This window comes from Mya arenaria, chromosome 17 (genome assembly GCF_026914265.1).
Source record: "Mya arenaria isolate MELC-2E11 chromosome 17, ASM2691426v1".
In the NCBI taxonomy this organism is placed as follows: Eukaryota; Metazoa; Mollusca; class Bivalvia; order Myida; family Myidae; genus Mya; species Mya arenaria.
In genome coordinates this window covers 980,420-1,052,508 of record NC_069138.1, presented here as the reverse complement: position 1 = coordinate 1,052,508, position 72,089 = coordinate 980,420, and the positions used below count along the sequence as shown (strand labels likewise).

General features: G+C 34.7%; 3 protein-coding genes across 8 annotated transcripts in view; 1 reads left to right on the top strand and 2 right to left on the bottom strand.

Annotated features, from left to right (window-relative positions):
• Positions 1-19,082: 19,082 nt before the first annotated feature.
• On the bottom strand, positions 19,083-33,022 carry LOC128224300 (low-density lipoprotein receptor-related protein 1B-like). The gene is made up of 8 exons (XM_052934112.1): positions 32,902-33,022; positions 31,603-31,719; positions 24,587-24,718; positions 23,272-23,520; positions 22,845-22,964; positions 21,690-21,821; positions 19,670-19,843; positions 19,083-19,132 (listed from the first exon to the last, which is right to left on the bottom strand). Exons 1-8 carry the CDS (start codon positions 32,960-32,962, stop codon positions 19,083-19,085), a joined length of 1,035 nt encoding a protein of 344 aa, XP_052790072.1. The 5' UTR covers positions 32,963-33,022.
• A 5,173-nt stretch (positions 33,023-38,195) lies between these two features.
• On the bottom strand, positions 38,196-62,283 carry LOC128224035 (deleted in malignant brain tumors 1 protein-like). Of its 3 annotated transcripts, none has more exons than XM_052933644.1 (26): positions 62,025-62,283; positions 57,181-57,331; positions 56,580-56,758; positions 56,181-56,331; positions 55,566-55,744; positions 55,172-55,322; positions 54,563-54,741; positions 54,169-54,319; positions 53,561-53,739; positions 53,167-53,317; positions 52,558-52,736; positions 52,164-52,314; positions 51,555-51,733; positions 51,156-51,306; positions 50,547-50,725; positions 50,148-50,298; positions 49,538-49,716; positions 49,139-49,289; positions 48,529-48,707; positions 46,899-47,040; positions 46,226-46,380; positions 45,533-45,680; positions 45,028-45,221; positions 44,137-44,262; positions 41,124-41,169; positions 38,196-40,267 (listed from the first exon to the last, which is right to left on the bottom strand). In XM_052933644.1, exons 1-26 carry the CDS (start codon positions 62,083-62,085, stop codon positions 40,015-40,017), a joined length of 4,095 nt encoding a protein of 1,364 aa, XP_052789604.1. In that variant the 5' UTR covers positions 62,086-62,283; the 3' UTR covers positions 38,196-40,014. The 3 variants fall into 3 exon arrangements, with proteins under 3 accessions (XP_052789604.1, XP_052789605.1, XP_052789606.1); XM_052933645.1 differs by having other exon boundaries at positions 46,286-46,380; XM_052933646.1 differs by lacking the exons at positions 54,563-54,741; positions 55,172-55,322.
• A 5,786-nt stretch (positions 62,284-68,069) lies between these two features.
• LOC128224041 (dynamin-1-like) overlaps positions 68,070-72,089 on the top strand; it is a 50,941-nt gene continuing 46,921 nt past the window's right edge. For all 4 annotated transcript variants that reach the window (XM_052933665.1, XM_052933663.1, XM_052933662.1 and 1 more), the window contains exon 1: positions 68,070-68,284. In XM_052933665.1, the coding sequence (XP_052789625.1) occupies positions 68,121-68,284 (164 nt within the window). In that variant the 5' untranslated portion in view covers positions 68,070-68,120. The remainder of the gene's footprint in view (positions 68,285-72,089) is intronic.

Below are 72,089 nucleotides of genomic sequence, written 5' to 3'. Positions count from 1 at the left end.
ACACACATGCGTATGACGCGGAAATCATGTGGCAACATAATAAAGACTAAACAATGAAAAACACATAATTATTTGACAAAAAGTTCATGTGGCTGCCTAAAAGAGACTTAACATGCAAAACCACATATACATGATAAAGAGGCCAGGAAGCCACTTGACAGAGACTTAACAAGAGAAACCACATGCACATGAGAAAGAGGTTATGTAGTATTTTTGCGGAGGGTAAAACAACGAAACCACATGGATATAGCAAAGATAGAGACTCAACAAACACACCGTCATGGATTATGTTGCCACTTGACATATACCTAACAAGCAAATCCACATAGTTATGAGAAAGGAACCATGTAGCCATTAAACAGAAACTATGACACATGTCTTGTTATTTGAAATTGAATAAAATGCAAATTTAAAAAGCGCAAAAGCATGATTTAATTTAAAACAATGTACTAGCATACTAAAAATAACCGAGTAAATATAATCGCACATTATAATTTGTTACAAATATGCCCATGTTTGTTTTAGGACGCCTCTTGACAGTATTTACAGTGGTCTTTTCATTTACCTGCTGGAAAGGTATGGAACTGTTTTCCCAATCTTAATTTGTTCATAAATTGCACGAATTCCATTTGCCTTATATCTCCATTGATTACAATGACGTTTTACAACTTTAATTTTGCAAAAAATCACTTTCCTAAATTGTTTTCACACTTCTTCCTTGCATTCAAATTGATAAAATTGTCATTTGTTTAATTAATACAGTTAATTAAATTAAATTAATTCACGCTTGCTGGCTCGATATGCTGTTGGGTAAACCAGAGTGCTCAGCAATATACCAAGTGTCCGGCTTGGTTACCACCAACCAAACCCACATTAGACAAGGTCGGGATTCGAACTTGGTAGGCTTCGTTGTGCAGCGAGTGCGCTTATCGTGCAGCGAAAGTTTTATATAATTTTCTAATGGTTCTATGGAAATGTCTCTCCTACATTATTGATACAATATGCAAGATCATGCTAATATTGGATATTCGATAACATATTTGTAACAATCTGATTTCCGGAAGTTTCCTTTTAAAAGTCCCTTGTCTCAGGGTCTTCAACTATGTTTTCCTGTATGTTGTAAAGGAATAAACACATTTTGCTCTCTTTGAATTAAAGATGTGTTTCATGCCTTTTTAGTTTAAAAATATTTCATTGGACTTTTAAATGCAATGTTGAACATACAACATATTTGAAGCTTTTAAACAAACATGCAAGGAATTGGGTCACGGGAATAAACAATGCTGTCATAGCACGTTCCATTATAGCCAGCAATACATAACAACAATTGTGAAATGTATTATCGGTCACTTTATCCTTCCTAAATAAAAGTTGTCACATAGAAACATAGTCTGGCAGCCTAGAGGGATGTTTTAGTAAAACCTCGAATGGCGGTGTATAGAAAATGTTTGTTTTTTTGCATTCTTCGGCAGCATAGATCAAGATAACGATTGATGGTCTTGCACCACCCTTTTAAATCAACGATGGGGGAGGGGGCGAGCTTGATGAACACAAAATGTTATCTTATCTTTATGTTACCTTTAATTGTACGTTAACGAGTTGATTAGTAAAGTGCTATACTTTAATGATTATAAACTAATAATTAACAACGCGATTTAATACAAACTAAGACAAAATTTAGGTTTCATAACAATACGTTATGTTTTATCGATAGTTGGTTCTTTTATAAAACATTAATAACAATAAATTTGCATGTAACATAACCAGTACAATACATATACAAACATGTGAACTGTTTAAAACACAATAATACGAATGAACAATACACATTTCTTAAGCTTTAAGCGCTTTTTCATAGATTGTTCAATGCTTTCCTTACTATGAGCTCTACTATGTTAATTGTCCAACAACACACAACTCGTTACGAATACTCGACGACAGATGTCGTTGCGTTCGCGGTTTACCACGGTATTGTTATAGCAGTAGCGAATGTTATGTCCAGCATGATACTATACGCTTGCTGGATAAGTCGTGCAAGCTACGTCATCGATCGTAACAATAGCCGTAGTTGATCATGTATTTTGGGGAGTTGTCGTAGTGAATAGACCTTTACTCAGATCGTAACCGTATGCAATGCAGTGGGCATCTTATGAAACGGTGCTTGATGCGTACTAAAACGTAGTTCATATGCTTTATTCATAGTGTTGTATGGCAAAGGCTTTATTTAATACTGAAGAACATCAATGCGCAATTGCAATGCAATAGTCCAGGTTGAGATACTTGTACTTCTTTTTAGTTTGAACCAAAACAATAAGTTACATGTTCGTCAAATTTGAACAATTCAAAATACGTGTTATCATCACCAATTGATAAGAGTTATATGCATTAAATATGCAATATTCGTACAGGTTAAAGTGTATGCAAAAACAGTCAAGTATGTGACCAAAAGTTGTGAATAGAAAGCAGTTAATGATCAGAATAATGACAGTGAAAGTAATAATGACCACGACAATGACCCCTATTTTTAACGACGAAATAACAAATGTTTACGAATATTACTACTGCAATGCAGATTCACGTAACAACCCATTACGCCGATGATCGTGACTAGCACGGTTTCATATCGGACGCTTTGTTAAGACGCCCCGGTAATGGACGCCGAGTAGTCGTAGTTTATGGTATAGTATCGGGCACTGTAAATTTGCTGAATAATCCATCGGGGCTATTTATCATAACATATAAATAGTTTGTATTCCGATAAAATGGCCATCCTTTAAGCAATATTGGCCTTCATATTAAAGTTTGTACTTGCTCATGAATAGTGGTTTTATGTGTTTAAAAAAAATCATTTTAGAAGTGGTATATTTAAAAAAAAAACACTTAATGCATCAAACCTATCAGTAAAAAGTAAAAAAAGTTGTTCTTACACTCTTTAATACACGCGTAACTGAGAGTATACACCATTTTGTTTTATTTTCAGATTTCTTTGACAACATGATATTGTAAAAAAAGGCTTTCTTATTTCAATTGTCCATGATAATTTATGAACAAATATTAAGCTTATACACAAGTGTGAAGTCAATTTTGATGTCGATCTTGTTCACAGTTGTGTTTCAATGCTTATAATAATAGTTTTTATTCAAAAATATTATCATGAAAATAATCAGCAATAGAAAGCAAATGGATAAGTTCACACGGAATCAAAATATTCGTTTTACCAATTTGATTATCAGAAAATATAATGTATTTTTTGTGTATTGTTCATTTCATTTATTTTATTACTAAAAATGTCATAAGTTTCGACCAAACAAACGTCAAGGTACAAATATTAAACATGTACACACATTTGCTACCATCTTGGTCGCCATCTTGGTTTAAACAAAAATCACCAAAGCAAGCGTGAAGCATTCATTAAGATTCTTGTCTAGGTTACCAAATATTGAAACATATTGTCTATACACCACAATGCAGGGTTCTCGAATTTGGTTTCCGGAATTATACTCCTCAGTAGCAAAAACATATCTAGACAATCATATGCACTGTACATCTCGACGAGGTTGGTGAATACCATATAAACAGCAGTTTATATTCTTGTTTTATGTCATTCTTCATAAGTTCATTGTAGTTGAAGGTCAACCAGATTTCTTTAGACCAGACAGTCCGAGTGACTTGTCCGAAAGTATAACTGAAGACCTGAGCACCGGTACAAGCATATATAACGTTTTTGCAACTGGTGGAAGCGGTCCCTTGACGTACAGGTAAGCTTTGCTGCGAAATATACGCACTTTATTTTTGATCATGTACCCAGTTAGTTACAGTCCAAGAACTCTTAGTTTATTTGTGTTTGTCTAACTTGATATAATTTAATCTGATATTCGCTTTCCAAGGGTACTTATAGAGCGAGTTTAACCTCAAAGAGGTCATTGGTAAATTTATTTACGTTTTTTTACAACTTCACCGCATGTATGAACTCATACAACTCATCTGGTCATTATATCGATCATATAGTGGATACTTTCCACCACTTTCATCAGAAACTTACCACAGGTTGAACTGTCTGTCATTGTATGGTGTTGGTTGTCGTAAAGCACAAGGCATCAGTGTTGTTTTGCATACCCATCATATCACAAACTACAGAACACCCGTACCGCCAACAAGATTAATATCGCCACCATATACAACACCACTTTAATCACCAACCCGAATTACTATCCGACCTTCGTTAATTACAAACGAACAGATCCTTTTTTAAAATGGTAACTCAAATGGTGTCGCCTTTTTTCTTCTTTTAAATAAACAGAAAAAGGTATATTCTCATGGCTTATTCACCCTCAGGCTTAAACTGTTTTTGACGAAAATCCTTAGAAAAAAATGTGTGGTCTTACGCGCAAATTCCTTTTTATAGCATACAGTCACAGAGCCCGGTAACACCCGTCTTTTATTTGTTGCCAACAACCTCATCAGCTGATCTTTATACACCCAGTGGCATGGCTCTGGACAGAGAAACTGTGGACTCATTTGACTTTGTGTTTAGGTGAGTAAGAGTCTGTGGAAATATTAAGCAGTATGTGTAGGTGACATAGGGGTCAATATCTTTTTTACATATAGTGTTTTTTTATAGAAAAAAATGCTGTATTTTTTTTGAAGTGACGGGTCGATCGCCATTGCGTATATTTGACTTTCTGATTGGTAAGTGTCATATTGGCTAGCATCTTTAGCTATTGTTATTGTATCTGTAGATAAAAATAAACTTTCTGTTGCGGTAAGTGTTCTATCGACTATATTTTAAAAACATGTACCTAATAATTCCAATAGAGTATATTGGAAACATTTGTAAATTAGTAACAATGGAATGAATCTGCTCTTATCTTATGAAGTAAGCATGGAAGCATCGAACTTTGCGTTAAAGTAAAACTGATTCTTTGGAAACATTAGACCAGGTTTTAATACAATTAGGGTTTATAATCGGCCACAAAACTATCTACATTGAAAACAATCCATAAATCGAGTATTCAGGCCGAGGAAACTTTTGTTTCATAGATTAAGATTTCTTCAAATTTCCGAAAACGCTTTTTCCATGTTAAATTGTGGGTTACAAGGTTACATAGGTTACATCAAGAGACATCGGTTAAATCAAACTTCAGACTAAAATCTTTTAAATCAAATTTTAGAGTCTTTAGGCCTGCATCTGATCGAGTTATACGGTACAATTGTAAAAAAAACATTAAATTGTTTTCGATGTAACAGATGTGACACGACGTAACAAATGAAACCGCATAACACAATATTTTTTTCAATATATTTTAAAAACAATTAAACAAAAAACAATCTTGAAACTGATAGCAATTATCTTTGATCTGATGTCGGACTGAAAATACTATTTTTTTAGATGGAAGTTTTGATGTTACTGTCAAGATGAAACCAATGAAACCGCGTTACCCGGTAATTGACAGAGATTTTTTGTTTTCAAAATTGTCAAACCACTTGTTTAACCATTAAATTATTATCTGGGGTCGGCTTAAAAACGAGATTCACAGTGGGATATTGGCTGCTCTGTGCTTACATGTAATTAATCGTTTTTGTGTTTCGGTAAATTGAAATCTATGGAGTTATTCGACTCTGTGCTTTGGTAATGGAATCTAAGCTTTGAGCACAGGTTTTATATGCTTATATGTAAAATAGTTCGACCTGATGTTATAAACGTTAATGTTTTAACTGAAATGATACAGGATTGAACCTGGGTGTCCACAGTTGATGCAACATACTAAACTTTATTTTCATCTAAAAAAATATGGGAGTTATTTCTGTAGAGATCATTAGACACTTTTTTATCCACATACCGAAGGTTTCTATTTAATGTTATTGTGTTTGCAGTGTAACAGATGGCACAGACACAGTTCCCAGTGAAACTTTCACTGTGAATATTTAGACGTGAACGACAATGCCCCTCAGTTTCAAAATACAACATACACTGCAAGTATTTACGAAACTGTGCCAAACGGTAAGAAACAAAATCCTGGTACATTTAACATTTAAACAAATCGTCTCTCGTTTCTATTGCAAATGCATCTAAACAAATGCGTCGAACTTATCGGCGTTATTAGGAATTTGTGTAAAATTTATCCGCGTTTCTAGGAGTTTGTGTTCTCAAAATCGTTGTACCTAGGAATTTATGTCGATTAATCGGCGTCACGAAGAATACTGAACAATTCTTATATTTTTATATATATTTTTTATATATATAATACAATTTTTATATATGTACTACTCTGTTTGCGTTTAATGTTTTGTTTTTAGTTAATGATGAAATTTAGAATCCATGAAATAGCCTAACAGTCAAGTCGCTACCTACTGTATCCTTGTTTACTGACACATAAGTCGACATACATTATGCAAGAGGAAAGGTAAACAAAAAATAAAACAAGAACTACGCAATAAGACACAATGTACATACTATTTTATGATCTATAAGCATGAATGTTTATGTCATACTATTGAAACCATAAGTGGAACTGGTTGTGTTCATAGTTTTGTTCCTTTATATTCCATTCTAGGATATTCCCTGTTAACTCTATCTGCAAGTGATGCAGATTTCACTACGACACTTAAGTTTTATATCAGAGGTAAAATCATTTTGCACATACTCTTCATAAGTCATGCCTCAAAAACATTTAATTAACGGCATATGAATACACAGACAGACTGTAACTTTATGTCTATATTGGATATTTCTATCTCGTCTGCAAGTATATACGTTCATGTTAAAAAAGTCACACTTCTCGCAAAGCAACATTTATAACATTTATAACATTTACTCCCGTCTTGTATAATTAAATATACAACAAGCAGACAGGTTATTGGTGTCTTTGGGACTTTATGTTACGTCCTACGTCCTACGATATTCAGTGAACCAGTTACTGTTGCAACTGAAAAGAACCCCTCAACACTCCGAAACCCCACAATACCAATTTCTCTCGCCCTCTCCCCTCCATTGACACCAGATTTTTTTTTATTTCAGCCGGAGATAGCAAGAATACGTTTAGCTTGGGCCAAACATCCGGGGAGCTCACTGTGTCAACTTGCACTAATCTGCGAGCTTCAACAACGCCGTCTTATGCCCTTCGGGTCGAGGTGGAGGACAACTTTGGTACTTACACCGGAACAGCAACAATAAGTATTAGTATTTTAGGTAGGTTGATTGTAGTTGTATGTTTTTTTGTATTTATATGAACGTTTAAATGAACACTTGTTTAACGTTTGGTAGGCTAAGAGAAACGTTTAATTACACTTTTGATCTTGACAATGCTTAGTTGAGAAATTTACTGATAGCGTTTGGCATAAACATTGTAAATCCGACATTTTTGGACTGATTGGTGTTACATGTTAAATGAGTTTTACGTATTATATGGCCTTTTTTGTTTAACTAACAAGTAAATGTATGCAAAACTCAAAAATAAACTAGCAGGAACTGAACAACATTATTATTGCTTTCCCCCAAACCATATACATATATATTTTATTTAAAATTAGCACATATACATAAATGACATAAAAGGGTGAAGAAAATGAATTATTCAAAATCGAAAATAGTAAGCGTAAAGGAAGTTGGAGAGAAAAATGTAAGAAGGAACTTAAGTGTAAGAACCAGAGGTACTAGTATTTGACAGACCGATACGGTATATAATACTACTTCTAATTCACTCTTTATAAAATAAGTTTGGCATTGGTTTTTGTTATTATAAACGCTATATGTAATTATGTGATAAATTACTAAACAATTTTACTGTTTCAACATATCGGTTAAATAAGATGACCTTTGTGATCCAAATCCTTGCCAAAATTCCGGCGCTTGCGCACGTGACACAACTAGCTACAACTGCACGTGCACTTCCGGATGGTCGGTAACAAATTGTGATACTGGTACGTGTCTGTCTGTAGTTTGTATGCTTACTTTTTAATTATGCCTGTTCTCCAGAGAGGTATTGTATTTGTTTTTGACAACCAAGAATTAAAATTACAATTGTCGCTTGAGACCCATCGATTAATTAACTCGATACGTATATTTTCCTACAGGTTTTATTTATAGTACATACATTTTCCTACAGGTTTTATTTATAGTACATACATTTCTCTTACATATCCCTTTTTCATATGTTCCCGGTGAGCAACGTATTCATGAAGAGATATTCAAGACCTTGTGCTGAAAAGTTAAGCCATGAGGCCACACCTAATGATAGTTTATTCGTCTGATTTATCTCACCTCTTGTGGCTTTATGGAAACAAAGGAATATGTTATTATATGTCTCAGAAAGAAAGCCCTATAGAAAAGAGTCCCGTTCATTTTTGGCCATGATTTAATATTTCAAATTCGCAAATGGAATTTGTTTTACTCCGGACATTAAGAGCCTGAACATTTGATGATCAAGGATAATTTGTTTGAAGGTTGATGGTTTATAATTGTAATGACTTAATCATTAATGGACGACGGTTAGATGCCTGACAGGCAACGAATATTCATCGTTCCTATAAGTTAAGCCAACTCATAGGTGCTCAAGTTCATGAAGTCTAATTAGTTAAATTTACAATATTCGATTGTTGATAAGTATTTCTATTTTACAGGTGACAGCCATTGGTCAGAATGGGGTCGATGGAGCGGATGTGACGTAACATGTGGACATGGAACTAGGTCACGTGTCAGATCGTGTGATAATCCCGCGCTTGCGCACTTACGAGATGACTGTGCAGGTTCTCAAAATGAGCAAGACGTTTGTGTATTGGAAATATGTCCAGGTACGTTTTTTGTTGAAAATTATCAATTGTCTGGAGAGTACATTGATATTTACGGGACTCCGTCCGTATAATATCGGTCTGGGCACTTGTAATCAATGACAAATCTCTGTACCCAATACATATCCTACAACCACGCTTTCGCGTATCATCGTATTATAAAGAAAATGTAAAGAGCCATTTTTAATCATTGTAATATCAATAAGTTGAAATGGTAAATCGACATTTTATGCCGATGCGAGCGATGGCTAAATTGAAAACGTCATTGAGCTAAAAGAGCTTTATTTACAAAAGTACATGGTGGTTGGAGCGGATGGACAGCATGGGGATCCTGTAGCGCCTCCTGTGGGGTTGGCCTTCAGAGACGGGACCGCAGTTGTGACACCCCCTGGCCCTCCAAGGACGGCAACTCATGTAACGGAGACAACATAAACTACAGGGTGTGCGCCGACGCTCTATGCACAGGTTTGAAAACATACAGGTTCTAAACTTTTCATGTGTATGTAAGTTTATGGAAATATTTTTGTTTACTCGGTATGTTGCCTGGCATTTCTCTGTATTTTCCACTGTTTTTTAAAAAGATTGTCATTTTAGTAAATTGGTTTTTGTGCAAACAAACGAAAAGAAGAGAAGAAAATGTAATCGTTAAGGTTTTTTAACATTTATTTGAAGATGGATGGGAAAATTGGTCCGAATGGAGCTTTTGCAGTGTCACCTGTGGACAAGGACTGAAACAAAGACGTCGGGTGTGTAACGACACGATGGGGACAATGCTTGGGGGAGGATGCATTGGCAACGACCAGGAACAGATAGAGTGTAACATTAAACCATGTGACACAGTTGTTCTGTTCTATGCGCACGGTCCTAAAGCCATGTCTATATCTTTTGCTGAAACTATAGTGTATGGATCGCTTACCATTGATTACGGGGGAGGTTACAATTCAGCAAATGGTGTGTTTACCGCTCCGCACGAGGGTTTGTATTTGTTTACATCGCAAGTTTGTATACAGCCTGGACACTACGCTTACACGGGAATAACTAAAGAGGGGGTTGTTTTTCAGGCGTCATTGGTGGGACTTAATAATGACTACACATGCAGCAGTATGCAAGCTGCCATAAATATGCGTGTTGGGGAAAAAGTCTGGGTCCATGCAACAAATTCTTCCAAAATTTACGAAAGCAGGGAATCGAAATGTAGTTTTAGTGGGATGTTAATAAAACCCTGAAGCTTTCAGGTTTGCATCTCACTTTGTTGAGATGCTGCTGTACTCCCTCAAGTGAGTTGGGAAGCTATCAAAAGGTTATGTTAATCGCTAAATGACTATATACTACATATAAAGTCACAATACTTAAAAGTTTTAGGAAGGCGAATGCTTATTTTACTGCTGTTGAATATGTGAACGGTTTGAAATTGTATATGAAATAATTGAACATACTTTATATAATACATACATGCTAATACATGTGTAATTGATGTTTCTTCCAATTTGTATAATATAAATAGATTAGACATTTTTAATGACGTTATGAACATTATGCATATGGTTTATCAATGTAAATAGTTTATTGTACTTCATTTCTTATATAATTACTAACATTCTTCTTATTGAAAACAATGTTTACACTATTTAAACAGGTGCTTTTCTAAATAAATCTTTGAAACAGTCATACCTCCAACTATTGCTATTCGTCAATTTGTTGCTAAAGTGATAATTCTGTACGTATTTTTTTGCTGATTTGTCCATGATCGGCAATTTAAAGTTAATATTAATGGCATTGCAATAATTTATAACATAAATACAATTATAATATTGATATCATATTTTGACAGTGCAATGTAAATTACAGGGATAACCCAAGTAGTTAAATATCATATATACATCCTGCTTAATATATACGTAAGCTGACATGCTTCAAAAGCATTACAATGTAAAAAAAAGACAGGAAGCATAGACTCTGTTTTCCATGGCTATTGTTGATGTTTTTTACTTACAATATAGACTGACACGGTACCAAAACTACTAAAAAATAGCATATATGATGGTGAACTGTTGAATAAAAAATATAACGGCAACACATATGCTCCATATTCTGTTCGAGTTATAAAACGATATATATTGCAATTTCAAAAGGTAGATAATATTTTGTTCAAACAGAGACAATCAGTAATCTTTCATAGTATATGTTATAAATTTAGAGGCGTTCAATTTAATATCTTACTCGCTATTAAATCAGAGCATTATTTTTTCAGAAACTGTAATCTATGTATCTATGTTATAAATCAAGCATGATAAGTTTGTATGTATAGTTTTAAACAAAAATCATATAAAAGGCCAGATTGAAACCAGAAATCAAGTCTTAACATAGACATTCCGGAATGAAAAACACTCTTAAAACCTAACAGCTGTATTTTAGGACAACTTAAACAAGTTATGTTTACTAATACATTACAATCAAAATAATGTTTGGCATAATGTTGACAGGTTTCGAATCGGTTTTGAATTGTGAATGAATTTTTTGGCGTACTTTATCTATTTCTAGTCACGATTATCATAATATGCGAGTTAATTACGACGAAAAACATGTTGATCAGTTGTGTATCCAGTTAAAACAGACTTGACTTTGTGAACAACTTTCCAAACCAACATTGATCATAGCTCAGTTTGCCGTGGATTTCATAGTTCTTAAAAGTAGAATTTGATAGTGATAAATAGTAGAATTTGATAGCGATAAAGAGTGGAATTTCATAGTGCTAAACAGTAGAATTTTATAGTGCTATACAGTAGAATTTCATAGTACTACACAGTAGAATTTAGTGCTAAACAGTAAAATTTCAGTGTGCCAAATATTAGAAATTCATAGTGCTAAAAAGTAGAATGTCATAGTGTTAAACAGTAGAATTTCATAGTGCTAAACAGTAGAAACATCTGTAATGAAACATATACGTTGTTTCTTTTTGCAAAATTTGTTCTCTTCTTTTATTTTAAACCTGTGATTGCCAATAAACCGACACCTAATATATACAGATATTGAAAATGATTTTATCAAGTTCAGATCTTTTATCTTTTCATTGAAAGTTTCTTCTGCCCTTTCATATTTTCGTCCACTTTCTTCTTTAATTTCGGAAAAACATTGTTCCTCCTTCCATACTGGTCAATAGCGTTTAATAATATGTTTCAACCCTGTGTTACGAATTCTGTTTTTAGATCTACTGCAGCCTGTCTTGCAATATCCTCTTTCCCTTCTGTCAATCTTGTTTTGTTAGTTTAATCTTTGTTTAAGATTATCGTTTTCCTTTTCTGTTTCAAATACTCGTGTTCCGAGATTGTCGATGTTTACTTCGAAACATATATGGGACTTCCTCTTTGACAATTTTGTTTTGCGGCATTATTTAATTTTAATATTTATTATTAGAAGGGCCTTCTGTATTTGGCGTATGTTACAATTTCAAAATTGATAACATTTGCAAGTAAATTTCAAATTTCATCCTCGGAATTCTCGGTTGTTTGAAATTCTTTTGATATTGGAGCACTTAAATGAGTATTTGTACGTCCCTTTTTCTGTGTCTGTTTGGTTGCCCTGTGTTTTCCAATGACACTATCTTCTGTTTTTCAAAACACTGCTAAAGCTACTTTTACTACCCCTTTTTCTTTTGTCACTTGTTTCCATGCTTTACATTCTTGCGCAGTGTATACTTGTAGTCAAGGGCCGTGGGTGGATATATTGTATTGCACGACGAACCTATACTGACTTATAGATATATCATCACAATACAGTGTAACTGGTTTAAGCACCTACGCTCAAATAACTGATCTAGGCATGCCAATACAAGGTCTTTATAAAGCAGTAAGTATACTTCTTGAAATGCAAATATGCTAGTTTGATGATTTACTTACATTAATTGTAAAAAAAACACTAATTTTTCATTTTTCAAACACTATTATTTAAAAAAATTCATATATACAAAAAATGTAAACATGCCACACAAGAATCATTATTTCATCATTCCTAGATTGCAAATTGCGAACTGCAGGATTCAGCAACAGAGCTAAACAATGCAAAGGCTATCTGATGAGGTGTTCATTCAAATGTCTTTGTCAGCAACAGAGCTAAATCTCTACTATGCAAATGCTCTGATATGAGGTATACATACAATATTTTTTTGTAAAAAACACACAGATATTGCTCTACCATGCAAAGGCTCCTGCATTTGCAACACTAAACGCCCCTGTTAATGGTCGGAAAAGATTATCGTTTTTATTTGAGTTTAAATAATAAAAATATTTGCACGTATGATTCTTGAAAAGAAATCATGAACACATGCTATCAGGAAAAATAGATGGATGCGTTTAAAATTAACTGCATGATATTTCAGCAAGCCTCTAAGATTTATCTGTAACGCGTTATTCTTATTTCTTGGGTCACTGTGAGAAACATCAACGTTGACCTCGTTTCCATAAACTATCAAACACGAGGGTCAGCTGCTGGATACATTCTTTCAGTGCATCATTAGGAATAAACAGTATTTTTTTGTCTGGATCGTTTAATTAACAATTAACAACGAGTCTAGACTTTTATATATAAAAGGTGCTCAATGACTTCTCCGTAAAAACAGTTTGTATATGTTTCATGATGAAATGCCTTCATGAATGTAAGTGAAAATTAAAAATTAAATAAAAACATCCAGAAAAAAAATCAGCAGAAAATAGCATCTAGCAGTATTAAATTTTTAGGGTCAGATAATGTCATACATTTCCTCTTCTAGATATAATTTTGACAGCTCCTGCACGAAAACTGTTGACTGCCCCCGTAGCAATAGTTCGCGAGAGTGCTCTCCCGTGGATAAGAAGGGTACCAGCCTTTGGTTTCCATTCCTATCTAATGTTGCTGTTGCAGGATACCAGTATTTACTGGTTCCCTTCTAATTCCATTCTGTTATTTGCGTTTGTCTAGATGCATTCGTCTATCGACTATATGCTTATTGACAAATGCATACTGATATTGATGAATATTTATTTAGCTTCCTATGATCTTATTACAGTATATAAGTACTATTAGTTATAAAGTATTTATAGTTAAGTTGAAGTTTTGTACACACTTTAGTTATTAAGTTATTTAAACTTTATTGTAAGAACTTAATACATGTCATTTGTCGTTTAGACGTGAACACTAAGCAATAAAGTGAAGGCAACTTAAAGTTGTAAGCATAGACAAATGCAATTGTCAATAACAAATAGGCACGAAGCAGTAGCACGAAGACATCTGCCATTTAGACGAATGCACTTGCAATTTAAAATAAGAAATGTCATAAAGCAGCATGCATTTACTGGCAGATAATCCCTTCCATAAATAAACCTTCCAAACTACATGTGGCCTTCAATTGTTTTTTAAATGGCATGCGATATCAATGCCATTATAAATAGTTTGACATGCATGGGTCATTTGTCTATCACAGTTATAGCTCGATAATGCTACTTTATTGTCGTTTCATTTTAAATAGGTTTATACTCAGATTTTGGTCTGCAGTCGATTGAATAGAACGTGAAAAAATATACCACATATTGTCTTTTGCATAGAATTTGATTGTTAATTGCAACTTTTGGATTAATTTTGACATATCAATATCTATTTTATACCTTACTTTGAAAAAAAGTGTTATCCAGTTTTATACAATTGACTATTATTTGTCGATTTTATTGATGCATATTATAATGAATGGAGAGAAAGCTATAAGTACACGTCCATACCTACAGGTTTGGCGAAATATTGAGCCGGAGTTTTTGAATGAAGTATTAATAAGAGGTAATACGAAGTTTCATAAAAGTGTATATTGTTCATCTATGTGCCGTGAAATTTAACGTAATATTGACTTGATCGCACTGCACTTTATCTTTCCTAAATTATCACTGATCATAAATAAAAATATCCGTAAACGGAACTCGGTTGCTTTGTTGAAGTGTTAGTTTTGATTAGTTCAAAATACACTGCCCCAAAAATAAAAAAGGTGCTTTTCGGACAAAAGTATCTTGAAAAAAGTATTAAAAACATATTCTGATATGCTGACCAAACATACGTAACCAAGACATACAGTTTGGTGGGACCATTAAGGGCAATATACTTGCTCCGACACCATACAATGTGACGTCTCTAGCGAAAAAATGTCAAAGAAGAACTGGTATTTCATGTATACAAGGAGTGGGCATCTTATGCAGAAAATTAAATTAAATAATTGTGGAAAGTTTCTCCAATTAAGTTTTACAAATTCTTGTAACGTACTTTGGTAATCCTATCAAAATTTCGTGTTTTTTTATTAACGTGAATATCTCTACAGGTCTCATTTTCGCAGATGATGTCACATATCAAGCAGCAGCAATGTGATAAATACTTCATAGCCGTTGATCTGCACCTTTTTCGAACCAACAAAATTCTTAATCGAATACAATAAATTACGAATAAGTACATACACTTTTAGGTTTTGCATGATATTGAGACAAATGTGCATATTTGGTCAGTAATTGTAAATTCATCATGCTTATATCTCATGGACTTAAAGTTTTTGTTTCTTTTTCATTGTCTTTTTGAAAACTTGTTCTTTTCAGTAATGAGACTGTACATTCAGTAAATGTACTGCAGAATGAGTTTGACATAAAGCTTAGTAGGTATGTTGCTCAGTAGAGTTGTTTTTGATTAAAATTTGATACAGTTGTTTGTTTTGCACTATATAAAAGACAACGTTTCATAATGTATGAGATGTATCATAAACATTAGTTTCCTCTTTAGACAGGCAGTGAGAGTGAATCGATATTCCATCCTTTCTTTAACAGTAAATGAATTTGATAAACCCTTGCAGCTTTAAATAAATTCAAAAACATAAACAACTTTGGATATGATATAAATATGTGTATGTAGTAATCACTTATGTCATGCAGCAAAACAAACCATTATGTGACACAAACTTGACAAGTTATACAGCGAGATTTCAGGAGCGGATATTATACGAACGGAGGGAAACAATAATATGTTGATATTGATTTGAGATTCAATTTATACACATTCGCAACATGGATCTGTCACACAGTGACAACAGAGATATTCAAAATTTTACAGAAATATCAGTCGTATGTGTTATTGAAATGGCCGAAACCTACACAAGAACTATGTATCAATACACTCTTTACGGAATTTCAAGTTCAACTGAAGTTATAACTGCAAAACAACCGTACTGTGATGAGCTTGATGCTAATGGAGACATGCTATGTTTTGGTAAACCAGTATTTTCAAAGCTCAACAAAGGACGCAGCTCTCAGAGAAACATCAAAAAAGAAAAAAAAATCATATAGAAAAAATATATACGTATTTTACAACATCAGCCAACTGAACACTGTTATTTCCGTAAATAGTAGGACACTGGAACCATTGAATGTAATTAAGTATATTTATACGTACCATGCCTCTCAAGTTCAAAGCCACACGCAATCAATGGTTAGTCAACAATCAGTTACGATCAAAAGCAGATGGATTATTGTGTATCCAATGAACATAGACCCGGAACTTAAGTCGGAGCTAAAGGCATCTGCAAATGATATATTTAAAAATCCGGACCAAACAAAGTTTGTGATCGAAAGTATTTATTTAGGAGACGATTAAAAATAAGCTCAGCCATGGAAATCAATCCATTGGAATAGAAAATGATCCTTTGACAGTTGCCCACATTAATGTTTCACAAGCAGGAATCTGTTTAACGATCAAACAGTATGTAGTCATGTTTCGGATATTTTAACGTTTGATATTAAGTCATTTCGAGCCTTGTCGGAGGAGTTGGTTGACTCAATGGAGGGTACATATGCTGATTTTATCAAATTGAAAAACGATCGCTTCTTCCAATTTAACGTACTCTTTTATGGGATGGCATTAAAGGAAGTGATCTCCAGAACAATATCAACATAATATGTTACATTCAACGAAACATCTGCGACGCTGTATGTGAGAAAGGATGTTGTCGAAAGTATTAAACTAAAGGCTTTTACCAATATTGCAAGGTTTTAAGACATTTTATTATGGACACATACAACAGTAGATGCTCCGAACTATTTTATCAGGGGACAAATTTGAACTGGCATTTCTTAGAGGAGGGCCTGTAACGAGAGATTATTGCTGGAAACATGGTATCAATTAATGAGTTAACATGCAGAAAAAAACAAAATCTTGTTTCAGCCTTTACATATGGATATAAAACCATTGACCCATTTGTCAAACAAAAGCATTGGGATGAAATGGCTATCAACCTTGACGCAAATAACAGCCAGCCAGAAACAATGTGGCGGTTCAAACAACTGATCCAAAAGGACTAATTTAAAATATCGTGATAAATTTGTCTGGGTGGATAAAGCGACATTTCATTCGAGAAAAAAGGATCAGCAATATGTAACACCTTTCTTTAAGTCTCAGTCCGATGATCCTCAATATATTAACGAGAACGGATGTGAGACAGCAGCTACGATTCATGTTTACCCTGCCCCTGATGGTTGCCCAAAGGAGGTAGAGTTGCAGTTAACTCTAACCATTACTGAAAATGGTCCCCTAATTGAAGTCATCAATTTAAAATCAGAAAAAACACAGCGCTGAACTAATCGACTCATTATTCGATACCATATTGTGTTGCTGGATCCAAGTATTTCGGCGTTGATGGGTGCAATGTCAATAGGAGTTAACAATCAATTTTCAAGATTCACATATGGGATCAGAATTAATCCTCCTTTTATTGAGGGTAACCACCCAAACAGTTTGAAGAGAGTCAGAAATAACAAAGCTGTTTGTAGCGGTGTGTTCCTGAAGCTGATAGAAAAGGGTCAGCTATTGCAAAATAAACACATCTTTTTAATCGGAAAGCTGAAACAAAATTGAAAAAGCACTATGTGGATTTCTTACAGGTTTGTACTATATTGTTGCTCATTTTCACAAATGTGATAGTATTAGTTGGTGAAATAATGAACGAGATGTCGCAAAAAACATTGTTTACAGGTTTGATGTTGTGTTTAACGTTTTAGTCCCTCTTTGGTATTTTCAGTAATGTCGTTGTTGAACACAGAAATGACTGCGAATTTAGTGTCAGCGCATTCGGCAGTCCAAAATTAGTGGTTTTGTTATATGAAATTTAAACATCCATTTCATGTGCATAAACAGGTCATTGGTGACTGTAATAAGGGTTATATTATCTGGTTTTCTAAGGTTTAGAACTGTTAAATGATTATGATTTTGCATATGTATTTAATAACCCAAATATTGTACATGGCAATGAATTTATGAACGAATTTAAATGTGGAATCATAGACACATTTAAACAAGAGTGGTTTGGAAATATTAGTAATAGTTCTGTTTGGGATATGTTTTACATTTTTAAAATTTCCTTTGACTACGAAACATATTGAAATTTAGTTCCAAAGAATTAACGTTTATACTTTGTTAAATTGCACCCCGTTAAAATACGAACAGGACGATATGCACGTTATAATATATCTGGTAACGAACCATATTGTTTATGTTGTAACAGCAGGGACATAGAGGATGTATATCACCTCATATGAATATGTCGATGTTTACGGTTTACTATGATACTCATCCTGTATTCAAATTCCATCAACTATTGACATCGTGTGATAAAAAGAAAGTTAATAATACAACATAATATAGTAGTTTCCCTCACTTCTAATGTTAACATTACAATTGTTTTGTATTCAATTTACATAAACTTGTTTTCATTTATTTATACTATTATGAAATATTATGTATTTAAGTTTAGAATTGTGACATGTTTATATATATCACGTTATGAATATCGACGATGTACTATTGTATAAGTCGAATAAACTGTCTGTTCTGTTATGTTCTGTTCTGCTGAAAGACCGTAGGTGTAACAGGCGTGATTTTACATTTATACATTTCTGTTTACAGGCAATACCAATGGAACCCAAACACTTTTGAGTGGCCCAAAACTGTGACCGGTAAGTGCCTGTCATTACCTCAACATATATAATGTAAGATGATGAACTTTTAATCAAATAGCTAGTGTAAAGTTTATTTAACTAAGATGAATTATTGAGTACTTAACACAATGAGAATCCAATAATAATAATAATAATAATAATAATAATAATAATAATAATAATAATAATAATAACAATATGTCATCATGTTTAACAAAAATAGATTGACGATATATTGAGAGAAGCGCCATTTTAGTCGCGCAAATGGAAGGACGAATTACCAACGTCGGCCCATATCAATGAATTTTTATCCTACCTTTCTTTCTTGGCCTTTTGTTGTCTATGCGAAAAACAGAGTCTACCTATCGGGTGAAAGTGAAAATTTAATACAAAAAACAACATGTTTTAATAACTTTAGTTTTGTATGCAAGTGTAACTAAAACTGTGCTTATTCGTGAAAATAGTTCAATATACCTGTGTACATTACAGTACGAAATTGTAATTTGAAAGCAATATCTTAGTACTTCTTCACGCGTTCTTTGAGGAAAGAAAGATGATACGTTAATTGTCGGTGTAATGATATAAAACTAACAATACTTAAAACAAAATTGTTATTTTCTTAACAAGGATGGTTGAGAAATTTGAGTTCCATGTGCGGAAGTTTTGGTCATGAATGGTGAAAAGCGGTTTACACGAAAGAGTTTGTGCATCCAATCTCTGCAATTACAGGTATGTGTCCATTCATTTTGTGTTATCATTCGAACAAATCAGGTTTAACTGGCTAGAGATCACGGTTTATCATACCTTCTTATTACTCATACGTATTTATATAATAACAAAATATATATCCAAAACCAATTACACCATCACAGACCGATACTAACGCATATGATTTATACCTGTCCGTTTGCAACACAATAGTCCAACAAAAACAACTAGACATAACCCAAGACTGCAACCCACAGCCGGTAAAATAACAAGAAGATAAATATTCGATCTCTCATTGTTGGTTTGAATTATTGCCGAAACAGTTGTTACTTTCGAATTATTGCTGGTTTGCTCATCTGCAGACACTATAAATGATAAGACATATGTAAAGTATTAGTTTAAATAACAACATTATCCTTGATGAATAGTGGTACGCTTCCAAACATATAAAAGGTAATAACAACTACCAATCAACAATAATACAATGAAAAATACAGCGACAAGCCCAGTAATCAAAAACTCAAAAACAAACCCTATGTATGGGCATAAGTCAAGGGCATAAACTATAGACACAAATATATCAACATAATATACACCTACAAAAACAAACCCTATGTATGGGCATAAGTCAAGGGCATAAACTATAGACACAAACATATTAACATAATATACACCTACAAAAACAAACCCTATGTATGGGCATAAGTCAAGGGCATAAACTATAGACACAAATATATCAACATAATATACACCTACAAAAACAAACCCTATGTATGGGCATAAGTCAAGGGGATAAACTATAGACCCAAATATATCAACATAATATACACATACAAAAACAAACCCTATGTATTGGCATAAGTCAAGGGCATAAACTATAGACGCAAACATATCAACATAATATACACCTACAAAAACAAACCCTATGTATGGGCATAAGTCAAGGGCATAAACTATAGACACAAACATATCAACATAATATACACCTACAAAAACAAACCCTATGTATGGGCATAAGTCAAGGGCATAAACTATAGACACAAACATATCAACATAATATACACCTACAAAAACAAACCCTATGTATGGGCATAAGTCAAGGGCATAAACTATAGACAAAAACATATCAACATACTATACACCTACAAAAACAAACCCTATGTATGGGCATAAGTCAAGGGCATAAACTATAGACACAAACATATCAACATAATATACACCTACAAAAACAAACCCTATGTATGGGCATAAGTCAAGGGCATAAACTATAGACACAAACATATCAACATAATATACACCTACAAAAACAAACCCTATGTATGGGCATATGTCAAGGGCATAAACTATAGACACAAACATATCAACATACTATACACCTACAAAAACAAACCCTATGTATGGGCATAAGTCAAGGGCATAAACTATAGACACAAACATATCAACATAATATACACCTACAAAAACAAACCCTATGTATGGGCATAAGTCAAGGGCATAAACTATAGACACAAACATATCAACATAATATACACCTACAAAAACAAACCCTATGTATGGGCATATGTCAAGGGCATAAACTATAGACACAAACATATTAACATAATATACACCTACAAAAACAAACCTACATCAGAAACAAAAGTTGCTTAAAAGACAAAGATACAAGATATTCTTCGTCGATTTTGTAGCAGTAACTAAATAATTTACTTATAAAAAAGATTTTACTGTACTATCGTTATTATTTAAAATTCTACAACATTGTTTTTTTTACAATCTTGAATGAAAATATGTCAAAAAAGTAGGACAAAGATCTGTTAAAATCGGACAAAAATGAATAATAAAAAGCTTTTCTCAAAAAGACAAGTAAAAGTTTTGACGTTGTCTAGCATATTGCCAATTGAAGCTAAAGACAAACATTATCTATGCTTCAAAGTAAGAAAATCAGAGCAATACTAATAACAAATGTAAGTGCTTAAAATGTCAATAAATGTCGAAGCATGGAGCTTAGATCCAAAGATAAAAATCTTTAAGACGTTATTTTTCAAACACTAGAAGACAAGTATCATGTAAAACAGTACCGTAATAATTTCGGTTCAAATGCGTATTTAAAAAGGTTATTAAGTCGATGAAGGACGCACTATGACACCAAGGCTATGACAATACCTCGATTCTTTTTTCCAAAAAAAGACAAGCTAAAATGAAACTACTCACTGCTGTTCGTATAATTACATCCCCGTCTGTCGCCTACCAAAGAAAACCCCTCTGCACACGTGCAAAAGTACGTCCCCTGTGCATTTTGGCAGAAATGCGCGCACGGAAACTCTGTCGAACACTCGTCCACGTCTGAAATGACCGATTAATACATACATTATTCATCTAAAGGTTTCTAATCTAATACCATTTGTATCATTATCCTTGGACAAACTCAACAGTTTCCCTTTAGTTAGTTCTTTATTGACATTCGGCTCGCTATTTGAAATTGAAAATGCTGTGAATAGAGTTATGGTTCTTCTACACAGCTTTTACATTGTGATTTACCATTGTATGAAGTTTAATCAAATTCCATCAAGTCGTTATCATATTATTCTCCGGGTTATGTCAGGTTATGCTACGGATAAGCAAAAATAATGTCAAAGGGCAATTACTCTGAAATTAGCTTCAATCGAGTTATAGTTCCAGTACAATTCACTTCCTCTTATTGTACTTTACCATTGTATGAAGTTTCTTTTATTCAGTCTGGTTGCTTTCAAGTTATGCCCCGGACAAGAAAATGCAACAAAGGGTAATAAGACTGTTATCAGCTTGAATGGATTTAAGGTTCTTGTACACTGTACTTTCTTTCAGTGTACATTACGGTTATATAAAGTTAATTAAAATTCAATTCATGAGTGTTCAAGACGTGCCCCGGACAATAAAAAATGTTACATGGGGAATTGCTCTGCAATTGGCGAACATAGATTTATGGTTCTTGTTCATTGCGCTTTCTCTCTTTGTTGTTGAGCATTGTATGAAGTTTCCACAATGTCCAGCCAGTAGTTTTCATGTTATGCTTCGGACAAGAAAATAAAATAAAAAGGCAACAACTATGTAATTAGCTGAACTAGAGTTACTTTTCCTGTACACTGCATTTTCTCTCATTGTGCCTAACCATTGTATGGAGTTTATTTCAATTCCAACCCGTAGTTTTCAAGTTTGCTCCGGACATGGAACATTGCAACGGACCGAACAATCGACCAATCGACTGATTCTTGGCTAAGAAAGGTTGGGATTTTCGTTGAAATTTCTAGTAAAATTTTTCGTAAAGATTACACACTAAAGTGAAAAATCAAATAGGCGAGAAAAAAACTATTAGTATTTTAATAGAACCTTGACAGGTTTTGCCATCCGTTTTCAGACTGTAACCATGGTAACAGGAGCACTCGTATCCCATCTTCTTGTCTGTACAAATCTGACTACATGGTTTGAACATTCGACATTCATCAGCATCTGTAAGGGACACAACCTATATACGATATATTGATATAATTTCCTAAGGGTATTTCTGTATGATTATTTTGCTTTTGGTCAATATTAAAAAGTCTTAAATTCATTGCATCCCTTCTTCACTTCCAATCTGATTATGTTGCTATGTTTGTAGTCCATTACTCAATTTTTAAGTCAGAACTGACCTTTGAATTGACAAGGAAAAGGCCCGACAATAACTAACCTTGTTCCTCTAAACAGTGTTTATTTTTGATTTTTTGACTACTGGGATCTCCGTATTTTCATTGTATTATTAACAAGTAGTACTCACTGCAACTCGTGTCCTCATCCGTTCCATCAAAACAGTCCCGTATCCCATTACACACGTGACTCTTGTCAATACAGATACCGTTTAGACATTGGAACTGGTGATCAACACACGTGATCCCTGCACACGTGAGCCCTGAGATGTCAGGCACGTATTCCAAGCACGTAAAACCTTCACACAGCTGCTCCTGCGTCAAGCATGAGCCGTTTAAACATTCGATCATGGGGTCGCCACAGTATGTGTGCCTTGGTACTGAAAATACCACATCAAGGATAATTTATATAACTTCTCTCATTTAAATTATTTTTTTTTCTTGATCAAGCTGTCAGAAAACTACATGTTTATATCAAGTTATAAAGTAATACTCCATAAGCCGGAACGAAAAGCATGTCAGAGGGTCAACATATTATTTACAATTCGTTTCTACATAACATAACCATTACATCCCCTCTTAACTGCATAGTTCAATACCAACTATCCACTACATCCTCTCCAAACCCTATGTTCCTATATCACATATCCACAACTTCCCCTACAAACCCAATGTTCCGATATCACATATCCACTACTTCCCCTCCAAACCCAATGTTCCTATATCACATATCCACAACTTCCCCTTCAAACCCCATGTTCCTTTATCACATATCCACTACTTCCCATCTAAGCCAAATGTTCCTATATCACATATCCACTACTTCCCCTGCAAACCCCATGTTCCTATATCACATATCCACTATCTCCCCTCCCGACCCCATGTTTTATATAACATGTCCACTACATCCCCTCCCAACCCCATATTCCTATATCTCATATCCTATACATCCCCTCCAAATCCCATGTTCCAATATCACATATCCACTACATCACCTCTAAACCCCATGTTCTAATATCACATATCCACTATCTCCCCCTTGTTTTACTAATTTAAAAATGCTGTAAGTGGGAATGTAAAGTCATAGTTTTCTATGACTAAAATAAGAATGGCGAAGTCAATGGTGAAATGAGTTCTTCGTCACATGATCCTTTTAAGGTAGTTTGAAAAAACTTTTGAGTGTAAACAATCTTGATATCTTGATGCCGTTAACAGATAATTCAAAATTATTAGTGTATTATTAAAGTCGTATTAGTGGTTTTCTATAGCAGTGGGCCAAGCTGTATGGTAATACCTTCAACGGTTTATAAGTAATAGCCCAAGGTTTATTTTATGGACAAATGTTGTAGGTCTTGCATGTCATCATTGACAATAAAGGCGACACCAAAGCTATAACCTTTGAAAAATAAAATTGATGAGATGAAACAGCCGTATATGCAAACTCACCACATTCTTGTTGCGGACTCTCATCTGAGCCATCAAAGCAATCGAAATCCGAGTCACACACCCACAGTTTGGAAATACACGGACCCGTACCATTACCGCACGCGAAATAGTTTGCGCCGCACTGATAATTTTCTAAAATTACATAATGAATGGGCTAATGAAAATTATTTGAGTTTCATTTCTTAATATAAAAACACCATTTAAAGGTATTTAACAAGTCACCAAAGCAAATATTGTCGAGCTCATTTTGCAGATGAATGTAAGTTACTCTATTGGATAATGCAGCAATCTATCTAATCCTAGAATTGGTCAACTGATTGTTTGAGTGACAAAGAGTAACTGTTCAATTTCATCATTGAAACTAGAGCTATCAGAGAAGTGCAAACTATCCCCACACGCCGCCTTGACACATGTTCTCATTGACTAAGGCTAGTATTGAACTAATACTTATAATATATGGTTTACGCTTATATCGGATTTGCCACAGCAACAATCTGAAATTAGGAATGAAACAATAAAGTTTACAACTCACCTAAAAATAATTAGAAATAATGAAACAAAAAAATACAAAAATGGAATACAAAGATAAGAAACAAAACTCAATACGAATTACAAAGATGAAATTTACCAAATATCTGGAATTATCATAGCTAAAAAACAAAAACTAGATGAAATTACACATACACAACCAAACGGTATATTATCAAGAGCTAAATCTAATTAAGTTGAGAAATTATGTTGAACAAAACCAACATAACACGAATTTTTTGCCAACCTTAAGAAAAGAAACACTGAAGGAAAATCAATAAATACACTAAAGCACGGTGCATATCCATATCGGTACCCTCTTTGCGAAATCTACTGAAACGGTACCCTCTTTGCACATGCACAGGTTTTTCTCTGCTGAAAACAAATCGGCGATGGACAACAAGCCAGTAAATGTTCATTTAACTGATGAAAGGAGGTATGTCATGTGTAAAAGAAGTATACCACGGAACACTAGAATGTTATAGCTATGTCTTTTTTAGTAAGTCGCCCATTTTTTAATTACTGCAACTCCACAATAAGCGATATGTCTTGCCTCGCCCACCGCCTCTGCATGTTCTGCGGGCTTAAATGAACCACTGGTTTGATTATGCACACACCAAACATATTACATGCATTCAGTTATATATCATATTCATACAAAGTCTAAAATATGTGGTAAATTCATAAAAACACCCTACTTTCGGTTTTGCAGCGGCACGGGTTACCTCTTTGCTATTGATTTTTTTTAGCACAGGTACCCTCTCTCTCTTTTTTAAAGCACGAGTACCCTCGTAGCACTGTAGGACCTTATTATTTCCAGATTCCTATTTCTTCACCATTTTAAACGAAACAAGGCGCCGCTTACAGAACCCCGCCTTCGGTCGTTCACCGGTGTTTGATTGAGAGTTTAGTTTCTTAAAACACTTCGACCAACCTTTTTACAATACGGCCGTCTGACGGAGCACTGTCTAAACATTATTTTGGAAACAGGTTTGTCGAAGTGTTTGATGAAACGAATTACCTTATCAAACTCCAGTAATAAAACGAAGGAGGGGCTCTTTAAGCGGCATAGATTGCCCTTTGTTTCATTTAAAATTGTGTAGTTAAGAAAAGTTATCTTTGATTTAAGGCTTCATTTGAAGCAAAATGTTGCCTTCCGACATAATATATGACGTTACTTATCACGTGGTATACACACACTGATATCAGGAACAGAACTATCTTTAAACCTATATAAAGGATCAAAATTATAAAGTCAAACATTCTCCATTGTTTATCCTCAGATTTAATATTCAATGTTATTCAATGTTAAGTAAATAAAAGTTGACCTGAAAAAGTATGTATATGAAATTCTAGAAAGAAAAACTATTATTACTTTACAAGATATGGGCGTAAAAAAACCTATTGGTTTTGAGGCGAAAATTGATCATTTTTTGATCCGATTATTTTTGTATTTGTATTATCAATCCTCATTTTTTTCTCTAAATAGGGCTGTTTCTTTTTAAATCCTCACGTTTTGCCATTTGTTTATATAGACCTACCATTTTCTCTTAAGGTAATACGATTAATTTTAGTTTAGTTTCATAACGCAATGAAGATAAAATCAGGATCATTTCATAGTTTTTAGTGAACACGGGGCCTGGGTTAAACAACCGACCTTCGTAAGCTAGCTGTGTAGCTTACTTACATGAAAATTTTCTCTAATATTAAATCTGAGGATAAACAATGAAAATGTTTGACTTTTTAATTTTGATCCTATCTATATATGTATATCGGCGTTCTGTGTCACATATTAAACGATCAACGCATAAATACGATAACAAAGTAGAAATAAATTACTTAACTCGATAACAGTGCTACGGGGGTACCCGTGCTTTAAAAAGAGAGAGAGAGGGTACCTGTGCTATAAAAAATCAATAGCAAAGAGGTAACCCGTGCCGCTGCAAGACCGAAAGTATGGTGTTTTTATGAATTTACCACATATTTTAGACTATTAATTGCCATTTGTATGATTATGATATATAACTGAATACTTGTAATATGTATGGGGTGTACATAATCAAACCAGTGGTTCATTTAAGCCCGCAGAACATGCAGAGGCGGTGGGCGAGGCAAGACATATCGATATTGTGTAGCCTAACCATTGAAGTACTTGGGGTTTACCTTTTCGTTTTTTTTTATTATTTTTTGTTTTATTGATAAGTTTCCTCAAGTTAATGCATACTTTGATAAGATTTATCTTTTGCGTTTTATCTTTATTAAGAATTGTTGGGATAAGAGTGAGGTTTGTGCACATAAACTGGTTTAAACCCCCAGTAAATTTACATTTTACTGACCGTTCCAAGGCGGTACCTAACAATTCTTGATAAACATACCAATTATTTATATATATATATATAGTATTTATGCACTGTGCTCTTTGTAGAGTTGTGTGCTGTTCTATGTTTCTTGTTTGTGAGTTTGTGTTCTATGTCTTTGGCGGTGCCCATTGCCACTAAACCGGGTTTATGTTAAAACATTTTGCTACTGAGCATGTTTCTGTAGCTTTTTGCATATATATTACTAAAAAAGACATAGCTATAACATTCTAGTGTTCCGTGGTATACTTCTTTTACACATGACATACCTCCTTTCATCAGTTAAATGAACATTTACTGGCTTATTGTCCATCGCCGATTTGTTTTCAGCAGAGAAAAACCGGTGCATGTGCAAGGAGGGTACCGTTTCAGTAGATTTCGCAAAGAGGGTACCGATATGGATATGCACCATGTGAAGGTTAAAAACGAAAAAATAACTGGTATAGAAAACAATTAAAACGAGGAAGTTAGATATCACACAAAATTATTCTCAAGAGATAAACAAATTAAACAGGAAGAATTCAAAATCCCTTACAGAGAACTAAACGAAGATGAAATACTTGCGTCTGAAAGCCTTTTGACCAGCTATGAATAAAAACCAGCTCTAAAAGGTATGCAAAAAAATAAAACCCCGGTTTCTGATGGATGAACTGCAGAATTTTATAAGACCTTTTGGAATTACATACAGCAATTTCTAATCAAATCACTTAACTACGCGTTCACTACTGGACAATTAACACAACTTCATAAGCATGTGTAAATAACACGTATACCAAAACTGAATGAGGACATTGATGAGTTAACATAACTCTACTAAACATAGATTATAAAATAGCAACCAAAGCCATAAATCGTCGAATATTTTTTTTTTATCATCAATTATAAGTCATGAACAATCTGTGTTTGTTAAGGGTAGATATATGGGAGAAAATGTATATTGTTAATGGTAATTTTTGAAATCATATATTAACTAAACAAACACAATAAACCAGGACTTTTATTTTATTATTAAGATTTTGACAGTTGAAACCACAGTCATATCCTTGAATGCGTAAACTCATTGAAGTTGAACCGGATAGTTTAAATGACATAAATGTAATTAGAATTAATGACAAAATAATACAGCAATTTTTTGTTGCCGTTCAATCAACATCTTTCAATAATTGCGACAATAAAATCCTTAGAAACACTCGTGCAAACCTTAGAAATGTTCACTAAGTGACCAGGCCTAAACCTGAACACCAATTAATCAGTTATTATTAGGTCGGGATCATTAAAAAAAACTCATATTTACAATTCTGTTATACTAAAAAACTGAAAGGACACCTAATTACGCTACTACTTTAGGAATAACATAACCAGTTTATGTGCACAAATATTGCAAAAAATATAAAAAAAAACAAGATTTTAGAAGCGTATTAAACAATAGCAACACAGAAAACGGACATTGATTGGTTAAAATACGGTTATTAAAACGATTACTTTACCTTAGCTTATGTATCCATTTACTGTATTAGCTTATCCAATTAACAAATGATAGATGCTTTAAAAACTTGAATTTTTTATTTTATGTATGATGGAAAACCGATAAAATAACAAGAAATATCCTTTACCAAAGCTATGAACACGATGGACTTATGATGACATACATAGAATTATTTTAATGCAATTGAGGCATTGTGGATAAAAAAATACATAGACCATTCAAATAATGGTGTCTGGAAAGTATTCTTTCATATGAAACTACAAAACTACGGCCATGAACTATTACTAGAATCAGATTTTGATCAAATAGTTATAAATTAAGTACACCAGATGGAACTTTCCTACACGATGTACTTAAGTATTGGTTAAAAATAAGAACCGCATATTATGAATTCAAAACTGAAATAAACGTAAGTATAATAAGAATTTGGAATAGAATAGCGATAAAACAACACGGCCACACACTATATTTTAAATAATGGTAAAAGAAAAGCACATACTTATTTGAACACATGTTCGACGTCAGAGTAATTGAGTTTTGCAGTTTTTCAAGAAATAAAACGCTTATATGACATTAATAAATACGATTTCCTAAAATATCTGACACATGTTTCCAAATTCATCTGTAAACGAAGATTAAATCCGAAAATATCAATCAAACCAGGCTTCCAAAAAATACAGATAAGATTAAAAAATCGAAGCAGACAAACAAAATTCTAAAAAAAAAATTGTGCTACAACAGAAAAACACTATCAACTCATCATCAGAAACTACATGGCATCTTATATTCCCGAACATAGAAAATATTGTCTGGAAAAAATATATATAATACAATTTATATTAGCTCAAATGTCACATCGCTACGAAGCTTTCTATATAAATTCTCGCTGAGAATAATATCCACAAATACATATGTGCACTAATGTAAAATAGTCCGAATTTATGGGAATTTTGTAACAAAAATAGCGAAACGATAGATCTCCTATTAAAGGATTGTCAGAAAGTACAACCACTATGGAATGCCTTAAATGACTATATTTATAGACGATCCATATATATTGAAATTAATCATGAAATAGCAATTTTCGGTATCCATATTAAAACTAAACACACTAATATGTTAATTTCTTGTTTCATTGCGTGCGTGTGTGTGTGTGTGCGTGCATGTTTTTTTTTTCTGAAAATATGAAACAACATAGATATGTTCTGATTTATGCTGTGATTGATATTGTTTGTAATTCAGTAATATTTAAATGTATGTCAAAATAAATGAGAAAAGAAGTCTAAAATCTTAAATTAGCAAAGGTGTTAAACTGGTTAAACTGTTAAGGTGTTAAACTGATGTTCAAGGGTACATGTTTGATCCACAAACTCAAAAATAGCCAAAATGGCAAAATATGATTCAAAGGCACATGACTGTAAGACTAATTGGCTATCGGTCACATAATATATGGGAGAAATGAATCAGATTGTTGGTGTTGTGACGATGAGGTAAGCATTGAACACAAGTGTAAGGAAAATCAATGAAGGTTTTTAACATATTTTTTTTCAAACATACGGTTTTTAATTATTTTATTCATAGTGTTTTAAGATTGCCTATTGTCTTGGTAGTCATATTTCCACAGTAGTCAGCAAAGTCTTACTTGGAATATAGTAAAAGATACATTATTTAGACTTTAATGTAAATAATATTTTTTCGGTATTTTTCCCACGTGTTACTCCTTCGAAGGTTAGCGAGAAAAGAACGTGCTGGGCTAGTCACGTGGTCAAGTAATCGGATGACCGGAGCGTTCCGCATGTTGATTTCCGGGCAACCACGTGTGTTTACCCGTATCTAGGAAGTATTTCCGAGAAATCGTAGATAAAAAGAGAAAACAATTTATTCCGTCTTAATAAATGAAATTATTTCCATATGTAAATAATTTTTATTATTTAATTGAAACATGCATTTTGTATCATGTTTCACACAGTTATGGGGAGTGGATTCTGCATGTCCTGTAGATTTGATTAACATTTTACCCAAGTCATATGAAAATCCTAGAGAACCTAGGGGTTTAGGAGATAGGGAGTGGACACAAAATCTAGCTTGCCTAGATTGTGGTTTATGCATGTCATCTCTATGTGGTGAACGTTTTAACATACGATGTATGGGTTTAAATGATACGTTGCAAGACCTTGAACAGTAAACTTGAGCCAAATTATTTCGAAATCCCACCATAAAATGACAAAGTTGTGGATGGGACAAAACAGCTGGACCAACGAACGGGACGGACGGACGGACATGACAAAGCATGTCATTTCTGCATAGTCATATCTTCACTTTGGAAAATGGGGAAATAATTAAAGATAACATCCTCACAAATACAAATCGCAAATTACTATTAACATGATACATAGTGAATTCCCCTTACAAATTGAATAGGAAATAGTATGAAATTTAAAGAAATCGCTGCCTTGAATTTGTTATGCTCCAATATCTTACATAGGAGATACCTTCAACTATGGACCTGTGTTTTTAAAATTGCTCCTGTGTATTGCTATTTTCAATGGTAAAGCTATGCATCCGAATTCTAAACTGCGCTCAATGTTTCGTAACATCACTCAAAAATCAAAACATATTTCTCAACTAGCACTTAAATAACTTACCACAATTCTTTTCGTCTGACATATCATCGCAATCTTTGGCGCCATCACAATGCCAAATTTCCTCGATACATGAACCATCGTCACAACGGAATAGGCCAGGCTGACATTCAATAGTTTCTGCACATATCGAAATTATTCTTAAAAAATAATACAAATGGTGGGCACAAGATGGTTTCAATTCCATAAAGGAATTAGAAGTACGTCGGTCTTTCACTGGGAACTGTGAACACACGTGTTCAATAAAGACAAACATATTCAAGATTTCGGGGCCATAAAAAGCCTATGGTACCAAATAATTCTAGGTTCTAATAAAAAAAAATATGCCTATAAAGGAACTCGCTCATGTTCTGGGACCAACAAGTATTTTTCCCGGTAATGCATCTGAAAACGCATTTTATAATTATTTAACTCTTTGATACAGAAATTGCTGAATAAAACAATGAAAATATTACAAATACTTTAGTTGTAACCGGGGGCGAACCCACGCCAGTACAGTCAAGAAAAAATATAGAATACTGTTGCCTTCACCACTAGCCCGCAAAAACTTATAATATATCTGATGTATATTCTAACCTTTATCGAATACATTGGAAACGTCACGTGATATATCCATCTACAAATCACGCTACAATATTTTCATGAAAAGCGTTATAAATGGTATTCATATTTGTGGTCTTCAAAGACAATATTTGAGGTTATATAAACATTTGTTGAAGGGTTCGAGCTGTCAGTATCTCAGTTTTGACACTCCAAATGATTTTGATTTTTATAAAAAAAAAATAATTATTTATTCATTTATTTATTTATTTTTATTTTTTTTATTTTTTTATTTATTTCTTTCTTTACTGGTTTGTTTGTTTATTTATTTACTGGTTTGTTAGTTTGTTTTTTGTTTGTCTCTCTGTCTGTCGGTCGGATTTTTTTTTCATTCATTCATTCATTCATTCATTCATTCATTCATTCATTCATTCATTCATTCATTCATTCATTCATTCATTCATTCATTCATTCATTCATTCATTCATTCATTCATTCATTCATTCATTCATTCATTCATTCATTCATTCATTCATTCATTCATTCATTCATTCACCCATCCATCCATTCTTTCATTCATTGGTACGTTTGTTCGTTCGTTCGTTCGTTCGTTCGTACGTTCGTTTGTCGTTCGTTCGTTCGTTCGTTCGTTCGTTCGTTCAATGAACAGATATATGATAAATAATAAATGAAATAAACACATAAATAAGTACATTAAAAATGAACAAATATGTAAATATATGAATAAAAAAGTTGTCTTACCACCAGAGCACAGTTGGAATATAGCCTGTAACAATCCTAAAGAAATTAAAACAATTGCCATCGATTTTTGAATGATCAGACTGCGTCAGTAAAATAACTATTACATTGATATAATTTAAACAAATAAGCATATGTTAAAGTATTGATACTTAAGACGAATTGTTAATTTGTTTAATAAAACGTTTCAAATGATAAATGTCAAATTTAATCTCGTGGAAATTAACAATTGCATTGTATCCTGTTATAAGTGTATAAACACTTGAATGATTAAGAAAATGCATTTATCTTCCAGTTGGAATTGTTACCGACCCTATTTTTACCTCCCGACCCAACTTTTTCACGTTTTGATCGATATGTGGATTTTTTATATCCTAATTAAATAAAATTATTTGATAGAACAAGTTCAAATTTGACCATTTTGTATTTTCTATACAATCAGAACTTGCTATGCCGTTGACATTTGGACCTCGAGAAATTCTTCGAGATAACGAACATTAAATTTAACCGAAATACAAAAATGTCTATCACTATACCCTGTACTACTACAGTTTGGAAATGAATATTATATAGCTTTAAACGACTTTTGAAGATTATATCAAGTGAATTTCGAAGCATGTGTAACATCAATCGACTTCAAACAGCAATAACAGCCGACTGCCACCATTAGCGACTGCGCTTATACATTTTTTATAAACGTGAAATTCACTTTAATCTATGGAGCGGGCTTAAACACTTGAACAGGATCCTTACATGTACTGTTTGTATTGTTTTCATCTCAACTGGCCAATGAACTTTTTTTCCACTATTGTGTACGATTTTGTGTCATTCATCCTTGTTACACTACCACTTCAGTGTATGACTACCACGTGATAAATTACGTCATAAATGCTGTGTCGGAAGGCAACATTTTGCTTCAAATGAAAACAACTTTAAAACAAAGATAATTTTTCATTTTTTTCACGATTTTAAATGAAACAAAGGGCAGTCTATGCCGCTCAAATAGCCACGCCTTCGTTTAATAACCGGAGTTTGATTAGGTGATTAGTTTCCTCAAACACTTCGACAAACCTGTTACCAAAATACTGTTTTGACAGTGCTCCATCAGGCGGTTGTTTTGTGAAAAAAGTGTCGAAGTGTTTTAAGACATTAAACTCTTAATCAAACTCTGGTAAATGACAGAAACTTAGAAACTCTAGTTCTACCCCCGCTCAACCATGGATAATAAGTCATAGCTTCATATTGGATGTAATTGTGATCCGATTCGGATGCTCAACGGTCGAGTTTCGGACTTAATTCAGGTTAGATTTTGTTCCGAAAATGATCAAATAAAGGATAATATTAAGTGGGTTCATTATGACGCTTAGAGTTGGGCAACGTCTGTCGTTGGATTTATTTCCGAAAAAAAGGACGTATAAAACAACTTTAAAGAGTACGATTTGTGTGGTAGGCTCATATTTATGATCAGTTTACGATTTGTGTAATAGGAACATAATAAAACTATTTATGATCAGTTTACGATAAATGTGATAGGCTCATATTTATGATCAGTTTACTATTAATGTCATAGGCACATATATATGATCAGTTTATGATTAATGTGATAGGCTCATAATAAGGATCAGTTTACGATTTATGTTAGAGTCTCAAATTTATGATGAGTTTACACCTGATTTGACAGGCTCATATTTATGATCAGTTTACTCTTAATTTGACAGCCTCATATTCATGATCAGTATACGATTAGTGTGATGGACTCATAATTTATGATAAGTTTACGATTAATGTGATAGGCTCATTATTATGATCAATCAATATACGATTAATATGATGGGCTTATATATATGATCAGTTTGCGATTAATGTGATAGGCTCTTAATTATGATCAGTTTACGATTTATGTTAGAGTTTCATATTTATGATCAGTTTACGATTACTGTGATACGCTCATAATTATGATCAGTTCACGATTAATGTGATAGGCTCATTTTTATGATCAGTTTACGATTAATGTGATAGGCTCATATTTATGATCAGTTTATGATTAATGTGATAGGCTGATAATTATTATCAGCTTACGAGTAATGTGATAGGCTCATATTTATGATCAGTTTACGATTAATGTGATAGGCTCATATTTATGATCAGTTTATGATTAATGTGATAGGCTTATAATTATTATCAGCTTACGATAATGTGATAGGCTGATAATTATGGTCAGTTTACGATTAACGTAATAGGCTCATAATTATGATCAGTTTACGATTAATGTGACAGGCTCATATTTATGATCAGTTTGCGATTAATGTGATATGCTCATATTTATGATCAGTTTACGATTAATGTGATAGGCTCATATTTATGATCAGTTCACGATTAATGTGGTAGGCTCATTTTTATTATCAATCAGTATGCGATTAATATGATGGGCTCATATATATGATCAGTTTGCGATTAATGTGATAGGCTCATTATTATGATCAATCAGTACACGATTAATATGATGGGCTCATATATATGATCGGTTAGCGATTAATGTGATAGGCTCATATTTATAATCAGTTTACGATTTGTGTGGTAGGCTTTTCATCGAGTGTGTGTCGATATTGTCATGTTGTTGCGTCTGACACCACCAACGTGCGTGTTCGTGTACTCCGCTTGAGTTAAGCCTAGTGTGTTTGGTCATACCCGAAGCTTGTGTGTGTATAAGCTTATTTAAACAAAAGTTTCTACAAAATCATTCGGCAGTACGGTGCAAGAAGACCGCGTAGTCAGCTCAATCGAGCAGTTAAAGCTATAAGGACTCTAGTCATGCTTTACCCATAAGAATATTGATTATTTATGCAATAATGCACTTCACTAGGAACCATTACGTTTGAGTAATACAAATAACACGTTTGGTAGTCCGGTTGTCCGGTTAGCGCAGTGGTTAGAGCACTCGCTTCTCACCTAGGCGACCCGGGTTCGATTCCCGGCTTGGGCGCATGTGAGTTTGGTTTGTGGTCACCAAGCCGGACAAGTGGGTTTCCTCCGGGTTCTCCGGTTTCCCCCACAACACAAGACCACACTCTCGCGTAAAATCGTGCCAACGAGAGTGATTAATATAATGTTGTAATAACTTGTTTCACAATCGTTGTAAAATAAATATGTTTAAACAAATAACACGTTTAAACACTACAATCATTTAATATTATTATTATTATTATTATTTATTATTATTATTATTATTATTATTATTATTATTATTATTATTATTAATATTATTATTATTATTATTATTATTATTATTATTATTATTATTATTATTATTATTATTATTTATTATTATTATTATTATTATTATTATTATTATTATTATTATAATTATTAATATTATTATTATTATTTTATACACTTCACTAGGAACCATTATGAGTTTAGTTTTACAAATAACACATCAAGTAATAATTTACATTTCGCTCCTTTCGGTATATTTAGCAACTGAAACAAAGCAAATAGGTTTTTATTTTATTCAAATATTGTATTTCTTTACTATCAGGCCTACTCTATTAACCATTTTTGCCATTGGTGTCTATTTAAAAAGTTTAACGGAGAAAACATTTCACAAAAATCACATCAACGTCTTTACCAATACATTTGTCAGTGATAATTATCTAAATTAAGCAAACTACAATCAAGGTTTTTAACATGAATGTACAATATTGCGAAATAATATTCAAAAAGTAATGTATTAAAACATCAATCAAGTAAAGCGATATAATGTTCATGAAATATTACGAAATACTATGCATGAAATATTGCTCAATGATATCCATGAAACATAAAATGTTTTTGTAAGATTAACCAGAAGACAACCAATCCATTTATCTTAGTGTGTACACGCTATATGTGTATTTAACTGGGTCCCCGAAGTCTTCACTGAAGTCAAAAATTTCAAGATGATTTTGATCATTTATCCATAGCAAGTTATATTCAACATAAAAAGCTTTTTATATGAGATGTTGTCATAAAATAAAAACAGCAGCAATACATGTATCAGTTATGATACGCAGGAGACAATGTAGGGGTCATGTTACCTTTTTAAGACGAATTTGCCTATCTTGGAAAATTACTAAATGCATTTGGTTGATTTCTCTCTCTTTCTCTTAAGACATACTCTATTTGAATATGTCTCTGGCCCATGTACTTACCGAGATAGGGTAACACAAGAGTTCATGCTTTACATGTTTTAATTAAGTAAAACCCATATATGTACTTGGTTGCAGCCGGTATGCTTTACCTTTAGTGGACAACTTCACATGCTGGTTAACATTCGTGCAATAGCTCATGACATTAGCCGCCATACGGGACATAATTTGTAATCTCTAAAGGTTGTTTTAAGCTAAAGCAAGAGCCATAACTCTGCACTTATTGGCCAAAGCAACACACAAAACCCCAGGTACACAACGTCACATGCTGCTGAAGATTTCTGTATAGTTGTGTGACTCTGGTTCGTATGCTGATCTAGACATAAAATTGCATGCTCTATAGACTGGATTTAAGTAAGTCAAGGGCTATAACTCTGGTCTTTCTGGGCGAAGCAAAACACAAAGTCCCAGGTACACAACGTCACATGCTGCTGAGCATTCCTGTAAAGTTTCAAGACTCTGCCTAATAGAACTTTTCATACACACTGTCAACTGACGGACAGACTGACATACAAAAAGGTCTAAAGAAATATAACATCAATGAAAGACGAACATACATAGAGGTATTTCTTAAATGTTGCTTTAAGATTGAAGTTTTATTCACCAAATTATCTCAATAAGCAGTTATTTGTCAAATTGGGTGAGCGTGGGTTCATCAGTGTGTGAATAAGGGGAATTAGCCAAAGAAAGGTTCACATCAAGTGCGCTGGGATTGTCAGTGTGTGTACAATGGAAATAAGCAGCGAACGGTTCCCATCGGTTGCACTTAATTTGCCGGCATTCGTGTTGTCAGACAGAGAGCGGTTCTCGTCGACCCCAATGAGATTGTCAATGTGTGTGTAAGCGGAATAAGACAATGGCAATTAAATAGAGAACGATTCTCAGTTGAACATGCGAGACAACGATTAGTAGAATCAGACCATCCTCTGGGAATAAGTCCTGACTGGATGTAAGGCTCACAATAGTTTACTTTATGGAATATCGTGTGGAATAATTTAAACAGAATGTCCCCTTCCTGATCAATGAGTGATTTCTAGATATTTTAAGAACGGTTACAGAATAAGCACCAACCCAACCCACAACATTTAAGGTATTTTTATTACCATTTAATTCAGAAGAAATTATTTACAACTATGTTTATAATGCATCACAGGTTGGGTGTGCATGAAAATGTTACAAATGTATATGTTTTCTTTTATATATGTATATATTCAGCTAAAAATAGGTTACAACTTCATTTCATTATCTTAACGATGTATATACTATGCAATTAAACAAAGTTATCCGAGTAAAGGTAAGCATTATCACAAATTGTAATGTTATGGTGAAGTAAAACACAGCTATAGTTAGTAAGGCACCATATCATTGTGTTAATTGTATCATTAGCTTGTAGCATCCGCACATATACGTTTTATTCCATTATGTACGTAGACGAGTCAATACAATGTACGTATACGTGTCACTACATGATGTACGTAGACGAGTCAATACAATGAACGTGTAGGTGTCACTACATGATGTATGTAGACGAGTCAATACAATGTACGTATACGTGTGACTACATGATGTACGTAGACGAGTCAATACAATGTACGTATACTTGTCACTACATGATGTACGTAGACGAGTCAATACAATGTACGTATACGTGTCACTGCATGTTGTACGTAGACGAGTCAATACAATGTATGTGAACGTGTCACTACATGATGTACGAAGACGAGTCAATACAATGAACGTGTAGGTTTCACTTCATGATGTATGTAGACGAGTCAATACAATTTTCGTGTACGTGTCATTCCATGATGTACGTAACGAGTCAAAACAATGCACGTATACGTGTCACTACATGTTGTACGTAGACGAGTCAATACAATGTACATATACGTGTCACTACATGATGAACGTAGACGAGTCAATACAATGTACGCATACGTGTCACTGCATGTTGTACGTAGACGAGTCAATACAACGTACGTGTACGTGTCACTTCATGTTGAACGTAGACGAGTCAATACAATGTACATGTACGTGTCACTACATGATGTACGGAAACGAGTCAATGCAATGTACGTAGACGAATCAATACATGATGTACGTATACGTGTCACTGCATGTTGTACGTAGACGAGTCAATGCAATGTACGTATACGTGTCACTGCATGTTGTACGTAGACGAGTCAATACAATGAACGTATACGTGTCACTACATGATGTACAAAAACGTTTCAATACAACAATGCAGGGTATTATGTTAAGCTGTACATACTTCGCAAACTTATGTGGCCAGCATTGGTTGATTGGTTGTATTTCATCTCGACCATTTAGTTAAAGTTTTCGTGACAATTAAATGCAGAAGGATACAACTATGTTTGCTAACTTGCAAAGTTTGTTTCAGATGACCGCTCTTTGGTCATTGGCTTCTTAGTGAATGTTTACAAAATCTGCTATGAAATGTTTTATCCAGGTCTATATATAAACAAGTCCATAACGAAAGTGATACTGCGGACACAATTTCAACAATAAATACACAAACATGCAGAACATATGACACAAAAGATAAAACATTTGAGTTTCTGTGTTCATAAGTAAGCTATTAAAATCACTGGCCTAATAAGAATAGTTTCTGATGATATAGCCCTCTTCTAGTCATTTTTGCATGGAATGGTGGGGGGCATCGCCATCAAGAATGCATAAATTCTGCCTTCCTAATATTTGCTTTTATTTTTCACTACTCTTTGCATAAATGTTGTGTGTCACATCTAAGCTGTCCATTTTATTGCACTCTTATTGCATGTTCGAGTTGAACAGAATTTGTCTGCAGGCGTATTCCTGGTTCATCATTATCATCAATATTTATTTTTGCACCGTTTGCCAGTAGCCAAATCCATATAGTATACATACATTCTGCTTTCCTTATCTTTGCCAATTATTCACTGCCCTCTGCACCATCATGATTGTGGTTGGCAACAATTCTGATGTCCGAATCGTTCCTTTCCTCTCCATTTCCCTTTTTGTCTTGGTGTTGATCATGAAAGGTCTGCATAGGTATTTCAAGTGCATTATTTCTATCAATTGTCGCATTCGCTTCATCGGTATCTTTGCAATCATCTTTGGTAATAGAGACTGGCACAGCCGAATATCTTCCATATTGTGTTTCATTCTGCAAATTCGGTCGGTCACTGAAAGAAACAGATGATTTGGGTCTTATAAAATTGTTAAACACAAAGTTAACATTTTACACTGACCACTCCAATGAGGTAGTTCAAACAATTATTGACAGTGAAATGATATATGCGAAATCTTTTTTTATCTTTATCTCGGGCTAAGAACAAGACGGTTGTTAGTTAAACTAGTAATATAAGGCGCTACAACAGCCCTGCGTTGGGTTCCCGGTAGGTCATATAGTTACGTCGCATGCTTCTCGTCGAGTGCCGGTTTTTGCCTTTAAAGCTGCATTCTTACAGATTGACCGTTTTGACAACTTTTTTATTTAGAATGAGCTAAATTTTGCGTAAAGGTCTAGAAACTAGTAATATAAGACTTCTGACAAAAGATCAGATCGCAGTTGTACATATTTACTATCGAAAAAAGATGGTTTATGCCGAACAACTTTTTTTTCTTAAAACGTTAGTAACGCCTTCAGCCATAAAACTTCAATTTTCGAACGTATATGTTAAAAACTTTGCTACATTCACATGTATTTCAAACATCAATTTTGATTGAAAAATCTTTAACTACTAATTAAATAATTCATTTATTGAAAATATTAATTACTGTTTACAAGATTGTAACCGTGCATTTAATAGCAGAAAGCGCAAAAATATAAAGTGATTGGGAATGCTAAAAGATTTCTTTTAAATTAAACTCGGTAACCTTCATAAGAACCATTATTTTCGACATGTATTCATGTTGTTTTTTTAATATTAAAACAGTACAATTAATTGTGGTAAATCTTATTTGGGAGTAACAGTGCATCTTTAAAAACAATTCTGAATATAGCTTATTTATCCTAAAACAAGAGAAATTGTATCCTACCTTGAATTATTGGCATTTTGCTGTCGATGCGGAAAACACAGTGTACCTATTATATGAAAGTGAAAAGAAAATACTTTTTAATAACTAAAGTATGGTAATTGCAAGTGTAACTAAGTTTTTTCTTATTCGTGGAATCAAATTCAATATAAGGTATATCACAGTATTAAATAGTAAATTTAGAGCAAAACCTTTATAATCGTTCATGCAATCTTAGATAAACAAAGCAATAGTAAATAGTTTATACGATTTATTTTTAAAAAAGAGAATATTATTAAAATATTTAGAGTTTAATCAAGGAAGCATATGAAACGTTCTTATTCCATATGCGGCAGTATCGGTCACGGATGGTGAGAAAGATCGTTTAATATCTTTTATTATGGTTTTTCATGAAACATCCATTACATTCAAGTGGTGCAAGAACGCAGTTACGTATCCATTCATTTTGTATTATGACTTGAAAACGTCAGAATTATTTGGCAAGCAGAAAACACTGTTTATGATACTGACTATCCCTGACCGATACTTTCAAATATGATTTACACCAGTCGGTTGCAAAACACCAGCTCCCCAACAAAGACACGTGACATAAGGTTTAAACCTGTCCGCTTGCAATACACCGGTCAACCAACAAAGATACAAGACATAAGGTTTATACCTGTCCGCTTGCAATACACCGGTCAGCCAACAAGGACACATGACATAAGGTTTATACCTGTCCGCTTGCAATACACCGGTCAACCAACAAAGATACAAGACATATGGTTTATACCATTCCGCTTGCAATACACCGGTCAACCAACAAAGATACAAGACATAAGGTTTATACCTGTCCGCTTGCAATACACCGGTCAGCCAACAAGGACTTATGACATAAGGTTTATACCTGTCCGCTTGCAATACACCGGTCAACCAACAAGAAGACATGACATATGGTTTATACCTGTCCGCTTTCAATACACCAATCCACCGACAAGACGACATGACATATGGTTTATACCTGTCCGCTTGCAATACACCGGTCCACAACAAGAAGACATGACATATGGTTTGTACCTGTCCGCTTGCAATACACCGGTCCACCGACAAGAAGACATGACATATGGTTTATACCTGTCCGCTTGCAATACAACAGTCCACATACAAGACGACATGACATATGGTTTATAACTGTCCGCTTGCAATACACCAGTCCACCAACAAGACGACATGACATATGGTTTATACCTGTCCGCTTGCAATAAACCAGTCCACATACAAGACGACATGACATATGGTTTATATCTGTCTGCTTGCAATACACCGGTCCAAATACAAGACGACATGACATATGGTTTATACCTGTCCGCTTGCAATACACCGGTCCAGCACAAGAAGACATAACATATGGTTTATACCTGTCCGCTTGCAATACACCGGTCCACACTAAGAAGACATAACATATGGTTTATACCTGTCCGCTTGCAATACACCAGTCCACCGACAAGACGACACACAACAAGAAGACATAGCATATGGTTTATACCTGTCCGCTTGCAATACACCAGTCCACCGACAAGAAGACATGACATATGGCTTATACCTGTCCGCTTTCAATACTCCGGTCCACAACAAGAAGACATGACATATGGTTTATACCTGTCCACTTGCAATACACCGGTCCACAACAAGAAGACATAACATATGGTTTATACCTGTCCGCTTGCAATACACCAATCCACAACAAGAAGACATAACATAAGGTTTATACCTGTCCGCTTGCAATACACCGGTCAACAACAAGAAGACATAACATATGGTTTATACCTGTCCGCTTGCAATACACCGGTCCACAACAAGAAGACATAACATATGGTTTATACCTGTCCGCTTGCAATACACCAGTCCACCGACAAGACGACACACAACAAGAAGACATAGCATATGGTTTATACCTGTCCGCTTGCAATACACCAGTCCACCGACAAGAAGACATGACATATGGTTTATACCTGTCCGCTTGCAATACACCAATCCACTGACAAGACGACATGACATATGGTTTATACCTGTCCGCTTGCAATACACCGGTCCACAACAAGAAGACATGACATATGGTTTATACCTGTCCGCTTGCAATACACCGGTCCACCGACAAGAAGACATGGCATATGGTTTATACCTGTCCGCTTGCAATACACCGGTCCACCGACAAGAAGACATGACATATGGTTTATACCTGTCCGCTTGCAATACACCGGTCCACCGACAAGAAGACATGACATATGGTTTATACCTGTCCGCTTGCAATACACCGGTCCACCGACAAGACGACATGACATATGGTTTACACCTGTCCGCTTGCAATAAACCGGTCCACCGACAAGACGACATGACATATGGTTTATACCTGTCCGCTTGCAATACATCAGTCCACCGACAAGAAGACATGACATATGGTTTATACCTGTCCGCTTGCAATACACCGGTCCACCAACAAGACGACATGACATATGGTTTATACCTGTCCGCTTGCAATACACCGGTCCACCGACAAAACGACATGACATATGGTTTATACCTGTCCGCTTGCAATTCACCGGTCCACCGACAAGACGACATGACATATGGTTTATACCTGTCCACTTGCAATACACCGGTCCACCGACAAGAAAACATGACATATGGTTTATACCTGTCCGCTTGCAATACACCGGTCCACCGACAAGAAGACATGACATATGGTTTATACCTGTCCGCTTGCAATACACCGGTCCACCGACAAGAATACATGACATATGGTTTATACCTGTCCGCTTGCAGTACACCAGTCCATAGACAAGGAGACATGACATATGGTTTATACCTGTCCGCTTGCAATACACCAGTCCACCGACAAGACGACATGACATATTGTTTATACCTGTCTGCTTGCAATACACCAGTCCACCAACAAGACGACATGACATATGGTTTATACCTTTCCGCTTGCAATATACCAGTCCACCAACAAGACGACATGACATATGGTTTATACCTGTACGCTTGCAATACACCAGTCCACCAACAAGAAGACATAACACAATAAAGCAACTGATGGCCGTCGGAATAACAACTAGATAAATGTCCACACCCTCATTGATGATTGGCTCATCTGCAGGTACTATAATTATTAAGACATAGTTGAAGCACTGATTTTAATACGCAACAATATCGTTGCAAGACAGTAAAGGGGTTTATGACTGTTAAATTATTAAAAACATACTTAAAGGTAACACAAAAACTCTCAAGACACTTTTTCAAAATAGTCTTCGTCTGAATCTATTTTGTAGCTGCCCCAAAGAGCATATTATTATATCGAGAAAATGTAACTGTATATCGTTAAAATTCCAAAATGCTAAGATACTTTTTTTATAAAAAAGTAACGTAAATTTTCCAAAAGTTGGAAATATGACAGAGATCTGTTAACATTGGAAATTCAAATGAAGCATAGAAATGCTTTATTTAACAGACATCGGACATGTAGCAGTATTTTATAAATAAAAGACATTACGAAACTTGACGTGTACGGGAACGTGTACGTGTGATCTTATTTTATTATCATACCTCATCCAGTTCAGGTATGGGTATATTAAACAAGTTTAGAATTAAAGGAAATTGACCGAAAGCACAAAGAAAGGAATTCAGGCAAGTATCAGCAAGCCTACAGATACGAGCTCAAAGTGAAATTTCGCTTTTATGTTAAGCTGCAAAATTTACATCTGTGTGTAACTACACGTAGAAGTGAACGTACACGTAGTATTTTACGGCCTAACTTTAAATTGCTTTAATTCTTTGAAAAACAACAACAGTTGTCGACCTTTTAAAGGGTTTCCGTCAAAAAAATTCATCAGTAACCCAACTATCTGACGATAACATGTGAACAAACCTTTCGAACATGCAATAGTCACTCTGTTGCCAACACATTCATCAAATTCACCAGGTCCATAAGAATAATATGCCATAGGGATAATTTCACAATCCCGTAATAATATGTCACCTTGGTTGCAAATCAATGACCCGATGTTATTTTCATTGTTCACTTGGTTTGATTCTAGATTATGCTTATACCATTTTGCTTTGCTGAAAATAAACAAATTGTCCTATTCTATAAAGCAAAACTTGGCAAGATGTATATACGAGAAAAATGCAATCCAGTCCTAATCAAGTCTATAAATTTTCGGACAAGCTACAATCAATATCGCTCCGAAATGAACAACACTCGGCATTCGCCGTCGATGATGACATTATTTATTACAACCTCTTTGTCTAACTTTAAAAGATAAAAACAATACTTAAACCACTTAATTTTATTTGTAATATATAAAACTATAATTTTCGTACACGGATAACACAACTAGCCAAAGTACAACGAGGTTAGTTAAACATTTTACCTGAATCCAAGATCTCGGCATATAAGATCAGCAGTGTAATTGGTAAAGCCAACCTCACAAACTGTCCGCCAATTGTTGTTAACAAATACTTCCATAAGACCGGTGTCACCGGACACACCATCTAGTCGGACATCCGTTATTTCATAGTCTTGAATGACAATACAGTTTAACAAGATCAATGAAAAATTATTTCAATACAATTAACGTCGAAAATATCATAGTTCAACAATAATTTAAACTATATATACAAACTTGCTACACTTATACTTCTATGTCTCTGACAGCAAGTTTTCTAGGTTACATTTGAATGTTTTCAAAGGCAGAGGTAAAACAGTTTTGCAACGGTGCAGACATCGCCGCCGAGAGCACCAAGGTTGTCACTATACACCGAACTTATAGCATCAATCAACAGCCACGCTACACAAGACTGAGTTATCCTAAAATGTATGTTAGCACTTTCATTTAACTAAGTCTTAAACAAAATTCAGTAATGCAGAGAGCATATTATTTCCATTTATTTTGTTGTTTGTTCTGTAAAACCAACAACGGGGTTTGTTCTTTGGCGTCTATGGTTTGGGTCATATTGTTTGAAATTCAAATTAATGCGTTATATGTAAAAACAACATCTAAACTTGAAAAAAATAGATATGTTCTTAACATAAACAGCTACCAATGATATATAATAATTCCTACCTGAACAAGAAAGGCCCAATGTTCCATATTCTTCGTCATTATTTTCTCTTGTCCACTTACATTGTGATATATCTGTCTCCGATCCGTTACAGTCTATTGAAAAATATTCTGCACCTGGGAGCAGGTTCTCTTGCCCAAAATATGATCCTACATACCTAAAAATCGTTATAACCGCTTGCAATGTTTATAAGGGTACCATATTCCGTACTATAACCTATATAGAATTTTCAAATTTGTTATTGTCGAGTGAAATATTCTGGAGTAGGTTCCCTTGCCCAATATATGATCCTAGATACCTATAAATTGTTAGAACAGCTTGCAATGTTTATTAATTTACCATATACCGTTATATAATACTGTACATGAATGTGTTCCGTTTATGTACATATTAAGTAGATCGGTCCGTGTATTAGTGTATTTTAATAAAACATCCAGTTTAATAATGTCAGCGGACCATATCATATTTTTTAACTTCGTTGGCTGACTAGCCGGTCCTTATAAAATTCAATTTGGTGGTGTGTTATATTTCTTAACTAAAACATATGTAGGATTTTCAATGGAGTAATTGACACATAATTGAATTGCATACAACTTTATCGCTTTATACTTAATTTGAAATAAGATTCGCTGATAAATTCTCAGTCAAAACGGGATATTTCAAAATTGCACAGACCCAAATCCAAGAAGTTCACAAATTGTTTTCGCCGTCACTTTTGATGTACGATTTGTAATGCTCAGCCATTCATTGCCATCCAAAAACTGGAATTGTCCTTCGTATGCAACTCCATCGAACGGAACCAGTCGTATAGGCCGACCTGCCAATTAGAAAAGATTGACAACAGGTCGCAATATGGACAAGATAAACTGAGCATGTATTACTAAAACATTGTTTAAACATTTACAAAAGATACCTGCGATTCAACTATTTCAAACGATTAGCATCTTTTCTGTATATATATGTAAAATATATGTTATTAAATAAATGTTGACTTACTTTTTATTAGCCGCATATTACTTTCTTTTCACGTTAAATATGTATTGCTGTTTGAATAACATGTTTTGTGTTTTACTGTTGCTTTCATTTAAAGTTCTCTTAATGTATTGTACTAGTTTTAAATCATCAATATATTTTATCTTAAAACATCTATGTATATAGTATTTTTCATAATGAAGCCTATAATCTTATTGAAACCTTTGTATTAATATGTATAATATGTGATAAAATGATCTTGAATCTTTACAGGTCTTTTGTTCGTTTATTATTGGATGATCTGTTATGTAGGAAAAATAGCTATCAGCTAGTGCTATTAATGTTTATCATAACAGCCTTTAAATCAAGACTATCTTATCTTATCGTATACATTGCATAATCACAACACTTAACAATAACATTTGCAATGACGGTGTCCTATGTAGTTGTTAATGTTTTAGATATTTATTTTTTTGCATTATCTGTTTGTGTAGTTTTTCATATGAAAGATATTTAATGATTGAGTAGTTTAAGAGATATTGAATGATTGAGTAGTTTAATAGATATTTAATGATTGAGTAGATTAAGATGTATTGAATGATTGAGTAGTTAAAGAGATATTTAATGACTGAGCAGTTTAATAGATATTTAATGATTGAGTAGTTTAAGCCATATTTAATGATTGGGCAGTTTAAGAGATATGTAATGGCTGAGTAGTTTAAACGATATTAAATGATTAAGTAGTTTAAGAGATGTTTAGTAATCGAGTAGTCTAAGAGATAATAAGTAATCGAGTAGTTTAAGAGATATTTAGTTTAAGAGATATTTAATGACTTCCTTCATCGATCTCACCTGCATTGTAACGCAATTAAACGTAATTTAACCAAGTTCTACATTCGTTTCATTAAGATCAGAGGTATTGGGTTCCTCGAAATGAATGCAAATGAAAAAAAGATATGCTTTAATAAAAGAAAACGCAATAGGAGAGTAAATATAAGGCGGTTACGATTTATCCAAAACCGTAATACTGAAGACTGAAACATATATATTATTATAGCTTAGAATAAGGCCGGCAGCTGAAATTGATAGTCTATTTTAAAGTACTCCGCAACACCATATGACTTTGGTACCTTTAAAGACTGTGGCTACCAGGCGTCGTCATGGCCCGTTGAACCATTTTTAGACGATTGTTTTAATAAATTCTGTATTTAATAAGCAATGATATAACATCCAATATATGATGAGATTCATAAGTTTGAAATTACTGCGATATCTGCCGGAACATTCTATTGTAAAGAAGACCAATTTTATGTCAAAAGCAGACAACACATACTAGAGGAGCAGATAACACCCACATCATCGTCATGGTTACAGTTATGTGAGCCCCATGGCATACGATGAGAACAATCAGCGATGCTCTGCTCAGATCCTGTACACCGAACATCGTCAAGCCATATCTGGGCTGGCGCATTTGGGTAGCTTGCGAGATTTGTATAAGCCCGAGCGCCAGCTCTGGAAGAAACAGAAAATTTGATGGATGACTTAATTGAACAGTTCTAACATGCAGTCGCATACATTAAACATTCTGGAATCACATCATCTGCCTCCCTTTTTCAAAGAAAATCCAGATAAGAATCTAAAAGTTATCTTACTCCAGCCAAACATTTTGAAATAAACAAAATCACTCAGGATTCAACGCCAACGCTTGCTTCTCTAAAAAAAGCGGCATCACTCACTACCTATTTGAACCAGAGTTATGGACTTTACCACACATGTCTGTATTTCATATGGCAACATGTGTACCAAGTTTGACATGAATAACTTCAACGGTTTTTTGAGTAACCGAAAAGGTTCAGGGTTTTGCAGGACAATGCCGAAGACGTAAAGGCTTTCACAATACTTCACCGTTTTGTCTAGCAAATATTATAACAATAAATACGAACGATTGTAATTTCAGCATCCTGCACACAACGACAGCATTTTTGTCGGAAAAGCTTTGGCCACAGACTGTTCCCCATTTCTCGTTGATCAAAATCTCGACACGTCCACTGTACTGGCTTGTGCCACCAACTAGTCTTATATTAATGGCGGCAGCTGAAATTGATAGTACATTTGTTATGGATTCTACAATACCATAGGACTCTGGTACCTTAACAGACTGTTCTACCAGGCGACGCCATGGCTTTTTGAATCAAATTTAGGCGACTGTTTTAATACATTCCGTATTGAATGAACAATAATATAATATCCAATGTATGATGAGATTCACAAGTGTGCAATAATTGCCGGAAATTTCAATTGTAAAGCAGACCAAATGTCTGTCGGAAGCAGACAACACATACTTGAGGAGCAGACAACACCCACATCATCGTCATGGTTACAGTTATGTGAGCCCCATGGCATGCGATGAGAACAATCAGCGATGCTCTGCTCAGATCCTGCACAACGAACAGCGTCAAGCCATATCTGGGCTGGCGGAGTTGGGTAGCTTGTATGATTTGCAATAACCCGAGCGCCAGCTCTTCAAGGATCATAATATTTGATATATGGGTTATCTGAACAGTTCTTACATACAATCAGTCGCATACAGGAATCATATTGGAAACATTTCATGTGCCTAACTATTTACAAAACTCCAGACACGAATCTAATGGTTAATTCTCTCAATCAAAACATTTGAAAAAAACAGCACTGCAAATTCAATGCCAACGCTTGTTTCTTTCAAAGAAGCGGCATCACTCAATAGTTATTTAAGCCAAAGTTTTGGACTTTGCCATACACGTTTGTATTTTTTATCCCACAAAATATGAACCAAGTTTCACGTGAACAACTTGAACTGTTTTTAAGTAACCGACAATATTAAGGTTTTTTACGCGACAATGCCGAAAACGTAAAGGCTTTCACAATACTTAACCGTTTTGTACAGCAAATATTATGACAATAAACACTTACGATGGAAATTTCAGCATCCTGCACACAACGACAGCATTTTTGTCGGAAAAGAATTGGCCACAGACTGTACCCCATTTCCCGTTGATTAAAATCTCGACACGTCCACTGTACTGGCTTGTGCCACCAACCAGTCTTATATTAATGGCGGCAGCTGAAATTGATAGTACATTTGTTATGGATTCTACAATACCATAGGACTCTGGTACCTTAACAGACTGTTCTACCAGGCGACGCCATGGCTTTTTGAATCTAATTTAGGCGACTGTTTTAATACATTCCGTATTGAATGAACAATAATATAATATCCAATGTATGATGAGATTCACAAGTATGCAATAATTGCCGGAAATTTCAATTGTAAAGCAGACCAAATGTCTGTCGGAAGCAGACAACACATACTTGAGGAGCAGACAACACCCACATCATCGTCATGGTTACAGTTATGTGAGCCCCATGGCATGCGATGAGAACAATCAGCGATGCTCTGCTCAGATCCTGCACAACGAACAGCATCAAGCCATATCTGGGCTGGCGGAGTTGGGTAGCTTGTATGATTTGCAATAACCCGAGCGCCAGCTCTTCAAGGATCATAATATTTGATATATGGGTTATCTGAACAGTTCTTACATACAATCAGTCGCATACAGGAATCATATTGGAAACATTTCATGTGCCTAACTATTTACAAAACTCCAGACACGAATCTAATGGTTAATTCTCTCAATCAAAACATTTGAAAAAAACAGCACTGCAAATTTAATGCCAACGCTTGTTTCTTTCAAAGAAGCGGCATCACTCAATAGTTATTTAAGCCAAAGTTTTGGACTTTGCCATACACGTTTGTATTTTTTATCCCACAAAATATGAACCAAGTTTCACGTGAACAACTTGAACTGTTTTTAAGTAACCGACAATATTAAGGTTTTTGCGCGACAATGCCGAAAACGTAAAGGCTTTCACAATACTTCACCGTTTTGTACAGCAAATATTATGACAATCAACACTTACGATGGAAATTTCAGCATCCTGCACACAACGACAGCATTTTTGTCGGAAAAGATTTGGCCACAGACTGTACCCCATTTCTCGTTGATTAAAATCTCGACACGTCCACTGTACTGGCTTGTGCCACCAACCAGTCGTATATTAATGGCGGCAGCTGAAATTGATAGTACATTTGTTATGGATTCTACAATACCATAGGACTCTGGTACCTTAACAGACTGTTCTACCAGGCGACGCCATGGCTTTTTGAATCAAATTTAGGCGACTGTTTTAATACATTCCGTATTGAATGAACAATAATATAATATCCAATGTATGATGAGATTCACAAGTGTGCAATAATTGCCGGAAATTTCAATTGTAAAGCAGACCAAATGTCTGTCGGAAGCAGACAACACATACTTGAGGAGCAGACAACACCCACATCATCGTCATGGTTACAGTTATGTGAGCCCCATGGCATGCGATGAGAACAATCAGCGATGCTCTGCTCAGATCCTGCACAACGAACAGCATCAAGCCATATCTGGGCTGGCGGAGTTGGGTAGCTTGTATGATTTGCAATAACCCGAGCGCCAGCTCTTCAAGGATCATAATATTTGATATATGGGTTATCTGAACAGTTCTTACATACAATCAGTCGCATACAGGAATCATATTGGAAACATTTCATGTGCCTAACTATTTACAAAACTCCAGACACGAATCTAATGGTTAATTCTCTCAATCAAAACATTTGAAAAAAACAGCACTGCAAATTCAATGCCAACGCTTGTTTCTTTCAAAGAAGCGGCATCACTCAATAGTTATTTAAGCCAAAGTTTTGGACTTTGCCATACACGTTTGTATTTTTTATCCCACAAAATATGAACCAAGTTTCACGTGAACAACTTGAACTGTTTTTAAGTAACCGACAATATTAAGGTTTTTGCGCGACAATGCCGAAAACGTAAAGGCTTTCACAATACTTCACCGTTTTGTACAGCAAATATTATGACAATAAACACTTACGATGGAAATTTCAGCATCCTGCACACAACGACAGCATTTTTGTCGGAAAAGCTTTGGCCACAGACTGTACCCCATTTCTCGTTGATTAAAATCTCGACACGTCCACTGTACTGGCTTGTGCCACCAACTAGTCGTATATTAATGGCGGCAGCTGAAATTGATAGTACATTTGTTATGGATTCTACAATACCATAGGACTCTGGTACCTTAACAGACTGTTCTACCAGGCGTCGCCATGGCTCTTTGAATGAAATTGAGGCGACTGTTTTAATAAATTCTGTATTGAATGAGCAATAATATAATATCCAATGTAAGATTCACAAGTGTGCAATAATTGCCGGAACTTTCAAATGTAAAGCAGACCAAATGTCTATCAAAAGCAGACAACACATACTTGAGGAGCAGACAACAACCACATCATCGTCATGGTTACAGTTATGTGAGCCCCATGGCATGCGATGAGAACAATCAGCGATGCTCTGCTCAGATCCTGAACAACGAACAGCGTCAAGCCATATCTGCGCTGGCGGAGTTGGGTAGCTTGTATGATTTGCAATAACCCGAGCGCCAGCTCTTCAAGGATCAGAATATTTGATATATGGGTTATCTGAACAGTTCTTACATACAATCAGTCGCATACAGGAATCAATTTGGAAACATTTCATGTGCCTAACTATTTACAAAACTCCAGACACGAATCTAATGGATAATTCTCTCAATCAAAACATTTTTAAAAAAACAGCATTGCAAATTTAATGCCAACGCTTGATTCTTTCAAAGAAGCGGCATCACTCAAAAGTTATTTAAGCCAGAGTTTTGGACTTTGCCATAAAAGTTTGTATTTTTATCCCACAAAATATGAACCAAGTTTCACGTGAACAACTTGAACTGTTTTTAAGTAACCGACACGATTAAGGTTTTTGCGCGACAATGCCGAAAACGTAAAGGCTTTCACAATACTTCACCGTTTTGTACAGCAAATATTATGACAATAAACACTTACGATGGAAAATTCAGCATCCTGCACACAACGACAGCATTTTTGTCGGAAAAGCTTTGGCCACAGACTGTACCCCATTTCTCGTTGATTAAAATCTCGACACGTCCACTGTACTGGCTTGTGCCACCAACTAGTCTTATATTAATGGCGGCAGCTGAAATTGATAGTACATTTGTTATGGATTCTACAATACCATAGGACTCTGGTACCTTAACAGACTGTTCTACCAGGCGTCGCCATGGCTTTTTGAATGAAATTGAGGCGACTGTGTTAATAAATTCCGTATTGAATGTGCAATAATATAATATCCAATGTAAGATTCACAAGTGTGCAATAATTGCCGGAACTTTCAATTGTAAAGCAGACCAAATGTCTGTCGGAAGCAGACAACACATACTTGAGGAGCAGACAACACCCACATCATCGTCATGGTTACAGTTATGTGAGCCCCATGGCATGCCATGAGAACAATCAGCGATGCTCTGCTCAGATCCTGCACAACGAACAGCGTCAAGCCATATCTGGGCTGGCGGAGTTGGGTAGCTTGTATGATTTGCAATAACCCGAGCGCCAGCTCTACAAGGATCATAATATTTGATATATGGGTTATCTGAACAGTTCTTACATACAATCAGTCGCATACAGGAATCATATTGGAAACATTTCATGTGCCTAACTATTTACAAAACTCCAGACACGAATCTAATGGTTAATTCTCTCAATCAAAACATTTGAAAAAAACAGCACTGCAAATTCAATGCCACGCTTGTTTCTTTCAAAGAAGCGGCATCACTCAATAGTTATTTAAGCCAAAGTTTTGGACTTTGCCATACACGTTTGTATTTTTTATCCCACAAAATATGAACCAAGTTTCACGTGAACAACTTAAACTGTTTTTAAGTAACCGACAATATTAAGGTTTTTGCACGACAATGCCGAAAACGTAAAGGCTTTCACAATATTTCACCGTTTTGTACAGCAAATATTATGACAATAAACACTTACGATGGAAATTTCAGCATCCTGCACACAACGACAGCATTTTTGTCGGAAAAGCTTTGGCCACAGACTGTACCCCATTTCTCGTTGATTAAAATCTCGACACGTCCACTGTACTGGCTTGTGCCACCAACCAGTCTTATATTAATGGCGGCAGCTGAAATTGATAGTACATTTGTTATGGATTCTACATTACCATAGGACTCTGGTACCTTAACAAACTGTTCAACCAGGCGTCGCCATGGCTGTTTGAATGAAATTGAGGCGACTGTTTTAATAAATTCTGTATTGAATGAGCAATAATATAATATCCAATGTAAGATTCACAAGTGTGCAATAATTGCCGGAACTTTCAATTGTAAAGCAGACCAAATGTCTATCAAAAGCAGACAACACATACTTGAGGAGCAGACAACAACCACATCATCGTCATGGTTACAGTTATGTGAGCCCCATGGCATGCGATGAGAGCAATCAGCGATGCTCTGCTCAGATCCTGAACAACGAACAGCGTCAAGCCATATCTGCGCTGGCGGAGTTGGGTAGCTTGTATGATTTGCAATAACCCGAGCGCCAGCTCTTCAAGGATCATAATATTTGATATATGGGTTATCTGAACAGTTCTTACATACTATCAGTCGCATACAGGAATCAATTTGGAAACATTTGATGTGCCTAACTATTTACAAAACTCCAGACACGAATCTAATGGATAATTCTCTCAATTAAAACATTTTTAAAAAAACAGCATTGCAAATTTAATGCCAACGCTTGATTCTTTCAAAGAAGCGGCATCACTCAATAGTTATTTAAGCCAGAGTTTTGGACTTTGCCATAAAAGTTTGTATTTTTATCCCACAAAATATGAACCAAGTTTCACGTGAACAACTTGAACTGTTTTTAAGTAACCGACACGATTAAGGTTTTTGCGCGACAATGCCGAAAACGTAAAGGCTTTCACAATACTTCACCGTTTTGTACAGCAAATATTATGACAATAAACACTTACGATGGAAAATTCAGCATCCTGCACACAACGACAGCATTTTTGTCGGAAAAGCTTCGGCCACAGACTGTACCCCATTTCTCATTGATTAAAATCTCGACACGTCCACTGTACTGGCTTGATCCACCAACTAGTCTTATGTTAATGGCGGCAGCTGAAATTGATAGTACATTTGCTATGGATTCTACAATACCATAGGACTCTGGTACCTTAACAGACTGTTCAACCAGGCGTCGCCATGGCTTTTTGAATGAAATTGAGGCGACTGTGTTAATAAATTCCGTATTGAATGTGCAATAATATAATATCCAATGTAAGATTCACAAGTGTGCAATAATTGCCGGAACTTTCAATTGTAAAGCAGACCAAATGTCTATCGGAAGCATACAACACATACTTGAGGAGCAGACAACACCCACATCATCGTCATGGTTACAGTTATGTGAGCCCCATGGCATGCGATGAGAACAATCAGCGATGCTCTGCTCAGATCCTGCACAACGAACATCGTCAAGCCATATCTGCGCTGGCGGAGTTGGGTAGCTTGTATGATTTGCAATAACCCGAGCGCCAGCTCTTCAAGGATCAGAATATTTGATATATGGGTTATCTGAACAGTTCTTACATACTATCAGTCGCATACAAGGAATCATTTTGGAAACATTTCATTAGCCTCACTATTTACAAAAATCTAGACACGAATCTAATGGTTAATTCTCTCAATCAAAACATTTTAAAACAAACAACAGCACTGCAAATTCAATGCCAACGCTTGATTCTTTCAAAGAAGCGGCATCACTTAATAGTTTTTTTAAGCCAGAGTTTTGGACTTTGCCATACACGTTTGTATTTTTTATCCCACAAAATATGAACCAAGTTTCACGTGAACAACTTGAACTGTTTTTAAGTAACCGACAAGATTAAGGTTTTTACGCGACAATGCCGAAAACGTAAAGGCTTTCACAATACTTCACCGTTTTGTACAGCAAATATTATGACAATAAACACTTACGATGGAAAATTCAGCATCCTGCACACAACGACAGCATTTTTGTCGGAAAAGCTTTGGCCACAGACTGTTCCCCATTTCTCGTTGATCAAAATCTCGACACGTCCACTGTACTGGCTTGAGCCACCAACTAGTCTTATGTTAATGGCGGCAGCTGAAATTGATAGTACATTTGTTATGGATTCTACAATATCATAGGACTCTGGTACCTTAACAAACTGTTCAACCAGTCGTCGCCATGGCTCGTTGAATCAAATTTAGGCGACTGTTTTAATACATTCCGTTTTGAATGAGGAATAATATCATATCCAATGTATGATGACATTCACAAGTGTGCAATAATTGCCGGAAATTTCAATTGTAAAGCAGACCAAATGTCTATCGGAAGCATACAACACATACTTGAGGAGCAGACAACACCCACATCATCGTCATGGTTACAGTTATGTGAGCCCCATGGCATGCGATGAGAACAATCAGCGATGCTCTGCTCAGATCCTGTACAACGAACATCGTCAATCCATATCTGGGCTGGCGGAGTTGGGTAGCTTGCATGATTTGCAATAACCCGAGCGCCAGCTCTGAAAGAATTAGAATATTTGATATATGAGTAATTTGAACAGTTCTTACAAGCAATCAGTCGCACACAGGAAACATTCTGGAAGCATTTCATGTGCCTCACTGTTTTAAAATCCAGATAAAACTCTAATAAATGTTTATCCTCAATCCAAATATTTAAAAAAAACACTGTGGATTCAATGCCAACGCTTGATTCTTTCAAAGAAGCGGCATCACTCAATAGTTATTTAAGCCAGAGTTTTGGACTTTGCCATACAAGTTTGTATTTTATCTGGCAACATGTGTACCAAGTTTTACATGAATGCCTTGAACGTATTTTAGTAACAGGCAAGGTTAAGGTTTTTGCCCGACAATGCCGAAGGCGTAAGGCTTTCACAATACATCACCGTTTTGTCTAGCAAATATTATGACAATAAACACTTACGATGGGAAGTTCAGCATCCTGCACACCACAACGGCATCTGTGTCGGAAAAGCTATCGCCACAGACTGTACCCCATTTATTGTCGAATAAAATCTCAACACGTCCACTGTACTGGCTTGAGCCACCAACCAGTCTTATATCAATTGCGGCAGCTGAAATTGAAAGAACATTTTTTGGGGGGTGCTCTGCACTATCACTGAACTCTGGTACCTCTACAAAGATGTATCGCACGGCTCTTTGTGAAATTCCCGACGTGTCGACTGCTTTGTCCGACAAGCAGCTGAACTTTACAGTCAGAAAGTAAAAATGAAAAAGACACAAAACATATCATGAATAAATAAATGAATATATGAATGAATAAATGCATGAATGAATGAATGAATGAATGAATGCATGAATGAATGAATGAATGCATGAATGAACGAGCGAGCGAGCGAACGAACGAAAGAACTAACGAACGAACGTACGAACGGACGGACGGAAGGACGGACGGACGAAATGAAGGATGGATGGATGGATGGATTGATTGATTGATTGATTGATTGATTGATTTATTGATTGATTGATTGATTGATTGATTATTGATTGATTGATTGATTGATTGATTGATTGATTGATTAGTTAGTTAGCTAGTTAGTAAGATAGTTAGTTAATAAGTTAGATAGTTATTTAGTAAGTTAGTTAGTAAGTTAGTTAGTTAGTCAGTTAGTTAGTTAGTCAGTTAGTTAGTTAGTTAGTTAGTTAGTTAGTTAGTTAGTTAGTTAGTTAGTTAGTTAGTTAGTTAGTTAGTTAGTTAGTTAGTTAGTTAGTTAGTTAGTTAGTTAGTTAGTTAGTTAGTTAGTGAGTTAGTAAGTCAGTCAGTCAGTCAGTCAGTCAGTCAGTCAGTCAGTTAATCAGTCAGTCAGTCAGTCAGTCAGTCAGTCAGTCAGTCAGTCAGTCAGTCAGTCAGTCAGTTAGTTAGTTAGTTAGTTAGTTAGTTTGTTAGTTTGTTAGTTAGTTTGTTAGTTACTTAGTTTATTTGTTTGTTTGTTTGTTTGTTTGTTTGTTTGTTTGTTTGTGAGTGAGTGAGTGAGTGAGTGAGTGAGTGAGTGAGTGAGTGAGTGAGTGAGTGAGTGAGTGAGTGAGTGAGTGAGTGAGTGAGTGAGTGAGTGAGTGAGTGAGTGAGTGAGTGAGTGAGTGAGTGAGTGAGTGAGTGAGTGAGTGAGTTAGTTAGTTAGTGTCGGTCTCAATTAAGCACTACGTGATACTCTTGTCTGTAATCAATGTGTACAACTATAGAGATGTAACGATACGCCAAAAAAATGTATCGCGATAAATATTGCGATTCGCTAGACCAGTATCATCATATATTGCGATTGTTTTATTTTTGCAATCTTCAAATAACGCAGATAGACTAATGTGTATATTCTATATTGAAGACTTTTCATTAACATGCGAGTTTTGTTTATTTATTTATCTGTTATCATGTTAAAGACAATTGTATTCCAGTTGCATGTTTATTTAACAGTATTTTACAGTATTATCATTACTTTGTTGGAAACGGAAGAACAATAACCCATATTTTCAAGATTACATGCAACTAATATTTACACTCCAAATAGGAATGTTATTTTAAACGGATTGAGGCACAATAGAAATACTTTAACCTGTTTATGATCAAATCAAGTCTTATTTTTAAACATTTTTCGGTTAGTTTGCATTATGTCTGCCATCCCTTATCGTAGGGGAAAACTATTAACTTTAAGCAAAGTTTAAAGCTTTAAAACAAATCTTCAATGGTGGGTAACTGCAGTGTTGTCAGTGTCGTTAACAGCGGAAATTGATGTCTGCTACGCTTGATAATTTCACCATTATGGGACAAGCAATTCGAACACCTCGGCCTAGTTTCCAACAGGAATCGTCTCATTCGGAGCTCCTCGGATATTTTTATCGAAAACAACCTCGGGTGTATATGGACAGTTAGCATACTCAAAAATCGCTTTAAGTCCGCTGCAAGTGGATCGCGTAGTGATTTAATATAGCAGTTGAACTTAACTCTTGGGAATCCTATTTATGTTTGCAATAATTCACTTAACTGGCAATCAGTTTAAACTTAGATCAATAAATAAAAGCTAAAACACTACACTTAATTAATGATATAATTCAAAAATTTACGAACTACTTTTACTGATGTGCCGGCATACATCTGAGGTTTGCCGAGGGGTTCCAAATGGAATTGTCTACCTCGAAGTTTGCCGGAGATGGTCGGGTTGTTACATTTACGGGACAAGCTGTTTAAAATGTATTATGAAAGTGTGTGTGTGTTATCATTAAGCATGTTAACGACTTGACGACAAATTATTTTATTTCTTTACAATTGTATTTTATTTTTGTCTTGTAATGAGTCAAATTGTGCATGAATATCGGAAAATCAGTGAAATAAGACTGCTGACAAAATATAAGATCGCAGTTTTTCAAATTTACGTTCGAAAATTTATATTTTATGGCTTAAAGCATTACTAAAGCTTCAAAAAAAAAAGAAATTTTAGGCCGTTTACCAAACAATTTTAGATCCCTTATATTGTGATTGATCATGTAAGACTGAATAGATGGCATTGATAGCAAAATCAACTGATTTTAAGACAACAACTATAATATGTCAAAACTGTCAATCTGTGAGAGAGAGCAGCTTTAAAGAAAATTTAGAAGTATGTAAAATGTTTATAGCTAAATCAGGCAATTGAACCGTCTTGTGACATATAATACTATAAGTATCTCTTCGCTGCGTGTCAACTTCGTTTATAAATTTATGTAATTTGTAAAAAGCAAATTATGCATGGGCATCCTGGTCTCGGTTTCATTTTCTCTGGTTTCATTACCTTTTATAGGAGCCTGGCACATGTTAAGACAGGTTTTACATAATAACTATACCCGAGTATATGGATGAACCATAAGTAAGTGACACCTAGTGATATAAGATACAATGAAGTATTATTTATAATATACATGCACAAGTAGTGTAATGACAAAATTGATATTTTGTTAGACAGCAAAACGGGATAACCCTTCAAGGCACGTTAAAATGATATTCGTTTTCAAACAGAAATAAAACATTTATATCATTACTTTACATTAGAATTTATTGAACATATATGTATGCATATTAAATTTTTGATGTAAAAGTGATATTTCAATTGTTTTATTAGTGTTTAAAATGAAACATACTACACCACTTCTATTGTATGCAAGCAAAAGCACGGATATACTATCTATAATTGTTTCCTCTTCTTTTTGGATATTTCCATGGCTTAGTCTAATCTCTACTACATGTTTACATTACAAAAGTGTTGCAGTGGATAATATTAATAATAATTATAATAATAATAATAATAGCAAAAATAATAATGATAATTTTTATTGATGATGATGATGATGGTGATGATGATGATGATGATGATGATGCCCCGCTTATTATCTGCATTACATACTGAATGCTCCTCGTATCATCTGCATTACATACTGAATGCCCCTTGTATCATCTGAATTACATACTGAATGACCCTTGTATCATCTGAATTACATACTGAATGACCCTCGTATCATTTTCATTACATACTGAATGCTCCTCGTATCATCTGCATTACATACTGAATGCCCCTTGTATCATCTGAATTACATACTGAATGACCCTTGTAATATCTGAATTACATACTGAATGACCCTTGTATCATTTTCATTAAATACTGAATGTCCCTCGTATCATCTGCAATACATACGGAATGACCCTCGTATCATCTGCATTACATACTGAATGTCCCTCGTATCATCTGCATTACATACGGAATGACCCTCGTATCATCTGCATTACATACTGAATGACCCTCGTATCATTTGCATTACATACTGAATGACCCTCGCATCATTTGCATTACATACTTAATGCCCCTCGTATCATCTGCATTACATACGGAATGACCCTCGTATCATCTACATTACATACTGAATGCCCCTTGTATCATCTGCATTACATATGGAATGACCCTCGTATCATCTGCATAACATACTTAATGCCCCTCGTATCATCTGCGTTACATACTGAATGACCCTCGTATCATCTGCAATACATACGGAATGACCCTCGTATCATCTGCATTACATACGGAATGACCCTCGTATCATCTGCATTACATACGGAATGTCACTCGTATCATCTGCATTACATACGGAATGTCCCTCGTATCATCTGCATTACATACGGAATGCCCCTCGTATTATCTGCATTACATACTGAATGACCCTCGTATCATCTGCATTACATACTGAATCCCCCTCGTATCATCTGCATTACATACTGAATGACCCTCGTATCATCTGCATTACATACGGAATGACCCTCGTATCATCTGCATTACAAACTGAATTTCCCTCGTATCATCTGCATTACACGCTGAATACACCTCGTATCATCTGCATTACATACTGAATGCCCCTCGTATCATCTGCATTACATACTGAACGTCCCTCGTATCATCTGCATTATATACTGAATGCCCCTCGTATCATCTGCATTACATACTGAATGCCCCTCGTATCATCTGCATTACATACTGAACGTCCCTCGTATCATCTGCATTATATACTGAATGCCCCTCGTATCATCTGCATTACATACTGAACGTCCCTCGTATCATCTGCATTACATACTTAATGCCCCTCGTATCATCTGCATTATATACTGAATGCCCCTCGCCATACGAATTCTTCAAACATCATCATAGCCTAGGTCAATTAGCCATTTTACTGTTTGCAAAACAATCATAGCAAAGCGTACTTGTCAACCACCTAATAAACGAATGATCCACTTACCAGAACACAGTTGGTAAACCGCCTGTAGAAGTCCTATAGAAAGGTAAATCAATGCCATCATTCTATGTAGCAGATATGACCAAAGAGTGTCACTTAAATATCGTTAACGTGATCACAAATATGGCAATTGAACAAATGTCTCAGTTTAACTATTATATAGCCTATAAAGATTGTGTGGCATCTTTTTACTAAACACTTGATTTCAATGTTTTGGTTAACACCTGAAATATGTTTAGGCAGAGCACAATCCAATTCAGTAGCAAAATATAACAAAATGCGGAGTGAAAACTATTCATTCCTTGAAATATGACACCATTTAATATTATACATAAATGTGGAGTTAAAGGCCCACAATGTGCGGTATTGAAGTTATCAAATAATGAATCATTTTCAAAATAATGCAATTCATGTCAAATCACGACAGTAAACAGATGTATCGGCATCACTTGACCCCGATTTAATGACAATTACAAAAGAAGCACAAAATGATTGTCCGTCCCGATAAAAATATACCCAACAATAATCAAAAGATCCATTGTTTAATTCAAACAGCAATATGAAAATCGACAATGAACAAATTGTCCTTTCCATATAGATATCTTGACCCATCAACGATGGACCCATTGTCTTATTCATACAACAATATATCAATTAACAATATACCCAATTCCTACACCGAGAACAATATATCAATCAACAATAGACCCAATTCTTACACCGAGAACAATATATAAATCAACAATATACCCAATTCCAACACCGAGGACAATATATAAATCAACAATAGACCCAATTCTTACACCGAGAACAATATATAAATCAACAATAGACCCAATTCCAACACCGAGAACAATATATAAATCAACAATATACCCAATTCCAACACCGAAAACAATTTACCAATCACAAGTTCTATAAGTGTGATTAGGCAGTTATGTATGAACTTAGTTTTATAAGTGTGATAAGGCAGTTTTGAATTAACTTACTTCAATAAACGTGATAAGGCAGTTATGTATGAACTTAGTTCTATAAGCGTGATAAGGCTGTTATGTATGAACTTAGTTCTATAAGCGTGATAAGGCAGTTATGAATTTACTTAGTTCTATAAACGTGATAAGGCTGTTATGTATGAACTTAGTTCTATAAGCGTGATATGGCAGTTATTAATTAACTTAGTTCTTATAGTGTGATAAGGCAGTTATGAATGAACTTAGTTCTATAAGCGTGATAAGGCAGTTATGAATTTACTTAGTTCTATAAACGTGATAAGGATGTTATGTATGAACTTAGTTCTATAAGCGTGATAAGGCAGTTATTAATTAACTTAGTTCTTAAAGTGTGATAAGGCAGTTATGAATGAACTTAGTTCTATAAGCGTGATAAGGCAGTTATGAATTTACTTAGTTCTATAAACGTGATAAGGCAGTCATGTATGAACTTAGTTCTCTAAGCGTAGTAAGGCTGTTATGTATGAACTTAGTTCTATAAGTGTGATAAGGCAGTTATGAATTTACTTAGTTCTATAAACGTGATAAGGCAGTTCTGTATGAACTAAGTTCTATAAACGTGATTAGGCAGTTATTAATTAACTTAGTTCTTAAAGTGTGATAAGGCTGTTATGCATGAACTTAGTTCTATAAGCGTGATAAGGCAGTTATGAATTTACTAAGTTCTATAAACGTGATAAGGCAGTTATGTATGAACTTAGTTCTCTAAGCGTGATAAGGCTGTTATGTATGAACTTAGTTCTATAAGTGTGATAAGGCAGTTATGAATTTACTTAGTTCTATAAACGTGATAAGGCTGTTATGTATGAACTTAGTTCTATAAGCGTGATAAGGCAGTTATTAATTATCTTAGTTCTTAAAGTGTGATAAGGCTGTTATGTATGAACTTAGTTCTATAAGTGTGATAAGGCAGTTATGAAATTACTTAGTTCTATAAACGTGATCAGGCAGTTATGTATGAACTTAGTTCTCTAAGCGTGATAAGGCAGTTATGTATGAACTTAGTTCTATAAGCGTGATAAGGCAGTTATGGATGAACTTAGTTCTATAAACGTGATAAGGCAGTTATGTATGAACTTATTTCTATAAGCGTGATAAGGCTGTTATGTATAAACTTAGTTCTATAAGCGTGATAAGGCTGTTATGTATGAACTTAGTTCTATAAACGTGATAAGGCAGTTATGAATTTACTTAGTTCTATAAACGTGATAAGGCAGTTATGTATGAACTTAGTTCTGTAAGCGTGATAAGGCAGTTATTTTTTAACTTAGTTCTATAAGTGTGATAAGGCAGTTATGTATGAACTTAGTTCTATAAGTGTGATAAGGCAGTTATGTATGAACTCAGTTCTATAAATGTGATAAGGCAGTTATGTATGAACTTAGTTCTATAAGTGTGATAAGGCAGTTATTTATGAACTTAGTTCTATACGTGTGATAAGGCAGTTATGTATGAACTTAGTTCTATAAGTATGATAAGGCAGTTATGTATGGAGTTAGTTCTGTAAGTGTGATAAGGCAGTTATGTATGAACTTAGTTCTATAAGTATGATAAGGCAGTTATGCATGAACTTAGTTCTATAAGTGTGATAAGGCAGTTATGTATGGAGTTAGTTCTGTAAGTGTGATAAGGCAGTTATGTATGAACTTAGTTCTATAAATACGATAAGGCAGTTATGTATGAATTTAGTTCTATAAATATGATAAGGCAGTTATGTATGAACTTAGTTCTATAAGTATGATAAGGCAGTTATGAATGAACTTAGTTCTATAAGTATGATAAAGTAGTTATGAATGACAGTTATGAATCAACTTAGTTCTATAAATATACAGTTAGCAAAGAAATATATAAAATGAAAATCATCTGCACCAATTTTTATTCAAACTTGGTACCTCTAGATCTGTACTCTGCTGCCTTACCGATACTTGGGACATAAGTTAAGAATGCCCCTTTAATTGGAACGGAAGGTATATATTCAAATACTAAAACAAAAAAAACCTACTTAAGGATGTTTAAATAGCGGAAACGGATATCTTCAAATTACAATCCACGGTATTGTATTTCGGTATTTCGGTATCGTATTTTATGCTTTAAGGTTTAAACAACCGTTTTCGTTTAAAAAGTTAAAGGTATTTCTTTTAATTGTTATTTTCTTTAGAGACATCGAGGAGCCATTTTATTTGCAACATTTTCGCAACGGCACCATTCATGAACAGTTCGTATAATGATAAAATGTACAAATGAGTATGCCTTTATAAAACTATCACAAGCATTAGTTTTTCTTTTTGATTAGTGACAGAACAAAATAGCTTAGTTGACAGCAATATTTATGTTTTAAATGGGCAGTATATACCGAAATGTTCGACAATAAAGTTTTGCAGAATAATCGAAATTGCATTGTAAGAGAGAGAGAGAGAGAGAGAGAGAGAGAGAGAGAGAGAGAGAGAGAGGGGGGGGGAATTGTTAAAAAAGAGCGATATGTTAGTGAGATAGAGAGACAGAAAAAAGAGTGAGAGCTTGAGAGTGATATATTAAGTTACGGTTGGAGGGAAGGAGTAGGAATGAATGGGCTAACAAAGACTGGGTCATGTCTTGATGAACAAATAAAGAAATGATCCAGAAGCATGCGCTACCATAAACGCAAGTACATTGGTGGCTTCAAGTGCTGAGGGAAAGACGGAAGAGAAGACAGATCTCGTACCATGCACGGCCACATGTGCAAGCGTTTATAGAGCCAGAGTCGAATTACTCTGGTTTTTCCGACCTAATCCTCCGGTACAAACAAAATTAAACCGTTGTAATATACATATGTTTCTTAGGAAACAATAGAGTCATTGGACTGTTACACGAATTTCAATAGCTCGAAATTCACCTTTTATTTGTACCGGCATGGGGAAACCCTGTTATGTTAATTCCGGGCTATATGTAAAATACTCGCACTCTGGCAATGCCCATTCGGCAAGTGCTCCGATAAGAGTGTCAATCATTTTAGTGTTGTTGAGCGTAGTGCACAGACAGAATGTAACCCTGTTAAGAGCTTTCCTAGTTCTTTAACGTGCACCAATGTATAGCACTGTGACACATGACCTCCATTAACGTCCCTCTCGGAAGGTAATTAGTATGTTTTTAGTGTTGTGCCGGGGAGTTGAACCTGCGACCCTTGGATTGATAGTAAAGTGTGTTTCCACTAGACCTCGGATTCGCAACAAGGTTTAGTAGAGTACCAACCGAAGCTTGTAGGTGAAGGCATTTGCCAAAGACAGTGAAACTAATGATAGTAGTATTGTCCTTCCCGATACATCAGTTATATACCCCTGAATACTCTTCAACCGGGAGGGTACGTCCCCGGATGGAGAAAAATTAGAATTCAAATTGTTCGGGTGAAGCCAATGTTTTTTGTATATTGTTTAAATACAAATATTTATACCAGAAACTTTTGCTTCACCCAAACAAGCCAAGATTGAAGCAAATTTGAACTGTTCTCCTTCCGGGGACTAAATCTCCCAGTTGAAGTGTATTCAGCGGTAGATGAATGAGTTATCGGAAAGGACAATATACATAATAAGAGACTTCAATACTGATTACACATCCCTTGCCCAATAAACCTTAACTGGTCAGGTAACCCAATGAAACAAGTAATCAGAAACCTACCTTAACAAGCTTAATTGGGCGCAAAAACCTTCTGCAAAAAAGTGTTTAATCAAATTAACGGTTTTCGAGAAATCCAACTTTTTATCATATAAAACCGAAGTAATGTTTTATGAAAGTTCCCTTCATCCAATGATAACACGTGTTTTCGCGAAATTTGTGAATTCACCGTCCTTCTATAAAAGAGCCGAACCTTTAGTGTCCACAATACTTCGAAAGCCAAATTGTTAAGGTTTTCGGACACCGTATATTTTGCGTATTGTAAAACTGCCAGCCATTTTATTACATACAAATACTGTATTGTTTTTACAGGGGGTCCAAAGTAATTTATTTTTTGCGGAAGTTTAAGTGAGGGAAATGTTGGATGCGGAACAAAATGGCGGTTTGTGAAAGTATTTTTGTGTTTTAGAAGGATATTTTGACCTGGTTTACACACAAGTGTGTTTAATATCACTGTTATCGCATTATAAATACCCATACCCGGAGGCCAAACGTGTATATATGTTTCAGTAAACATATGTTTGTTTCAAAGAACTATGCGACTATTGTTTTCTTTCCTTCAGTCGATGATAAAATAATTTATCACACAGATATTTCCTATATTTTACCTTATTTTTTACCGTTTAAATGCTATATCTGGCGAATAAAAAAAAATAATTCAGAAAGGTTCGACGAAACCTGGCATTATTCAAATAAAAAAAATATTTACTTGCAGAATTGAATAAGCATTTTGAACGGATTGAAACTCAGTGTTTAACCTTTTGTATTGTTTTTGTTTCTCTGACAACAAAATCCCTCTTGTAACGATTAGTTTCCATTTTTATGTACATGTAACATCCTATTCCTTTGAATGGCGTTTGTGCGTCCTCCCCCCATCACCCCTATCCTTCCAAATAGAAAAGAACGTGTGTTTTAGTGAACCACCCGAAGAATAAAAAGGCCATATCTGGTAAATGTGCCCGCGCCCGAGCTAAGGGAAGTAACTGCTTCAGCTTCATATTTTGCAGAGTTTAGATTCTTTTCCTTCCTTACAGTAGAATTATAAGATGAAAATGTTATTCATATTATTCATCGATAATTTAAGTGGCTACAATGATATAAAATAAAATGTGAAAATTGGAAATGTTATTTATTTTTATTGTTTTAAAATATGACTAAATTTGCATATGATCATGACTTCAGACGCTTATATCATTGGCAGAACTGTCAACACCAAAATTAGAAATTGTCGAAGACAAATAAATAAGTAATAACACTGTCACAAAGTCGTATATAACAAAGTGATTGTTCAACAAATAGCATTAAAAACCTTTAATTTATTTTTCTGTAAAATCTGACTTGTTATTTTGACAATTTATTGATGCAAGCGACATAATCAAATTCACGGAAGTATTCGGCCATGAAAAAATTGCGAGTTTGTGTTTGAAAGTAAACAATAAAAATGTCTGGAAACGTGGGCATGGAGCAGCTTATTCCAATTGTGAATAAGCTGCAAGATGCCTTCGCCTCTTTAGGAGTTCCTATTTCATTAGATCTTCCTCAAATAGCTGTCGTCGGATCTCAAAGCGCAGGGAAAAGTTCGGTGTTGGAAAATTTCGTTGGAAAGTATGTATCTTGGTTATTTGTTTACGCATAACGTTCGATTTACAAAGAAATCTCTGTTACATTGTATAAATGTTATAACCAATCAGTAGTTAAGCTCAAGTTTGATTCACTATATTGATTATTTCTTGCATAAGGGCCATCTCTAAAGGGGCGTTTTTTATGTATTTAAAAGTGGGTGGGGTAAATTATTGATTGAAGCCAGACTTACTTTGAATGTTTGGAAAAAGTTGAGAGTTAAAATTTATATTTATTATCTATAAAGCATCTGTTCATTTTAAATTAAAAAGAAGTCTTTGTTTGATTTATTACAATTGACGTTTGATTATGCCATTGACATATCCTTAGATAGATATGATCCATTAATGGGTGTCCGTCACAAGCCAGGTTTGTATGTATGTATTCCTTTAGAATTTAAGGTCAAGTATAACCCTTGAAAGTGCAAGCACTTATTTCCATCGGGGTCCATTGTTTTAGCTGAAGGGACAGCACGCGGGCGACAGGGGTGGGGTACAAGGTAGCTCTTTTGCGAAGAGACTCCTTGATTGCATCAAAACACGGGTTAAACCAGTACTGAGTTCCACCACTTTTCCCAAGTACTGCCCTTTAAATGCCTACCGCCCAGCAAAGGAGCTACTCGTACCAACTTTAAACGGCTTTCGGTATGAGTCTGACTCAGCCAGGGATCAAACTCAAGACTTCCCGCTCCGTAGGCGTATGCCTTGACCACTAGGCCATGGAGACGGTAAGGTCCCGACAACCTTGTTCTCAGTAATAGTTCAAAAGACATGGAGTAAGATCTTGTTTTAATTATTAAGATATTACTTCACGTCATCTAAATGACTTCTAATTCAACCTCATTTGCTGACACATTGTAAATTCAAAATCTGACGCAGTGTACGGATGAGTGACAGTATGAAAATGTTTAGTACTTGATGATTGTTGCCTATCTGCAATTCCATTGGCTGGGAAAGTAGGCTGTATTTTAATACTAGACGGCCGATTGTGCTTATAAAAGTTTAAAACAATGTTTATGATTAAAGGTGACTTATTAATCATGAAAATATCTTGCTTGGACTGTTAAACACTTGTGTACTGTGAAGTTTGAAGGCCAGAAATGTTGTTTGTAAATATCAGCTGATTTGAGGGAGGCCAATATACTTTTAAGGATGTCAGTGTAAGTCCAAACACTTATAATTTCATAAAATAGGAGTTTCCCTGAATCTTGCTAGTCCTTAAAAACATGTATGCTAACTCATTAACAACTCTAAAACAGACAGGTGTACATGTTTGCTCTGCGCTGCGCTGCTCTTGCTCAAACGTGAGGCCTCGTAAATATGAATGAACAATCGGGGAAAATTAAAAAAAATGGATTAATTTCTGCAAAGATTTAGGATATATATTATAGGTAAACAGAAAGTTTAGTTTGTATACTGACTATTAATACATGCAGACTAGACTACCGGGCTTTCGTTCATCCGTACATCTTGTACAATGAATCGATGAAACATGTAGATATCTACTGTACACGTGCCTACAGGCAGTATTTATTTACAATGACGTTTAATAAACGGCATCATTTTGTTTGTTATGTCACCGAGTGAGTTTTACACATTTAAAAAGTTGTGGGAGTCTTACTAAGTTATTTAATTTAAATTGAGTATAAATGTTGCAAAAGACATTGCCCATATGTACAGAAAGGCCCATAACTCTGGGTGTAATAATTGTTAAGTTATGTCCCTTGTTCAAATGCAAAAGTAGACAAGCTTTGGAATCTACTCCACAGCGTTCTTGTTTGTTACGTCTTACATATACAGGGTTGTGATTTGTCCGCGGATTCGCGGAATTCCGCGGATCTAATGGCTCTAGAGACCCCCCCCCCCCAAAAAAAAACCTGAAAAAAATTTATTTTGCTGCTTTTAGTTGTTAAAGTTAATATTCAAGTTTGCTTCAAATTTAAAGTCAGGAGAGCCCTCAAAAAGCCATTTTTTCTTCTACAGCAGTGGGCTTTTGACCCCAAGAGCGCCCCATAAACCCAAGGCCGAAAATGTTTTAGCCCTCCAGCTGCCAGGTCAATCACATTCCTGATATACCCACTGGAATTTTTTTTAAAATCATATCTCAAAATTTTGATGATTTAAATCAATTTGGATAAGCAACTGAAAAAGCAAACATGTTTTTTTGGGGCAATATTTTATTTTGCAATGCTGTAAATTTTATTGCTTACAAATATTGTCGCACAGTGCTTGAGATATAAATCCCACATTATCTTAAGAAGAGGAAGATATAAACAATAACAAACAAATCCATGGACACTTAAGCTAAAGTGATCTCTTGAATTTCAATGGGGCAGTATTGGATTTACTCTTAGTCCTTTGGAATCAATATATATGCTGGAAGTTGGAGCTTTTTTCCAATCCAGGTTTCCTAGTTGGCCTATTCGTATGGCTCATTGTTAAGGCTTTGGGATCAATAGGAAATTATCTGTTTTCTTTCCTTGCATATTTCTGGCACTGTGTGCTAAGTATCCATTTTTTGTCAAATAGAGTGCTTAGTTTTGTAGTATAATGATCTTCATTATTGAGTGTTTGTTTAAACGTTCTCATCAAATGTTTATTTGATTGACATTTCTGAGAATTGATGTAATCAAATTCTGGTTTTAGAAAATGATTTTACGAATTATTTTAATTAATCAATTTTCATTTGACATTTGACAGTTTTCTAAAACGGTAAAACAAGATTACAGTATTTTCAGGTGTTGCCTAATACGGTGATATTTGGTTTTAATTTCCAATGCCAAAAAGTATGGCTGATTTTTTTTTTAAGAAAATCAATTAAAAAAGGTTTATTTGTGAATATTACTTAAAAACTATTTATGACATTCAGTTGAATTTTGGTACAGTTTCATGTTGCCATGGTAAGCTTGTTAAAGATGACATGACAGATATGCCTGGGTGCCCTTTTAGGGTTAAAAGTAGTATGATAAGGCATATATACCGGTCATTAGTGTTGGGAATCGGTTGCAATTTTACTATCAATGATCGGTTCCACTCAAGTTACCGATTATCGATAGTACCATCGGTTTTTAAAATACTAGATAGTACCTGAGTTGTAGTTTTATTCATTTACAGTATTAAACTCTTAATCATTATATGCATATACCTTATGTCTATGATTGAAGTTATTAAGTGTTGTTGTATAAAAAAAGTTCATTTTCTTGCTCATTGTGGCTTTCATCAGCCATTTTGATAAAGATAACATCTGAACACTTACTTATATTATATTTTTTTGATAATCGATTATAACTAAATACTATCGATTGTCGCCGATTTCAGGCCCAACCAATCGATTTTCGATTATAATCGATCATCGGAACATCACTACCGGTCATAGAGATTGAAAAAATATTGCAAATACCATTTCAAAGGACAATAAATGGTTAAACAATACTGTAAATGTATAATAGTGAAATAAAGGATATAAAGTATAACGATCATAACCTAAATCCCTGTATAATAGTGAAATAAAGGATATAAAGTATAACGATCATAATCTAAATCCCTGTATAATAGTGAAATAAAGAATATAAAGTATAACGATCATAATCTAAATCCCTGTATAATAGTGAAATAAAGAATATAAAGTATAACGATCATAATCTAAATCCCTGTATAATAGTGAAATAAAGGATATAAAGTATAACGATCATAACCTAAATCCCTGTATAATAGTGAAATAAAGGATATAAAGTATAACGATCATAATCTAAATCCCTGTATAATAGTGAAATAAAGGATATAAAGTATAA

What these genes read in the sequence shown, in the direction of transcription:
- LOC128224300 (XM_052934112.1), bottom strand. Translation starts at nt 32,962, where the DNA reads ATGGCAATTGTTTTAATTTCTTTAGGATTGTTACAGGCTATATTCCAA. An exon ending in GGATGGCAAAACCTGTCAAG is followed by an intron (nt 21,822 to 22,844) that starts GTTCTATTAAAA and finishes CGGTCATTTCAG; the next exon opens with ACGTGGACGAGTGTTCGACA. An exon ending in ATGTAATTATACGAACAGCA is followed by an intron (nt 19,844 to 21,689) that starts GTGAGTAGTTTC and finishes TATCATTTATAG; the next exon opens with TGTCTGCAGATGAGCAAACC.
- LOC128224035 (XM_052933644.1), bottom strand. Translation starts at nt 62,085, where the DNA reads ATGATGGCATTGATTTACCTTTCTATAGGACTTCTACAGGCGGTTTAC. An exon ending in AGGATGCTGAATTTTCCATC is followed by an intron (nt 52,737 to 53,166) that starts GTAAGTGTTTAT and finishes TGATCCTTGAAG; the next exon opens with AGCTGGCGCTCGGGTTATTG. An exon ending in GACTATTGCATGTTCGAAAG is followed by an intron (nt 44,263 to 45,027) that starts GTTTGTTCACAT and finishes TAATAATTATAG; the next exon opens with TACCTGCAGATGAGCCAATC.